Here is a 72,089-nt window from a genome sequence, read left to right on the forward strand (position 1 = left end):
AAAAAACAACATGTGGTTTAAGTGATTATTTACTGATAAAATTCCCCTCCAGCTCTCAAACCAAATATGGCAGTGTGATACAAACTGGACGTCAGTAACTTTATACGTCATTGGTCTCATAATTTTTTTGTTTGTTGTTGTTTGCCCTTTTTGGAGCTTGACAGCCTGTGGTCACAATAAACTGTTGTTTTGCTTATTCTAAAAATCTATGTGAGGATACTTTCAAAACTTTTTTTATTTATGTTCTGTGGAAATGACAGTGAGTACATAATAACAGATCTTTTTGTGTTTGGGTGAAGAGTCTTTTTTGCCTGTTCCTCCAGCTGAATGAACCAAACAGATAAAGAAAAAAGAGGTTTGCAAAAGGCTCAATGGTCAGAGAGATAGCATTGTAAATGTTGCACACCTGAAGTGGAGGAAAACACTTCAAGTGGCAGAAGATGCATGCTTTCTTACTAGAAAGGAATCTCTACAGAAATGCACAAGGCAAAGCAATTAAAGAAATTGCCAGAGCCTCTTACTGTACTAACCGGTATATAATTTCCTATCGTTTTCTCTGTTAGCTCACCTCAGGCAACCCCGCTTGAAATCATTAACACACAGGCAGAGAGAAAAGTTAGAGTGAAGTTAGAGAGAAAAGCAGGAATGGCATTAAGACAAGAAAGAAATGGTGAAGGGGAGGAGAAATGCAAATAGTTGTTCAGTAGTTGGCTCAGATCACTTAGAGCCACACCACTTAATGTGAAGAAGACTTTTATGGGTGAACCGTTTTTTTTCTCTCTCTCTCTGATGATTTATAACAGTTGTGTGAATTTGAAATGTCAACATGAATATGTGACATTAAATATTATACAAGTTACTGCTTTGCTTTTCTGTGTTTGTATATTCCAGACAGACTCTAAACTATTAGCAGGGCTATTAGCAAAGCTTTTTTTTTTTTTAATGAGTTGGCAAATCATTCATTCAACCAATTCGCTTAAATATGCTAATTCATTCAGAAGCGAAAGAAGTGATCAGTGGAGTTGAAAAAGTCTTGATGGATTTGTTTCTTAAAAACATGCAGATGTTAAATGATGGACTTTGGATTACTTGTGGATGTTTTTATCAGATGTTTGGACTCTGAATCGGTTCTGATAAAGAAACTAATTGATCTACATCTTTGATGGCCTGAGGTTGAGTAGGTTTTTGGCAAAATTTCATTTTAGGGTGAACTATTCGTTCAATTTCATGTTTATTGAACTGTCTCACTCATAATTGTGCTGTTTTAATGAACATCAACACCAGTGTGTTTACTTGCCATGTGATATATATATATATATATGGGAACAACAGCACATATATGATATTACTTAATCATAGCAATTTTTTTTTACCATCTGCAAATTCTCTGGAAGGGTATCAATCTTTTTCCAATTCTCTTATCATGCTATGCTCTAATTTTGACTGAGCACAAATGAAACTCTTTGAAAGTAGTGTTAAGCAAGACCTCAATCATGTGAGTAATTCTATAGCTGAATGATTGAACGGGCTTCTGCAGCAAAATGCTGGGAGGGTGGTACGATTGTCTGTTCCCCGTCCCTCCTCTTCATCCTCCTACTTTCATTTTTAACAGGGCCCAGTGTGTTTTTAAAAATCTATATTCTATATCAAATATTGTCTCATTGTGACCTCCGGGCTCCATCAATTACAGGGGCTTTTAAGGCACCCACCCTGGGGTTGGCTCTGACAGATGGGTGGATGGAAGAGGAAATACTTTCCTCTTTGTGTACTTGATCTTGGAGAACACCTGAAGCATATCTAGCTGTAGCCTCCAAAATTAGTTTTCATCTCCGTAATGGGTACGTCTCTTTCCCTGAAGACATGACTTGGCTCAAATAGTAAATGTGAGAGGAGGAAAGAAACGGGAGGCTTGAATCCAACCTCTTAAAATAAGACTATGATTGCTTTTATATGTTTTTTTTATGTAAGTGATAATATGCATGTTTTAACTTTGTATGTGTCATAAAGCCTGTTGTTTTAATATAGATGTGACATTCACTGAGAAACGGACCTTGACAGGAGCCTTTATAAGGCTGTCAGAGGACATCTTAAGACAGAGTATCAGAGAAATAGGATCACCCCACACTGCACCCAAAGGCAAAGAAAGCCACATGACCATTTGTGAAAGGTACATTTCAATCCATTTTGACAAGCCTACTCATACAGAACACTTCACTTCGAAACTACTCACAAAACTACTTGCTTTTAAAAGCACTTAGACCCTTAAACAAATATTTAATTAAAATCTATTTAAAAAGAAAACAGTAATTTTAAATTGTATAATATTTCACAGTATTGCTGTTTCTACTTGATCAAATAAATGCAGCCTTGGTGAGCATAGGAGACTTCTTTTGAAAACATTTCAAAAATCATACCAGCTCTTACCAACATTTGGTTGTGTTTACATTGCTGGGCTGTTACGTGTATTTAGGACCAACATACAGTTCAATCCCCCAAAATCTGATCTAGCTGAAAATGTAAATGAGAAAGTGCTTCCAACAATATTACTTTCCCCAAGGCTCTATTAACATTCTACTCAGATGTTGATTATTCCCTTGAGTTGGTCCAAGGACAGACCCAGGATAAGATCTGAACTTCCCATTCATCACTCCAACAGCCCTGCCCACTTCCCATGTTATTAACTGCTTACATGAAGATGAACAAGAAATGCAAAGACCTCAGTTGCTCTCCAGAGAATATGACTAATACGTTTGGCTTCTGCTTTGTGGCGATTTGAACTGCATTCTTATGGGAGAGAGTGAGATGAACAGAATATCGTATTATTAATTTGTGGCCACACTTCCTTCATAACACCACATTTCGAATCAATAAATGTAGAGGAATATTGTTGCATTGATTTCTCTCAGGGATTTCCTTCATTGCATGTCTCACTGTTTTTCTGTCTCACTTTCTATTCATCCATCTCTCGTTTCCTCTCTTGCACACACATTTTCCGAGGTCTCATTATTACCCGAAGTCTCAGGACACCTGCACAGATCAGATATGCAAGTTTGTAGAAGTAAATGATGTTAGCTTATGAATCCTTGGTGCTTATTGAGGGGAAGAGCCACGGAGCAATCTCACAGGGGGTGTCTCTGTGAAATCCATTAGAGTTTCTGTATCTGTGATACAGGCAGCACTGGGGGAGATACACTGATTGAGGGGAGGGCAGGAGGAGTGTCATAAATCACAGACCTATTTTATGTTTGTCAGTCATGGGCTGCAGATTTAGAAATCTTCTTAAATCCTACAAAGGCACAGTTTGCCCCCTAAAAACCAAACCAAAGGGCTCCATGTAACAAAAGGGTTACGGCTGGAGGAAATGAAGAAAACAGAAGGGTTGCTGCATGGGAAAAATATCCTTTCTTTATTTATCTTCTTTATTTCTTTCTCTCGTTCTTTCTTTCTCACTCATTCTATCCATCATGATCTGCGTGGACCCTCTCAGAGGCAGTAAATGCAGTATCCCACCGTGTTAACTCAAAAAGCCTCTCATGGAAAATGCGCATTGTGACATACAATAGCCAATCTTTCTGACATTTGCCAATTGCCCCCAGATTTCCTCTTGGAAAAAAAATCTACTTAAACTGTCAGCATGTGAGCAGGGCTTAAGCAATGTGTCAAGCCACCACATTCATTCAAACTGTGAAACCTTAAACTGTCCAAGGCTAGCTGCCATTTGAGTGGGGTGTTAGTTTGTATTTGAATTAAAAAAACATTCATATCATCAGGCTCACTTATGAGCGGAGGCTGAAAGCTTGAAAGCAACACATTATAGCTTGATAGGACTCCTATATCTTTGCAGTTTGTGCAAAGCTGGATGGACTAGTTAGGAAGATTGGATTTCTGGACATTTTTAAACTGTGAAGTCAAGAAGAATACTGTTATATTTTTGCAATAGCTGTGAATATCACCAGTAACCGTAGCAGAAATAACAAATATCAAAGACCGTGACATTTGTAAGACTGAAAAGTCTTATCATAATTTAAAATAATAATAATAATAATAATAATAATAATAAAATTGGTTAAACTCCATCTCTGGAGCTATAAAAATGACAAAAATTTAAAATTGAAGTTTTTTACATTTGAATTCTAGATATCTAACATTTGCCAAAACCGTTTTTGAGTCATATTTTATTATTGTGCATTGTTTGTGCATTCATGGTTTTACCTTTATTTGGACTGGACAGGAGTTTAAGGGATTGGAAAGTACCATGAGCCATATCTGAATATCCAGTTGCATATCGTGATGTACAGATTGAACAAAAGTGAGAGTGATTACAAAATAAAAATATGCAGGACATGAACTTTGTTCTGTTTATTGGTTGTTGATGGGATGTAGGCATATCTGAATGTGAGCTTGCAGTTCTGAAATTGACCGGAAAAGACAGTCGTTTAACGGAAGATTGAGTTATGACATGACGTTCACAATAAGACGTATTTAGAAAACAGGAAAGGTGAATGAAATAGTGTTGAATTTTTATTTCATGCTGATTTTTAATGAGCATAATTGTCATTCTGTTTGGTCATTTGTGTTAGAAACCAGGACAATCTGTTAACAAATGGGGCGGCATTAATCTGCATTTATCATTTCCTGCACAAAGCATTTTGTTTCCTTTTCCACATGCTCCTCTGTATACATACGCTCACTTACCCATGGGAAACTAGCATAGAGAGGACTAGATTAGTTACTCCTCAGACAAAGGGCTGTGCGCAGAGGTTGACGGCCTTAATTCATTGCCATTAGCAAAGAACGCAGAGTCCCTTTCAAACTCATTAGCTGATAAAAAACACCTTGTGATTCCCATTAAAATCCTCATCCATCCTTCTTCAGCACAACGGCTTTTCTCCTTCACCCTGCATCTCTGCACATCCTACAACGGCTCTCCGGACAGGATAATAAATGACGGCTTTTATGTTTGACTGAGGGACACATTTGAGGCTGGCAATAATAAAGAATGGCTGTGATGCGTGATACATGTCTATGTTTGTTGACAATTAAAGCCTAGTGCTGGCACAGTGACAGAGCGTCACAAATCATCTGTTTCTTCCAGGCATTAGTTTAAGCAATTTAACACATGATGGAATGATTTGGATTTTCACATTTTCCAAATGGACTGATGAATGTAAATGAAAAATAACAGAAAGATTACCCTGAACAGAATTCATAATCGGCCAATCCTGAAATAAATCCAAATGTAATACGTTTTTTATGCTTTTGTGTAACATTTGTCCAAAACAACTTCGACTTCCTGTTAGAATATCCATTTATTCAAATTCAAAAGACAAAAAGAAATACACATTTGTGCTGTCTGCAGTTAGTGAACAGCTCTGCATATATGTACACTTTATACAGTCATATATATTTAGAATCTCATTATTTACTAAAACAGTACACCGTTCCCTTGCTGTTCCCATGGATAATAAATCCCAATTCTCCCCTTCACAGCCCATTAGTTTGGCATTTTAAGATGTAAAAAACACATTTGTTTTGTGGTTTTTAAAAACATTCATTCAAGGATGCGCCTTGTGGTAAAATTCAAGTCAGTATATTCTATCCAACCGAGAATCTTTCAGCCAATAACTCAAATGAAGCCTATAAAGTGAGGACAGTAGCACTGGCACAGGTCCCCAACAGCAGCATTTGCATCTTTGAGCCCTCTGCGCTCTGAGTGGGCACTTTAAAATCTTTTTGAAATCCAGAAGTCACACCTGAGCACATGGTTTTAGCACTGATGGTATTTCTTGGGTGAATGTGCCTTTGAAATACACTTCTAGGGTGAGTATGACAGGCGGTTTTGGTTTAAATGAAGAGCTATAAGAAAAGAAAAGAAGCAGTAAGATGAACAAGTGGCATAACCGGGAGAGATGGAGTGATTACAGGCTGGCGTGGATGTCCTCGTGTCGCAGCACTTTGTAGGTGATCCAGTAAAAGATGTTGAATATGAGGAAGCTGAGAGGAAAGACGGCTCTGGATATGGTGTCGATTCGCTTGGCTCGGTCCACAAAACGCTTCCGAATGGCCTCTCCGTCGTACAGCACTTGCACTGGGGGTGGAGGGGTGAATACGCTGGACCCATCCACAGTTGTCCCGTCTTTCGCTTGTAAGCAATGGCCCAGTCCGTACCCACGGAAGTAAAAGCCACGGCTTTCCCGAACAAGATCCTCCTCCTTTAAGAAAAGAAAAGCATTTTTAGTGTTTTCAGAGGCAGGCAACAAAGAAAATGTAATAACTACTCCTCTTGCGGCACAATAAAGAGTGCCAGTCCATCACGGGAACTGCAGGGCACTTTTAAATAAAAGCACAAAAAAATGGTTGGCTCAGCTTTACTTATGCGTTTTAGAAAGTGCATACTGATTTAGATTCTATGGGGCAATATATTCCTAAATGCTGATACTGTATATAAAAAGTGAAATGTCAAGTGTACGTTTAATATGCTTTCATGAAATTTAACAGTGCAGCTAAATTTAGACCCTTTTATGCAATATTTTAGACGTGATTTTCTTACTCAGAATTCTATCTTATTTCTGAGTACCAATATATAAACATTGTTAAATCAAGATACATTTACTTACAAAGCAAAATTACATATTACGTTTAGTTTTATCTAATTTTGGTGAGTTTTTACTTAAAACATTAAAAAGAAAAAAAAAATCTGCCAATAGAGTAAGAAAACAGCAAGTTTATTTGTTTTTTTGATAAAATTTTATTATCATACTCCATTGTTAGATTTTTTTTAAAGAATTAAAAAGAAATGACTTATTTTACTTAAAAATTACTTAACATATTTTTTAAATATATATTTTTATATCTTGTTTAATATCTTGTCATTTCTCTTCAAAAACACATTTATTTTAAATGAAGAATGTTTAGATGTTTGTACAGGAGAATATTTTTTTTGCAGTGTAAAGGTTTTTTTTGCAGTAAGGGCTATTCCCCTTACTTTTTCACATGTAGTCCTAGTTCTTTGCCTCTAAATCCATATAAATGAGTCATTTGGATCAGTTTATCTGTCAATCTATGACAAATTACCCCTTTTCTCAAGAGGATAAGAAGATTAAGTTCTCGTTTAGCTCTTCATTAAGTCCTCTGTTTGCACCTAAAAACAATCCAAACACGTGTCTAGGAATAATGATGAGTTTGGTTTAAGATAAAGACACCCTTTAAAGTGACTGAACGTCATCTACGAACACTGTTTAGGTCAGTGCTTACCTTGAATAAATCTAAATATGAATAATAATATAAATAATAATAAAATCATGTAAAATACACAGTTAAACACTGTTATATAACTCTCAGAAAAAGAACAAGTCATCTTAGAATTTACAGTAAAATCCGTAAACTGACAAATCTGGAATTTTTTTATTTTTTTTATGTATGTACATTATGATTTTAGGTTACATCTTATGTTATTATTGTTTATTACATTATTTTAGTATCATTTGATGGTGTTTTGTATTTGTGGGCATCTTCCATATATGAGTATTTACCTTGAGGAAGGCTACTTGTGATGAACTTTATCATGTGGCTTTCTCTTTACCAGCTGTTTTTTGGTGGTTGTCACTGTATAATTAAGGGTAAAAAACTGACTGTAGTAATATAGTAGGTTGGTATATTACAGTCCAATAATTAAATATGCAATTTTAACTGTAAATTTAGGTTCAATCTGTAAAAGCACTGTATTTTTTTATGACAAATTGCTGGTAACCACAGCTGCAGCTTAATTTTTTTTTAAACCATACATTTTATAGATTTTTTTATTTTTATTTATTTGCTTCATTATTTCCATTTGCTCAGGAGTAGGGGACAAACATCCATAATTCATATGTGCTTAAAATAAATGTGCTTAAATACATACAGTATATGCTGAAAGTCCAAGCTGTTTTTGACAGAATAATGTGTTATTTAAATCTCTGTATGCATTTAAGGGCTATAAGGGAAGCGTGTGTACAGTAATGCCCCATTTTACACCTGGAATTAATATCCATTTCTATATTCAATCACAAGTAATCACAGGAAATGCATTACTATCAGGAACAGATGACAATTTTAAGCAAACACTTGAAAAGTATGCTTATGTGAACTGGGCCAGTGGGACGGAGGCGGCTCTGGGTTTTTAGGACTCAGTGTTTGCCCGTGGGCAAATAAGATGGGCACACAGATGGTATTTTTACCTTGGCGCATGCGTTGCAATGCTGGCTGAATTAGCTGGAGCTGTTACCAGGGACCGTATTGAGTCAAAGCTTTCTGGCTCCTTCATGAGGAAGAATGGCAGTGAGCATGGTGCATTGTGAAAGGTTTTGTTTCACAGATCCTGTTATATAATAGTTTGGAACATCTGTCTCGTTCTTTCTCTAAATTAACTTCTGGGGATCAATAGAGCACATCCATCTATCCATCAATCTGTCGTTTTTATGTATCTTGCACAGTTCAGTGCATTTTCAAGCATCAAACAGTGCATACCACTTCTAGGCAGGCTGAGCAGACTAATTTTCATTAATATTGACAACTGTGTAAATACTTCAACAAGAATTTTAGAGACAACAGCTATCAAGCCGCTGCTCTACAGCACCATCTTTGTTGCTAGGCAACACTGCTTGTGTGTGTGTATATTTCCTTGCAGGATGCTGAGGGACACTCCAATAAAGTGTACACTCACACTAAATCCAGCCATTATCTTTCAGACTCTTTAGAAAAACTTGATATAGTTGTTAGACAAGTGGATAATGGTCCTGCTGATGTTTAAGACACATATATAGCTTAAAACTGAGTTATGGATCAGGACGGTTAAATAATCAACTAGTTGCCCAGCAAAGGATTCACCGATTATTGAGATATATATATATATATTAGCAGTATATCTTTAGCTGTTAGACAGTTTTCAGGGTAAAATTTGCATCTTTGCATTCCCTTTAAAGTGCTCCTACAGACTTACACAGCAGGATAGATGTCTTTTGCCATTGTGCCACATTTTGTTATTTTTGAGTTTTTTTTTTGTAGGATGTGTGTCCAGTTAAAAATAGTTGTAACATCTTAAAAACACATCTCAGGGCCCCTTCAATCTGTCCACTGTGCTCAAACTTGATGCTTTTCGAATGCAGCAACATGCAGTGTTATTATTGTTAACTAAAACTATGAAAATTATTTAGGTTATTGAAATAAAATGGAAATATTAAATGAAAAAACTTAAACGAAAATCAAAAATGCTGCCTTGGCAACTGTTTGAAATGAGTAATAAAAGAAATATAAATTAAAGCTAAATAGAAATATAAAAAAAATAAATAAAAAGAAAATATACAATATAAAAGCTTGTTCAAAATAATAATGAATTATATTTATATAATATAATAAATATATAATATTTATAAATAACACTAATATAATGGCAACTCCCCCTAAAGGCATTGCATGAATCTGAACCCAGTGTAATTTTATGTCTAATAAGTGGAATAGTCATTCAGGCAACCCACAACTGATTAATTTCCCGAAAATAGGTGGTTTTGCGCACCCCTGAACCAGGCACCATCCTCTCAGCAACAATCTGTTTCTGTTTTCTTGAGCAGGAGCATGCGGCCTAATTTGTCTATAGTGTTATTAAGACAGGATAAAGCCAAGGCTTTGTTGTATTGATTAATTCTGGCCAGTAGTTGGTCCATCAGGCTAACAGCTCTCTCAGCCAGTGACCCATGCATCGATACCACCCAGATTGATCATTCAGACCAAAGACTTTCTTGGCTGGAGAGAATAGGACGAAGAGTAATGGCCACCAGATCTCCAAGGCACGAGGGGGAGGAGAACTCTTAAAGGGAGTTATTCTAAGTTTTCTCTCATTATTGATTCAAATCTAACGAATACACTCGTAAATCTCCAGCACTGTGAGCTTGGACACTGAACACTGTTGTACAAGCCCACAAAGTGCCCTAGATGTTTTAGCCAATAGTAGTTTTAAATGTAACTGTTGGGCTTCATTTAGAAGTCTCTTTAGCATTTCAGTCAGTGTCTGTGATCTCGGATCAAGAAATTAGCTGTGGCAAGACTTTACAAGGTGACACAAACGGTGGGCTCAACACAGGGGACTGTAGGCCTACACTATGGAAACAGGCTGATCTGAATTCCCCCACACAAGATGTGACAGCCAGCTGTGGCCTATTGTGGCTGTTGCCAGTGTTTGGATATGTGGCTGTAATCCAGGGTGACAGGACAGCCTGCATTTGTTTGCATGTATGTGTGTGTGTGTTTGACACACTTACTATTCTCTGCCTTCGATGCTTCTTGCGCAGCCTGATGAACTCCTTGTGTTGCCTTGAGACGAAGTTGACTGCTGCATACTCCAACAATGCAGCAAACACAAACAACAGACAAACGGCCATCCAGATGTCAATGGCCTTCACATAGGACACCTGAGAATCACAAGGTAAAACCAATATCAGTAGCTAATCATACTGTTGACTGGATTTTTATATGATATCATTTTATACCTTTTCACAGAAAACAACACACACCTTGAAGTGGACATTATTTCAATTGTTAAAGAATATTTCAAATTTCATACTTATAAGCAAATATAGAGTTATTAATTCATCTTTATTTATGTTAAATTTAATTTACGTTTAATTCATGCCTTATTTTTTTCACTCAATGAGTCATCCTGTCATCGATCGATGTGCTCTGCGTGTACTTTGGTGCGTGCGCGTGCACGTTGATTGCGTCGGACGATAAGAGTGCCGCGAAATATAGAAGAATGCCGAAAGTTGGAACGGGTGTATTCCAAAAAGCAGGTTACTGTATGTGACATACCCGGGTATTTTTGAGGATATGCGAGCGGATAACCTCAGCTTTTGGTTCCAAAATCAGAAGTTACTTTCAGGGCATGTAAGTAACAATAGTAACTTACTTTCTCAAGTTAACCTGCTCCGGAGGTTATGTTCCAGGGTTAGATCACCTCAGTGCTATCAGCCCTGATTATGGCGTGCGGCCCGGTCCAAAAATAAGGCTACTGGCAACTGTACGGTTTGAATTCCCGTGACAAGTCAGTGGGCGTGAAAGATAGCATACAACATTATATATTATTACAATATAATATTACAATAGCCTATTACATATATATTAGTATCTTTATGATGAAATGCTAATATAAGTAATAAGGTAATATATTATTCTAATTATAATCTAATAATAATCTAATGGTTCTATTATATTTATTTTATTGGAATAAATAACAGTTATCTGTATAAATAATAAAACACTATGACAAGGTATTTTGTTTTTTACATTTTACATTATCATCTCACGCATGGATCTGCATTTTTTATAATGTCTAAATTCTAAAACAAAATACATATCTGATATGACTTAATATGTAATTTTAGCATCAAACGAACAATATAATTCATACTCTCAAGGATTAACGATTAAATGGATTTTTTTTTAATGATTGCACAACCATCAATTAGGTGGCGATATGCACTACACATGTAAATGGTCATTAAACAAAAGAAGAAACAGCATGGTGCACTTTTTCTTAGCGTCCGTTTATGTAGCGATTCATTGCTCTGTTGAGAATGTCTTGAGTCTTAACCAGGCACATACTCTGTGTTGAATGAACCCAGATGCGTTTTTTGGAACCACATAGCTTGAGTAAGCAAGGTTTGGGGTTAATCAACTGAAAGTACAGGGTGTAGCTGAGGGTAAGTTAACCGTCTTTTCTGGAATACATCCCAGGTGTGTATTGACATTTGTTTTTTGGATCTACTTTTGTCTTTTTTAATTTAAAGGAACAGTTCACCCAAAAATGAAAACTCTGTATTATTAACTGAAATTGTCCTAAAATTCTTGAAATCTTGAAATTTGAAAGATTAATCCTGGCCACTCTTTACCACTAAAGTTAGGGCTGTCAAGCTCAAAAATTTTTGTTTCAGTAAATCACTTAATCAACTTTACTAAACCGATGAGTTGTTCACGAACCAGCTGATCCAGATCTCAAGTTCAAAACACTCACTGAACCGATCTGATAGTAGTCAGGAAATACAGTAAGACTGATGATACACGGGGCTTTTTGAGTAATTTTGCCAGACAACTTTGGCCAGTGTTGCCATCAATGGACAACCAGGTGAGACACAGGGCACACGACTGATCTAAAGTATCCAGATAGAAATTTGTTACCCATTCTCAATGGGAAAGTGTTCAGTCAACATTGCTCAAAAAAGTTGCCCTGTGTATCATCAGCCTAAGAATTGGTTTTATTTTTCATATATGTCGTTGTGTTTTAAGAACTGATTCTTTTTGGTTATGTTACCTTGGGTAGAGAGGCTCGTGAACCGGAGCTTTGGGTGGTCATGGTCAACACAGTAGTGATACCCAAACCCACCCGAGCAGGGGCAGCATCCATGTTGATCCAGAAAGACACCCAAGACAAGATGACAATCAGCAGACTGGGTATGTACATCTGAATGAGATAGTAGCCCATCTGTCTCTCTAAGTGAAACTTCACCTCAATGCAGGTGAATTTACCTATGATATCACAAAGAGTTTTATAATAGATAAGTAATTATGTATAGCAATTTTTAATCCATTTTTTTTTTACACCTGATTAAGTAGCTACCTATGGTTGGGAATTACTTCTGGAGTATATTTAATGATCATATTGCAGGTTTATGTTGTGGCGACACCATTTATATCATTTAAAAATTCATAACAGGACTTTGAAATCAATTCTGTGTGTATGATAATTTTTTGATTTGCATGAAAGTCAGTGAAACGTGTACCTGTGTTGTAATGTTTAGTGCAGTAGCCAAGATCTTTTTCCTCCTTTAGTAAAAACTGAGGAAGAGTCAAGTCATCCGCCACCTGCACAGGGCTATCTGAAAGCCACTCGAAGATCAGATCATTCATGGTGTAGCCAACTGTGAAAAAGAAGAGTGTGAATTGGACCTGTCATGCTTTCTTTCTCATCCCATATTTTGTACACTGTGTAAAAGGTCATCTGGCAGACAACAAACCAAAGTGGTGGATGGATAGATTGTTGGTCTGATGCAGACCTTTTAATAGTGAAGATGTTATGCTCTGGATTATAACACTATAGACACTCAGCATTTGGTAGTATATAAATTATGTACAGTATGACGAGCATGAAGAATTTAAGCAAATCAACTAAAATTTTTATTTTAAATATATATATATATATATATATATATATATATATATATTTTTTTTTTTTTTTTATTATTATTGTTGCTTTATTCATGCTACTTGTCTCAATTTCTTCACATCCCCCATATCATTTCTAACAGCTCTGTAGTACACGGTGAGATTAGGGACCTATTAAAAATGCATGAGGCATGCAATAACAGTGTAGAATACTTGACAAATCTGAATAATATTGATGTCTATCAGAGACCCTTAGGGATTTACAAAGACATCTGTTATTCACAAACCTCCCGTCCCCCTTCGTCTTCAAAACAACAAACCCATGAAAAATGGATGAAGATTGAAAGTCCTAGAATGTCATGGTGTCTTTGAAAAGTTTGGTGTGATTCCGAACATTGTTTTCAAACTAGTATAAGGAATATGAATATTTTCCAAGAAGTGGGAGTTTTTTTTTTGTCTACTGCCTCAAATTTCTATATATATATATAAAATAAAATTTATATTTTAATATATTTTTAAAACATAATTTATTCATTCTAATTCAGACTTATTCATACTAATCTGTATGAATAAGCCACCTCGTAACATATGTATTTTGCTGTGAGATCGGGTTGGTTTAGCTCCAACCCTGAAAAAAACCTCACCCTCTTACAGCCTTATGCGGCGTCCCAGTGTGCCTACTTATACTATGCCATTAAAGTATCTAATCTTTTGGTGAAGAAAAAGTACATACTTTTGAGTGTTTAGTAGAAGATATCATACAAATGTGTCTTTAATGGACCACTCTGTCGCATAGTTACACCAAAGAATATTAATATATAGAATACCCAATACGTGTCACTCGCATAGTTTTGAATGGGGAAAAATGCAACGCTCAATATGGCTACTCCAACGAAGGAAGCCCCGCCTTCTGAGTAAAAGAGCCAATCGCTAATCGGTAAAGTCATAGCGTCACTGCAGCTGCCGTTAGAAGTCCCAGTTGCTATAGAAACAGTCAGCATTCTGAGATGTGCACTTAGGACTGCACATGCGAATTGGCTGGTCTAGCCTTAAAAAGAAGCTTTTAATGCTATTAGAGCATAACATTTATGTTACAGTTTTCAGATTTCACTAGTTATTTTCAAATCTGAAATTTAATCGTAAGCTTGGCGAACAGTTTTGGAGAATTTGATGTTTGCCCATTCAAAGAGATGGGAGCTGCACTTGCATGCCCGAGAGTCATTTCAAAGATTGCCGCCAAGTGAAATGACTTGTCTTAAAGGGACTTTGGTTGCATGCACCCTGTAATTGTCACTGTTAACATCCTCTAAAATGAAATATAACACAGATAACATAAAATAAATATTTTTACCAGGTTAAATGTTGATTATTAGTACCTCAAACCCATTTATCTAAACCTCTCTACTTAAGCATTGGTCGCGCACATCCGCCATGTTTTATTTTATTTTTTTACACTTTTTATTTGTGTTTGTAGTTCTGAACCAAATCCTTCACCAAAGCACAAAGGATTGTGTGCAATATTAGCCATTAGAGAGTGCATAGATCCACATTTCAAAAATCTACCTGAAATTGTAGACCATCCGGGGACAGCATACTATGCTTTGGGACACACTTATTTTAATCTCACATACTATTTAGAATAGATAGTATGCACATTGAGAGACAGGGTTTTATAATCCTGAAGACATTGATTAGCTTGTTCAGTTGTGTTTGATTACAGCTGGAGCTAAACTCTGCAGCACAGCGGCTCTCTAGGCCTGAACTTGCCTACCCCTGCTTTAATCTATACCTCTTGCCTTCAACTTCAGGGCTGCACCCGAAAACTCTATCCAAGGCACAAAGGCATCAAGGCACGTTCAAATCCAAGTTCTGTTTTACTTCCTGTCTCCGGAGGTACCTTCTTCTGATCAAATTTTGAACCTTCGCTGCCTTTGATATCCCACAATCCTGTGTGTTCCATTCCGTGATGGTTGAGCTAAAGAAAAAAGGTGGAGTCTTAAAGTTGCATTTGGTGGTCAGTTTTAACTAACTTTTTGCACTTTTGACGTTAGCTCTAGAGAGAAATCAGTATTATAGGAATTAAATGTTTTAGTTAACACAAAAATTATTTATATTTCAATGTAGATCATTGAACCATTACGCTGCCTCAGAAGTCTGTCTGAAATCACGTCCATGATGTGCCTTCATGCAAAAACCCTGCCTGCCATGTCATTGCCTCATACGACAACGAGGCAGCAAGCCAGCTGCCTAAGTTTTCAGATGCAGCCCAGATTTCTGTACCAGGATGTGTCCTTTCCAGACAAGGTGATCCCACCCCTTAGCTGTGTCCTGACACTTGTCAAAACAGTTTTCAGTGGGCCTTTCTAAGCCCTAAAAAAGGTGCTCTTGTCTAATCAGAAATGATTATGCCCTCTGTAACTGCTTTGTTGGGCAGTAAACCTGCCTGTCTTCCTGTGTGTGTCACTTTCTGTCTGACCCTACTCCTTAGAGGAGGGCAATTTTAACTGCAGCCACAGAGGTGGGATTTTTCCACTCATATAATAATAAATTCTGTAGACATACAGAGGACACAGAAAGGACAGTAAAACACACTGTCTGGGTGTAGTACGCCCCCTAAATCTTTTAAACCATATGAGTCACTGAATGTTGAATGAACATCAGGTACTGTCTGCCATCATGACACATAAATGGGGATTCAAATCAAATAATCCAACAGCCAAATCCAGATGTCCAGCTAAGTGGCATCTGCAGTTTATTTCTGCATTACATGGATTCCTCATTTGGATCTTCTGATGGTTAGAAAGGGTTGTTCTTTTGTATCAGGGAGGTGGAATTAAAAGCCTCTCGGGTAGCTGAGGTGGGTCACATAAAAAAGGTGAACAGAAAATGAAAGTTTCATTATTGATATCCTTTAAATTGGTCCCAGGAGTTAAGATGTTATCTGCTCTGAGGGCACTGGGGTGGTGAATAGTCTATTTCTTTTATCGAGGTAATAAGGAAGGACACTTTACGCACAATTTTAAAATGAGGATGCTGTGTCTTTGATACTTCCTCTTGCCGATTCTTCTTCGTTTTGTGCAGTGAAACATAGAAAACTGTTTTGAGTTATTCATTTTCTGCAGATTTATTATTTTTTAAATACCATAATGCTTAAGATTACCAGGGTTGTAAGTGGAAATAGACAAGCAGTGGATTGCAAATTACCATCTTAACAGAATTTGTTAATGGCATCTGTTCCTGGTAGCCTATACACTAACATATAAAAGTTTTTTTTTCAACAGGGATACATTAAATTGATCAAAAGTAACAAAGACATTTATATTATTACAAAAGATTTTGTGATCAAATTTGTGTTGTTTTAAAGTATGGTTAAAGAAAACTAAAGTTGCGGTTTCCTTAAAGATATTAATTCATTTTAAAATATATTTGAAATTATATTACATTTTATGTACATTAAGTATATTTTTAAACACATACACACACATCTATATATATATATATATATATATATATATATATATATATATATATATATACACACACAAAAAGTAATTTTAATTAGTAATAATATTTTTACAGTATTTTTGATCAAATAAATGCAGGCTTGATAAGCATAAGACATACACTTCTTTCAGAAACACTTCCATTCCCAAAATGTGAAATGGTAATGTATATATTCACCTTATGCAATCATGTTTTTTAAAGTATGTACACTGTATTTCACCTTCATGGTGATTGCTATCAGTGCATACATTTAAACTCCATGGACCCTATAATACACACGGCACAATGCGACGCAAGGTTTCAGTTTCAGTCCGGCGCTGTTCGCATTTTCCTGTCTAGCGCCACGTCGTTTAATTAGCAATTGCATTTGCGCCCATTTGTGCGCCCATGGTCGGGCTGGTCTAAAAAAAGAGGTGTGTTCAGGCGCATTGCTGGCGGATTGCTATTTTAAGGAGCTGAAAATAGACTGCGCCATAGACCAACTCAAACCTGGTCTAAAGTCTGGCTCAATGTTTTTTCTTTGTTATTTAGAGAGCGAGTTAGTATAGGCGGGTCTGCAATGTGCGTACACGCTGCTTATTAAACACAGGGACGCACAGCAGCACACAAACATGCCAAATATTACAAATTAAAGGATTGCAATGCATAAGATTTTTTTGTAGGCTAATTAAATATAAAAATGCCTACATGTCATAATGGATAGTCATCGCATGTATCAGAATTATGCTATGTATTTGCTCGAACACGAGCAGCTCCGTTTAATCTTGGAGACGCGTTCTGTCTTTGCGCTTGCCAAATTCCGCCGTGTAAATAGCAAATCCATCATGGCACAAGCGCAACTGGCTCTTAAAGGGAAAGGAAGATGAGACTCTGATTGGTTTATTGCACGTTATGCCCAAAAAAACATTATTTATAAAGAGAATAGGGACAACCCGTTTAGACCATGCGCCCGGGCACGTCAACCGTTTTTTCGTCGTTAAAATAGCAAAAGTGGATTTGGACACGCCCTGAGTGCAACTGCGCCGTGCCCTTTACACTTTGCGTTTAGATCGTTAAAATAGGGCCCCATATCAGTGTCAGAAGAATTGAATTCTGCAAAGTGTGAAGAGGAAAAGGGCAAGGAAGAATAAGGGAAGAAGAGCGAGAAAGAGAAGTACAGAGTACTCACAGCTTTCTAGCTGCATGGTACAGGTCTGAATGTCCATTGGGAAATTCTTCAAGTCCATGGGACAAGACAGGATGAGTGTTAGCCTGAGACGTAGAGCAAAACAGGAAAGCAGAAAGTGGGAAAGAATCAGAGTGAAACCAAAAAGGGCAAAAAAAAAGCAGGTGTTAAATAGAGGATATTGAAAGAGGTTTGCAAGGAAACTCAAAAATTTTAATTGTCATTATTTACTCACCCCTATATCTCTATTTTTTAACAAATGTCTGACCAAGCTTTTTAATATAACTAAAGTGAATGAGAATGTGGCTATAAAGCTTCAAAATGACACAAGAACACTATAAAAATATCACAATAAATGGTCCATATGACTCATGCTTTATATTCCATGTATTCTCGAAGTCATTCAAGATTTGTATGGTTTGTTTATGAGCAAAGTAGTGATTTGTAATAATAAAAATTCCTTTGAATTGGATTCTTTGAATGAAAGATCAAAAAAGAGTTTCAAAAATTAAAATGCTTTTGCATTTTGAAAGCTCTAGACCCCAGTGATTGAACTTACATATAAAAACAACCTGTAAATTCTTCAAAATATCTTACATTGTAGCTCCACAAAAGGAAAGTAATTTATGTTTGAAACAACATCAGTTTAAGGAAATAATGACAGAATTGTCATGCCTTTGAGGGAAGAATTGTAATTTCAGAATGCACCAGTATTCAAAATCTCATTTATGCTGTTTTACACTTCATCCTTTTGATTTGTGATTGCAAAGTGAATCCCAAATGAGGCAGATAATTTTTGTTTCTGTTTTTGTATCATATGCGTTTTTGGTAATAGCCAAACTAACTAACTGCCCGACAGTTTTTTTTTTTTCCTTTTACATTAATTTGTCATGCTGCTGACACATTAAGGAGTGGGAGGAGTCGACACTATTAGAAAGTTTGGATAGAGGAAACCAGTTTCTTTTGTGCTGTTATTACCCTTAATTCAAACCCCCAAATATCTATACTCACACACTGTGAGGTGGAGACCTTTTTAGGCTCAACACATGTCATCTTTTTCCCCCATAGTTCCCAAAGAGCAGCCCTGGCATGTTTATTTGCAATTCCATCCATCCTTAGTATAAAAGTAATAACATTTTAAATTCTTAGAACTTTTAAAAAAGCAAAATGAAAAAAGTACTAACTTAAGAGTAGGGCTACACAATTAATCAACATTAAATCGCAAAGTCAAAATGATTTGCAAGAAGCTGCTGTTGTCATGCTTATCTTTCAGTGTAGCATGGTTCTGTGATCAGTAGTAAATCTTCATCCGAAGGCCAGAGGGCGCTTTCACTTGGAAACTACAAATACGCCCGCAGAAGAAATCAGCAAATCCCTATAGCGGTTGCTGAATAAACAGAAGATTTAACTACTTTTATTAATTCAACGCGAGTAACAAACACACACCTATGACAATATATGGTTTATCTGAATTTGTCTTAATACAATGTTTATTGTAATAAAGTATATAATAATGCAATGCTAATCGACATTTTTATGCAGCTTTTATCACTGCTTAGAATATTGTGAAATATGTTGCTGTCTTATTCGGTGTAAGAAGCCACTTCATCTCACATAAGGATTTATTTAAAACACTGACACTGACGTTATGAAGTGAGTTTGGAGTAAAAACTTTATTAAATGTGGTATTTTCACATGATTTCAGATGAAACAGCATCTATTACACAGAGCCGTTCACTGAGAAGCTATGCAAACCACTTTCATAATCGTAGAATAACTTCTTCGATTTCATTATCGTGATCATATATCATCTGCGATTATGAATGTGATTTTGCATAGCTTGTCAGTGAAATACGGCTCTATATATTAAATGGTGCTCCATCTGAAAGCTGAGACTTACTACTGATTAGAGGTCTGCCACCCGGGTTCAGGTTAATGTTTAATAGCTTCGGGTTCGGGTCAAGCTCGGGTTTATAGCTAAACTAAAACTACATGTGGTAGGATGCACTGCTTTCACGACAACGACAACACAGCACGGAAACTTTTATTAGTAAAATAGGCTACTGACTCACAACGTTATATTTCTTTGCAATGAGGGGGTAAAATCGCTGTTTTTGAAGTAACTAAGCCTCATTGCTTGTATAAAGAGATGCTTAGACGCAGGTTCACACACAAGAAACTTTCATCCCTCTCTCTCTCTCTCTCTCTCTCTATTTCAAATAAATGATTTAATAAATTCAAATAAATGTGATCTTACAGTACTGCATCTCTGTCCAAATGCCAACGAGCTTTAACTGATGAAAATTAACATAATTTGCTTTCATAATTTGATTAATCATGCAGCCCTACTTAAAAGCTTGGCATTAATTGTCAAACCTTTTTAGTTTATTTCTAGGCCACATGTCTCTCTTCTTACATACTGTAAATTTACTGTACTATGATTAATAATTGCTCAAACTCCATTGTGATCATTGTGCTATTAACCCCAACAGGCTTTGGCTTATGTCTTTAACATCCATTTTTGGAGGTATATTTTAATGAAAAAAATAAAAATCTATACCTCTTTTGCACTAATTCTTATAAATTCCCCTCTGTTCTCTCAAATATATGAGAGACTTCTCTGCTTACCTAATGCTGTATAGCACATTGCCATTCTGAAAGATCCTCAGCAGCTTGTTGTCTGTTGTGATTTCATGGAAGTTTGCACCTTTTTCATTAGCAAAGAACAAGTCAGGTTTCCATATGGAGTCCAGCATAGAAGGGTCCAGGTCTAGAGAAGCGTCAGGATATTCACTATAGGCCAATCGAGGGTCATTCCACTGCTGGCGTAGAAAAACGTTAAGCCTATAATCCTGTAGGAAAAGAGGGAAAAAAACCTGTTCGGTTCTGCAATCTTAGGTCAGTTTCTGGATTTGATTATTATTAATGTACATTTTTTGTTTTAGTTGTTCTTTTTATAGTGTTTTAATTGCAAACATTAGAGGCTGAATCAGATATGCTCTAAACATGCAAGTGAATAACTTGTTTTCCCTTGACATTAATTTCTGTTGGAAGTCCTCCATTTCCGATGTTCAAATCCCAGGTTAACGGACTAACAGACCGTTAACAATGGCAATTTGCAACGATCAACTGAAACATTCTGCTGACAGAGACATTTAGTGCTAAGCACAGGCTTTAGCGGACGGGTATATCAACCTTTAATTTTTTCCCTTCAAGATCCTGGCTCTTCTCTCAGTTTTTCGTTTTAATTGCATGGTGGACAGGTCATTATCAGCACATCAGCTGACCCACTGGACTCTAAACTTCTAAGTGATGAGCTCCTCGAGGCAAGGAGAAATCAAGAAATTGACTAAAATCCACTCAGTAATACAATTGTAACAGAGCATACTGTCTGAAAGAATAGAGAGAAAGAGAAGGAATTCTCCTTTGCATTTTTAGTTCAAGGTCTGAGTAGCCTAAAAAGATAAGTGCAATGCTGAATCTTTGATATTAAACAAACTGAATCAGTGTGATTACATACCATAGTTGTCTCAGTAATGGATCCAAAGCTGTTGATGAAAATATTACAGGTGACATTTACTGGTGGTCCTGTTAAAATAAAAGAGAGAAGTTTCTTACGTTCAGTGGCGGCTCTAGACAAATTTTACTAGGGGGGGCCAAGGAGAAGCCAGTGTTTAACCAGAGGGGCACATTAAAAATGGCAACATATTTTATTTAAATGTAATGCAAATAAATACAAAAAGTAATTCTTGAAAAAATCTACACAGTAATTTTACACAATCTAAACATGTTAATAAAAACAAATTACTATTAGTACTCTTATAAAATTCAATCAGGCAATCATACATTTCACAGTAATATTTATATATGAATGTCAAGAATTCAGAACTGTATATATTTATAATGCTTACACTACACTACACAGAAATAATATACAATTAAATTATGCTTATTTTAAATGTATTGTGCAGGCTAAAAATATAATAAGCTTTTAATAATATTTTAGTGCGCAAAACCATGATAATATGAAATGCTTCAAAACTGAGCTCACAAAGGGATTTTAAAAGTTTCAGGCTTTTAAAACGTGTGTGATCTAACAGGCACAAGCGAGTCTTTTAAAAACAGCAACAAACATAAAATACAAATACACAAAATAAAGTCATTTTATGCAAATCCACAGCCTTTTTATCTACAGATCAAGCATTATAATATGAGTATATAATATTGGAGAGAGTTTTACCATGCATCCTGCTGTAAATGGACGAGGTGCGTGCTATTTGAATACTGAATGGAGAATGATTGACAGCCGCAGAGGAGGGAAAACGAGGTTTCCGTAAACTTTAATTTAATGATGTAAATAGTCTTCTGTCCATAACATTAAGCTATGGAATTGCTTCAGATGACTCAAACTGATGTGAAAAAAAAGGGAGGCGCCAAGAAGCGCGATGTTTGCATCCCTGAATATGATTAAGTTCCTAACATAGTAAAAGAAATGGACACAGCGACCCCATTGGAACTCAATTGAGACAAGTGAAGCCCATTTAAGGGAAGTCGTGGCCTAATGGTTAGAGAGTCGGACTCCCAATCGAAAGGTTGTGAGTTCGAGTCCCGGGCCGGCAGGAATTGTGGGTGGGGGGAGTGCATGTACAGTTCTCTCTCCACCTTCAATACCACGACTTAGGTGCCCTTGAGCAAGGCATCGAACCCCCAACTGCTCCCCGGGTGCTGCAGCATAAATGGCTGCCCACTGCTCCGGGTGTTTGCTCACAGTGTGTGTGTGTGTTCACTGCTCTGTGTGTGTGCATTTCGGATGGGTTAAATGCAGAGCACAAATTCTGAGTATGGGTCACCATACTTGGCTGAATGTCACTTCACTTCATTTTTAGCGATTTTTAGCACTTCCGTTTCTGACGCGCAGACTCAAACTAAGCTTGATGACGTCAGCAACCTGTCTGACATTTGTAAATCTTCTAGTAGCTGTGCATGCAAACTGCCATCGTTAATCTTGCAGAGACGGCGAGCTTGAGCGGGCAGTTCTTTGGCGTGAGTGAGCAGGAGTAAGTATTCTGATTAATTATTTTGTATAGTATTTTAAAATGTAACGCCAGGGCTTGTATCTATGGGCTTCTCTCTTGACGTCTCCCCGATTGCCTGCGAGCTTCTCCTCCTGTCTGTACAGTAATTTCTCTACTGTGCGACAGAGAGTCGAGTGGTTATGACGCAATCGTTAGCCTATTTTTACAAAAACTGTTTCTACGGGGCCATAATGTAACATAGAAGGTAATGGAGCCCTTTATACATTGTCGTGTATCTTTAGAAATAAATAATGGACAAATGGAGTCTTTAAACGCCTCAGATGTAAAGTTATTCGCTGTCAAAGTGACGCCAAAATAAATGGGAGTCAATGGGATGCTAACGCAAGTGAAGTTCTGCTACAAGATGGCGGCACGCGGCCGACTTCAACTTCCGATCGACTTCCTTCCCGCCTGGTTCCTAAGTGTTTGGGTGCGCTGCACTAATTTACCCGTGTAGAACATTGCGTCACAATAGTTCGGCTTTTGGCGCTTGTGTGTAAAATCATATTACTTTTTTTTTTCAGCACGGGGGTGGCCACAGGGGTGTCTACAAAGGCACGGGCCTCCCTAGGCCTCCGTGTAGAACCGCCACTGCTTACGTTTGGACTAACATTTACATTTGTATTGAGAAGTTTGGAGAATGAGTGAAACATAGATCAAAGGGGGATTTAAAGGGGTAGTTCACCCAAAAATAAAAAAGGAAATTCCGTCATGATTTACCTATCCAGTTTTCTACCTACAAAAAGTAAAAATTTAGCTAAATGTTTGCTATTATCTTATTCATATAACAAAAGAAAATGCTGATGAGCAATTGTCACTCTCAAAAAATTACAAAAAGCCCCATAAAAGCCTGGATAAAAGTAGTACATGTGAATTCTGTGCTATATGCAAAGTCTTCAGAAAGCACATGGTAGGTTGGTGTGACGTATCTTAAATGAAAAAAAGAATACATAATAAATGAAATAATGAATTACAGCTAATTAGAAATATATATGAAGAAACCAATACAGTACATGTGCTTTTTTTGCGACAAAAGCACATAAAAATATTGAAACTTCAAATGAAATTGAAAAGTTAAATCTTAATAGCTAATTCAAAATATTGCTATAATTGTGTATAAATATTACTATACAAATACTATATAAAAGCTAAATAAAGTTTTTTTGGAGACTCTCCATGCTGCTTCGCTAAAGATAGGCGCCTCACCTATTTTTGATGGACACCGCATCCAAGCTGCACAGTTTATACAAAATAAAAGTAAAAAAATTCTATCAATTTCAAAATAAACAGCATGTGCCTGTGTTTAACATCACTATATCCTTGCCAGGAGGCCAGAAATGGTATTTGAAATATAGATTTTAGACGACTATAGACAGCTACAAATCTTTTATCCTTGTCATTCACAGAGATGTATAAAGTACTAGAGACCCAGACTTGAGTAAAAGTACAAGTGCTCTATCAAAAAAATGACTTGAGTAGAAGTTGAAGTGCTCTTTAAGCACCACACTTAAGTAGAAGTACTAAAGTATTCAACATTTTTTGTACTTAAGTATTGCAAGTAGTCTATTTGAAAATTTACTACTCAAGTACTGAAAGTAAAAGTACAAGTATTGTGTTATGTAGTTATTAAAGAAAGTAGTCAAAAGTTTGAACATATTGTTTTTACTATTTCAAATGATTAACCTAAAGGACAATCACAATTCCTTTGACTGTAACTTTTTGTAAACAAAAAACAGATTAAAGGGTTAGTTCGCCCAATTTGCTAAATTATTTCATTAATAACTTACCCTCATGTTGTTTCAAACCGGTAAGACCTCCGTTTATTTTTGGAACACAGTTTAAGATATTTTAGATTTATTCCGAGAGCTCTCAGTCCCTCCATTTCAGCTGTGTGTATGGTATACTGTCCATGTCCAGAAAGGTAAGAAAAACATTATCAAAGTAGTCCATGTGACATCAGAGGGTCAGTTAGAATTTTTTGAAACATCGAAAATACATTTTGGTCCAAAAATAGCAAAAACTACGACTTTATTCAGCATTGTCTTCTCTTCCGTGTCTGTTGTAAGACAGTTCAAAACAAAGCAGTTTGTGATATCTTGTTCGCGAACGAATCATTCGATGTAACCGGATCTTTTTGAAACAGTTTACCAAATGGAACTGAATCGTTTTAAACGGGTCGCGTCTCCAATAAGCATTAATCCACAAATGACTTAAGCTGTTAACTTGTTTAATGTGGCTGACTCTCCCTCTGAGTTCAAACAAACCAATATCCTGGAGTAATTCATTTACTCAAACAGCACACTGACTGAACTGATGTGAGAACTGAAGATGAACACCGAGCCGAGCCAGATAACGAACAACAGACTGACTCGTTCATGAGTAAAGAACACTGATCTATATATATAACTTATATTATAGATCAGTGGTCAAGAACCGTTTCTGTCAGACGTGTCCGATTCGAGAACCGAGGAGCTGATGATACTGCACATGTGTGATTCAGCGTGAAAGCAAACCAACACACAGAGCGTCTGATTCTTTTGGTGATTGATTCTGAACTGATTCTGTGCTAATGTTTTGAGCCCAGGTAAACCGAAGGCTTGCAGTCAACGCCAATGACGCCATTACGTCGAGCGCAAAAGAACCGGTGAACTGTTTTCTTCAACTGGTTTATTGAATCGAACTGTCAGAAAGAACTACTGGTGATTCGAAAACCGATGCAACCGGTTCTTGACTCGTGAACGAGTCATTATCTGGCTCGGCTCGGTGTTCATCTCTCTGATTTAGCACGCGCAGTCTTCTTAATCGCTTGATTCGCTCAATGATGTGCCAGCTTCATCAAACCTGCCATCTACAGTTCTGTTTGTAATGGAATGATGCGTAACATTTTTATAATTGTAACGAGTAACGATGCAGCACATAAAAAAAATATCGGAGTAAAAGTATTAAATTCATCGAAAATATGTACTGAAGTAAAAGTGGAAGTAGGAGAAAAAAATAATACTCTAGTAAAGTACAGATACCGCCTTTTAGTCCTTAAGTACAGTAGTGAAGTAGTTCTACTTCGTTACTATACATATCTGGTCATTCATAACTGGACTCTTAAGTGTTTTAACTTTGAATTCTACAGCACAACAAAGTAGGACATAGCAATAAACATAACAATAAACAGAATTAAACCTGACAAAACATAAATATTTCGACCAACTTAGCCATGTTAAAAGACAAATAATCAAGACAAACAATGTCGGATAGGCAAATCACGTCATCTTGTGAAACTTGTCGCTTCGTATCTGAAATGATCCTGGTGTGAGTTGGCACTACATGGAGGACAGAACAAAACCTTGTCTGAGCTATAAAATGCTACAGACACATGTACTGTAAATAAGGGGCAACATCTCCTTTTGTTCTTAACAGAAAAACTAAATATATCAATATAAAACAGCGGTAAGTAAATTATGACAGAATTGTAAAATTTTTGGATGAACTGCAGTTTCTCTTTAATAATAACAACAGAACACCTTTAGAAGAGCATTCCTTTTTTCCTTAATGTATTTTGAGTAATACACAGTCAGGTCACTGGGTTCTTTCTATTGTCACCTCATTTACGTTTCCAGGTGCCACAACTGTCAAGCTCCTACCAGTTTCACAAGTTTTGTCGTACTATATATTCAGACAAATCCTGTTTGTTTTCATTCTGTCACACCTTTGAAGTTGGGTCTGATGCGAGCGTCATAGCCGGAGGTTCTTCCCATCAGCTTGTCCAGAAAGTCAGATGGGGACATTGGTTTTGGGGCTGGCCTGCCGGAGGACTTTATCTCCTCTTTACAGGAGCCCAGTCTGCCAGAGATATAAAAAAAGCGAAGAAGAAGGGGAGTAGAAAAGAAGCAAGAAATAGAAAGGTGAGGAAAAGGACAACAGATACAGTCAGTGATATTGACAGAGAAGACTGTCATGAATGGTATTTACACATCTTTTAAAAAGAAAAAAAAAAAAGACCAGCATGCATTTTTTAACTGGTGGAACTAGCACACCAACATCCAAATCTTATATTTGTGACCTGCAATACTGGTCTATTCAGCAGGGAATACAGAAGCATAATGCATTAAACATATGTTCTTCATGCTGTGTTTTTACACAAGCCTGTCACAGTTATCATGGCAAAGAAAAACAGAAGCCCCTAAAATCCCTAGGCAGGGGGAAGCATTGTGTCTGACAGACTGATGGCTCAATTGAAATTCTGGGAATGTGACAGTTGAGGGAGATAACTTTGATTCCAGTTCCAGCGGGACTCAGACTGTGCCTGACAGACCTGCCAGGCCGGAGCAAGTGGATCCCAGAGGCTGGAGTCTTGAATTCAAAGGGATTTTTTTCATTTTTTCAGAAGAAATGTTTTCTCCTTGATTCAGTTTTAAGCAGATCAGTCATAACCCCAGTCCCCAGCACGTGAGATAGAAGGGCCATCAGACTCCCTGTCTCTTCCCAATGATAAACTTTCTGGTCAGTGAGTCTTTCTCATAGCTTTTACCACAGAAAATGTGGAGTGAATTTCAGCTGAAGTGTAGGGGGAGTGTAGAAGTGTAACCAGTTCTTTCCCAAAGCCCTAAAAGATACAAATCTCTCTTGGAGTGAGAAAAAAAGTCAAATATGGGGTTTAAATTTGCCTCACAGGCTCCAAGGCTTCCACATCATCCAGTTTAGCTCTTGTTTATCTGAAATAGAGGAAAAAGGCTGCTAAATGAATCACCCCCACTTTTTTATGTGGTCCAATTGCCTTAGAAAATATGACTTTTTGCCTACATTCCCACTTCAGCAGGGTTTATGACGAGATCGGGCAAGAACAGAACATGCATTTTTAAAGAGTCGCAGGAGAGGGAGGCAGCAATCAAGTTTGTTTCTCAGCCTTGAGTGTCTGACTCACGTTTGCATCCAAGGACCATCAGCATCAGATTGTATTTATAAAGCTCACAGCCCCACGGCTGCTACACCAACTATGCCAAGTTCATATTCAAGTCTTTCTGAACTTTGGAAGCTTCATTCCACTGAGATCTTTACAAGTTGGTTTTCTCTTTCTTGCTTTTTCTTTCACTAGGAGAGAAACCATATGTTTTTCTTTATCTCTCCTTCTCCCTCTTTCTCTGTCTCACCTAAACAATCAATGTTCTTCTTAACACCACAGTGTATTACGGACAGTGGATTACATTCTAATCCCCAGTGAAATGGTTTATAAATATGTGGCTCAGGCTCACAAAACACATGGCACAGGTCCATTGCTTGTGTTTGTGCTGGGTGTAATCCATGGTTTCTGTTGTTTTGGTTATCTAGTATTAAGCACCACTTCAAATATTATGAAGAGATTATGCATTCACATTTGAAATGCATAAACTTGTCATTTCAGGCCAGTGTTAAAGGGGTCAATGGATGCTACATGCACTTTTACAAGTTATTTGGACTGAATTGTGTGTTGGCAGTGTGTTTACACGACCACCCTATAATGATAAAAACCACCCAATGTTTTTTTTTATATCTACTAAAATCTTTACCCCTTTCTCAAATCAAGCCGATCTTAGATGCCTTTCTTTGTGACGTCACACAGACAGGCCCCTCCCATAGTTTGATTGACAGTAGCATTTCAGCACAGACTGGACTGCCGTTTTACCTTAAACTCACCCTGAAAAACCCTAAAAAAATGTTTTTGAGAAATTTAACCACATTATGTTACAGACTTTTTATTAAGACCCTAAAGAATCATATCAATTTGTGGAAAATGGGCATCCGATGACACCTTTAAGACTGTCTACATCAGGGGTGCCCAAACTCAGTCCTGGAGGTCCGTGTCCTGCAGAGTTGAGATCCAATCCCAATTAGACACACCTGGACCAGCTAATCAAGCTCTTACTAGGCATACTAGAAACTTCCCCGTAGGTGTGTTGAGGCAAGTTGGAGCTAAACTTTGCAGGACACCAGCCCTCAAGGACCATTGTCTTGGACCATTATTATTATTATTATTATTAATATTATTATTATTATTCAGTGTGAAGCTGTGGTATTATAGTATATATGCTCCCCATTTGCAATAATAAAATGAAAGGTTTTAATTATATAAAGTGGTACAGTCCAGATCCATCCATGGGGGAAAAGAAGCAGTTACGGCCAATATACATACCTTATTTATAGAGATATAAAATTTATATTTATTTATTATTATTATTTTTTTTTACTAAGAGCATTCTTTCGTCAACAAAATTACAGAGGTGGTGAATTGGCAGTATATAAAACCATGAACATTATTTGACAAAAAAAAAAATAGCTATGAATTATTAAATAAAGCATTTCCTCCAAATGGTAGCTATGGGTTAATGTCTTCCAGGTACTGCAGGGTAAACCATCAATTTTTAACGTTTTCCTTTATGGGTTATGACTTTATCATGTGCATCAAGATAAAACTTTAGAATGGGATATATTTGTACATTTATTTTTGCATAGACATATATAGACATATGCATAGACATATGATTTCGTCTGACAGCTTGGAAAAAAAAAAATCAGGGCTACATGTAGGGAAGAACACTGAAAGACAAATCCCTATGACAGCTATGCCTTTAGTCTGCATGAATTGACATAAAACTCAGATCTCCTGTAACACAATTTCCCATGTTGGCAATTATTTATGAACATTTAACCGAATATGCTATCTCAGACTGATATAACAGAACGTGGAGTTGATGTGAGTGGTGTAATAAATCAGACAGTCAACAGAAAAGTTCACTAAGGTCAGGAAAAGAATTATTCACATGCACTGAAAATTATTAAGTTAGCCAGTTACATGTTGCCTGACATTTCTCACAAAAGCAGTCTGTCAACACTGTTGAATTAAAAAGTAATTAATTCACTTCTATGATTGACTTGCTGCCCTGTGAAACTGTAATTGTATGAAGGTTTTGCTGCATTTGATTATAGAGATGCACAGTGCCTGTCTGTTTTACAATATTTTGTCTTTTTATTTTGTGGAAAGATTCATGACTGGATTTCTCCCCCCATGAGTTCTTAGTCATCAGAAACCGTTTCAGACGGTGAATACATCAGCATAATGTATCAAAGCATGCTTCATTTTTCAACGACAATGCAGAAAAGTTTTGAAGGTGGTACAGTTTAAGATTAGAATAAAATTCACCTCTCTGAACTTTTCAAAGGAGTATGGGAAATAACTGGGGCGATGTTAAATGAGACCAATCTAAGCTTGACTTCAACTGGGTGATGACCACAACATTTTATTTGATTACTGTATGCATCGAGAGATGGCTGACCCCTTCTTCAGCCATCATGAATTTATAATAACTGCCTTATACCCTTCCTCATCCATTCCCATAAGACAGAACTGTACCAGCGGAGCAATCAAGTCATGTGCAACTGTCAACTGTGCAGAAGCATGAGAGCTACTCATCAAAGCATGAGTGGAGTGTTCCTGAGGTGTGGGATACAATGAGAGGAAGTTGCTTAGGGGATTCCCAGGACAGCAGCTTATAAACACAGATCTGCTGTGGTAGAGATGACATTAGAACCTAGAAACATCAAGACGGAAACATTTTTTAATCAAATAAATTGTCTGGAAAAAAAGCTGAAAATAAATGAGGAAAAAACAACAATAAACTGAACATAATGTTTGCCTCTCGTCTGACAGGGAATGGCATCTGTCGGCCTGCTCATAAGGCCATTGGGGTTGCTGGTAATGGTGCCACAGGAAGCTTTACAGGGGTACAAGAGGCTTGTTTAATGAAAGCTTGGACTTTTTCTTGGATCAATGAGATGCTAGTAAGGGACTTTTAATGAGCCTGACCTTTCAGGGCCCGATACCGCAGTCTGATCCCTGAGCCCCTGTCTGAGGAATGACAAGAATATTTAACACTCATTCTTTGCTCAACACTAGCTCAGATATTTTCTCTTGTTTTATCACCATTCTGAAATTAATCATGCTATTGCTTCAAAATTAAATTTAAAACGCTTTTGCCTTCTAAAAATATGTGACAGTTTTATGTTTCTAATGAAGAAGAAAAAAAAAAGCCAGAAACTGTTTTTGAGCAGAAAACATTGACTTTGTCATTATTCCAATGTGATCCATTTATTTGATTAAACAACACAAATTATATAATGGTTCTTTTGACATTATAATATGACAGATTTCTGTTTGTTACAGACTCCTGTCAAGTTATTTCAATAAGGCTTGTAATTTAATGTGCAGATTTTTGAGTGAACTATCCCATTAACACGCATTATATGAGCACATTGAAAGTCCACTGATATGCATTTAAAGATTCATTGACAACCTTTTTATCTCATTTGCCTGCAGATCTCAGACAAACTGTAAAGTAAGTCCAGTTTGTAGCTTTAAGCCCACAGACAAAAGCAGCCCTACAGTTTCAAATTTTAATTAATAAAATCATGGATACATTTTGGGTCAGTCCAAAAGGGCTGTCCATTAGAGCCAATAGTACATTATGAAGATTATCCTTTCTCCATCTCACTCATTATGGACCCAGAATTGTAAAAGGGATGGCAATAATATAAGGGTGAGTAATGTATTTTTTAAACCAGTTTGTCATGGAAACAGGGACTTTAACAAAGATAACACTGCTGTAAACCACTGAAAAGATGTTAGGTTTAAGTTGTTGGTTTAAATTGGAAACAGGCTTCATCAGGAAGTTGAATCTGCTATGTTTTGCATTGCTATGCTGGTTCACCTGCCAAACCATACTATCCATTATGGGATTTCATTTCCTACTCATGATAATCACAGTCCCAGCATATACTTTACACATGGCTTGCAAACATGCTGCTAATTGCTTTTCATTAGGGAGCCAGTCATCAGAAAGCATATTAATTTTCAAAGTTGCCACCAAAAGCAGGGGAAATGATAGTCATTAGACACTCATGGATGGATGTCCAGATTTTTAAAGCTATTAGCATAATATGAGATAGAGTTTAACAGGTCATACAACCTGCCATCAAAATAGATTTCTGATAATTTCCTTAAACGCTTGAACTCAAGCGTATTTTACACATTTGGATCTTCATGTTTTTAAGTGCTTTATTACTGTAATTTCAAAAACAGTAAATTTCAGTCTCTCTATTCCATTTGGTACCCCCTCCTCCCTGCTTCATTATTAGTGTCTGTAGAAAAGTCATTGTTCTAAACTAGATCTATGATGTGTGCAAAAGCAACTGAGAGGAAATGTATATTTCACAGGCTTATTGCAAGTATAAAACTCAGTTCATAACTTTATTAAAAGTCAAGCTCAGCTGAAACTACTCACAGCCCACAGATTACACATTTTAATTCATAATGCAGTCTTTATCCTTGGGGGAGGCTGTCTCTGACATCTCAGAAGACCCATTCAATTAGATCATCTTTCAATGCAAAATTTATTCTCTGTTGATGAAAACCTTGAGAAATGCACTTAATGCCGTGATGGGCTCATTTTTATTTTTTTTTATCTGATCTTCCACTTTGTCCCTAGCCACCTTTCTCACCAGAATCACGATTTGTTTAAACTGTGGTTTAATTGTAGCTTTCCCAAGTTTTTTTTCCAATGTAATAAATCTGTCTGTTGCAGCCTTTAATTTTCTCTTGTTGATCACAAAAAGGAAATAATGGGATGATTTGAATAGATATTTGAATGTGAAATTGAATGCACAATTCATCTTCAGTCTTTTAAAAAAATTATACATAATTGGCGGTAAAGTACTGTATGTAGTGAAAAAAAAGTCATCAGTGTTGCTTGGTTACATAAAGCCCCATAGTATCAATTAATAGAATAGGCTTTGCTGTGCAAGTAATTTCAGTGAAAACCACTCATCTGATTGTTTATTCACCAAGGTTGTTATTTACATTAATTATAATCAAACAGTAACATGGCTAATTGGTACTTCATCTCACAAATGAGCCCACCTGCTTTTCCCACTTAATTGGTAGACAGTCAAACAAACAAACAAAGATATGAATACATTGCCATTTAGATACAGCACCATTAAAAAAGTAAAATGTAAAAGAAAAGTTCTCAATATATTGTCTTCTCAGCCTTCTGATTCACAAAATCTGATTCACCCTTCCAAGAGGGTCCCTCAGGGCCATCTTTCTCACCAGGGACCATGGATGACATTTCAGGATCGTCAATCTGCCATTCAGTATTTTAGACCTTTCCTTTTTCAGAGTGTTCATTACACATTTTTGTGGAAACAGATGTTCTGGTTAAAAAAAAAAATCAGACCCTTCTGAAAACGCCAGTGTTTGTTAGCTATGTTCCAAAACCTTGTTAGCAGGCTAGCTGCCAAATGCCATTAATCACTTATAAAGTTGTTTTGCAGCCTTAAACAAGATCAAGTAAGACAGTATACACTATTATTCAACATTTGGGATAAAAATTTATTTTTATTTTTAGAAAAATGCTTTTGAAAGAATTATGCTCAACAAAGCCGCATTTAATCTGAAATGCAGTAAAAAGAGTAATATTGAGAAATATTACAATTTAAAATAACAATGTGAAAGTCTTTATTGTCACTTTTCATCAATTTAATGCATCTTTGCTAAACAGTATTTAATATTTGTATTCATTAGTTCTGAAAAGTATTGATTTCTTTTAAAATAAGTTTAAATTCTGGGGGGAAAAAATGTTTTAAACAACATGTATGTGCTATGCATTTACTGAGAATCTCAGAAAATGGAATGAAGATTTTGTCTGAAGTGCTTAATTTTTCTGAAACCTAAATGGAAACTGCTCCACTGTCTCCAGTGCAAAGACGTCACCACAGAGAAGAAAGATTAGCCTCCTGGCAGAGGAGCACTCCCGTCATTTTTCTCTGTGTGCCCATTCAGGTTAATGAAATGAGAGTTCAGAGAAATTGGGCTGGAATTCAGGTGTGACAGGGAAATGAAGGCCAGGAAACTGACGCGTTTAATGAGTGAAGCTGAGCAGCAGCGCAGAGTCGCTCTCTGCTTCCAGCCTCTTTGACAGACAATGCTGTTTCTTGCATATACCCAAAAACACGTGAACATATGTACAGTAAATGTCTAATTAGGACCTGCAGCATGCTAACACAGGATGATAAATGTGGTCCATTAAATGCCTATGCTGTATGAATATGGATGGACATGTCAGTTCTCATCAGGTGCTGGATTATTTCCACAGACTTAAACCAGTCTCTGTACACCTGGTCTGCTTCTTGTTGTTTCACACATTTATCTGCTACACTCTGTAGCTTGCTCAAATAATGAGGCCCTCCCGTCTGTGCCCCTCAGGGGCTGTGGAGTGCTTGCAGTTGTGCTGGGTAGTTCACAGCTCTTCTTCCTGTTTTCACTAGCTCTCCCTCAGGTTGTCCTGACTCATTCTACCTTCACATGGCTTCAACAACACTCCACCTGTCTGTGAAGTCTGTACTAGGGGTCTGGTGCCGATTTGGGCAGAAAAGTGTGTGTAGAGGTCACTCACTGCATTTTAGAGCTTCACTGTGAGTGCGTGCTTCTGCTTTGCAGAGATTGAGGACCACAGTGGGTTGTGTTTGAGCATATGGCTTCCATTCTACCTAGGAGTCTGGGAGAGGAACTTTGAGGTCCTGTGGTACACTCTGGCCATTCAACATATGTTTCAAAAATAATTTTTCTTTTTCTTTTTGAACATATGCATTGTTGATTTTTGGTACTTTTGATACTGTATGGTAATATGATGATTTTTTTATATAAAAATAAAAAGGTGGAAATATTTAAAATATAAATATATTGAATTTTTTTCCTGGGATCACATAAGTATAAATCCTTTTTTTGCTCATCTGAACTCAAATGGTGAAAAATGCATGCAGTCACAAATATATTGCCCCTGATGCCTAACTTGCAGCCCTCATTCAAATGGAGCATGGTGCTTGCCAGCGGTAATGACATACAGTGAAACATCATTTGCTGTTATTTTACACTAAATTATGAATATTTATATCATCTGAATATTTAATGCATTTTTTTTCAGATGTAGCACAAGTAGTATATCTGTATGCAATTTTGAATGCAGGTGCTGTGATAAACGATGACAATTGGTCAGAATTAGTTGCCAGATGTTCGGATGTTCATCTCACCTTTATGGGGTGAGACACACGAGGCTTTAGATAGTCTGCTCAAACACCCTTGAAATAACACCTGAATAACTATCAATTTAATTGGAGCACTCTCCAATGCACCACACCGGCAGAGTGATAAATTATTTTTTTCAGGCACTGTTGACCCACTGCAAACAAGCACTGTACATTTTGGAGCTGGTTCATACAGGAAAAGCTGTGATTAATCTTTATGAACAGAGAAATGTACTCTTGCTTCCGCTTAAGCTCATAGTGTGGGTGGCATGTCATACACAAGCATCCTAGAAGCACTTAGTTTGGGGGTAAAGTTTGGCCTCACTCCTAGAATCTCATCTATAAGTCTAAGTGACTAAGTGGAGAACAGCATTGCTTCTTACAAAAAAATAAATAAATAAAAATATAACTATAGAGAGTAAAATTCCTTCACTTCTTGTTCATTTATATCAATCTCTTTTTTTTTTTTTTTTTCAGATATCTGTGATTGTTCCATTCCTCATAATTTGTTGTTTTCTTGTGAAATCAATTAAAGTGGGTAAAACCAGCTAGTGGCTAATCGCCTGCTATAAAGCTGTTATCACACTTGTTGCTTTTTCCAAAGTGGAGTTTAATTCCACTGTTGGTCACTATTGCAATTCTCAATTTCAAAACTCATATTTTGAGATTCTTATAAAAAAACTGAAAACCTTTCACTTCAACCAAACTACTTTACCTTTAACAAAAGGCCTCAGATCACACCAAAAGCTCTAAGTGTGAAGTGCACTAAAACGTTTGAATGTTTGAGAAACAGTCTTTCAGATGAAGTCACCATGCTGAATGACTTGAATGGCTCTGAACCTGCTAATAGCTCTGTGTTCTTTCATGCTGTGTTCAAGCAGGGAATGTAGTCTCTAATCTAGAAGGTACACTGACAACACAACAGTCACACAGGCAGAAATGTTCCATTGTACACGTGCACATTTTTTTCTCTGACTTCCAGGAATCCTGCACTGGAGCCATTAGTCAGTGCAAACAGTGTCTAATGTAGTCTGGCTTGGGTCAGGAAGATTGGTGGCCAGAATTCCTCTTCTTGGACATCTAGGTGAGGGTGAAAATAAAGACAGACTTAAAAGGGAAAACAGGGAAGCTATGTGGGAAGACCTGATGATCTGATAGTGGAGCGCTTGGGTAATAGATGATGCATGGGCTTGCAGCTGGTTGTGCAAACAGAGATAAAGAGCAAGTTGGTATGGTCATGCATGTTTAATTCAACCTTTTGGCTCCAGCTCTAACCCCTGGCATTCCAACGCTATCTCACGACCAATTCGTACGAATTTGTACGACCTCACTCGTACGATTTTATACGATTTGTCTAAACCCCAGTGACAGTTAGGTTTATGGACAGGGTTAGGTGTAGGTCATTCGTACAAATTCATACGAATTGTGCAACTCGTAAAATACGTACGATTTGGCAAAAATCGTATGAATTTGTATGAGTGTGGTCGTACGAATTCGTACGAATAAGCCACCTCGTGAAAAATGTACGAATTGCCGTGAGATCGGGTTGGGCATTCAGAAGGGAGTGTATGCAGGTTATGCTATGTGTAATATCTCTTGCTGTTTAATGTGTTTTTTAGCTGGTTAAACTGGAATCTATACAAGGGAGACTAGAGCGACTTGTCACATAGAGAAATTGTCAAAACAGCTACATCTCAGTAACTAAGGTTTTGAGTTAAAGTGAAATTACACAAATACTTGATTGTCTAGCAGTGGATTTGTATAATGATTTCCCATTTTAGTTCATAAACCTCTTAAATGTACTTAAAAAATATTACAGAAAGTGAGACAACTAGCCCCAGTCACTCCTATAGCATGCTATAGCCTACTGTATTTATGTTCGTCATACATAATAGCATGGGTGGCATCCCACTCCCTTAATGAAACTATTAAATCAAGGGTAACAAAATGAGTCTATTTTCTGGAAGCATAAGTATATAGAAAAAAGTGATTGTTTTCAGAATAAAAACAGCTACCTGCCTTATATTAGGACAATGAGCATTTTATTGCTTCTTAGACTGATGCCATACAGTCTGTAATAACCGTATGTCTATTTGTGTTAGAAATACAGAAATAGTGTTTTACGACATATACTGTACACTTAACTGAGACTCCATCTGGCTCCATCCTCATGACCTGTTGTACATATACCTTGTCAAGACAGTCAATCAGTCATGCAAATGATTCTGAACCTATTTCTGATGTCTGTGTTATGACCTTATGCTATTGTATCCTCCTTCACCACTGCTGTTATGATCTTGAGAAACTGCAGCATTAGGAAAAAAGTCATGGTTAATGGATAAGGCCATAAGCTAAATAGATCAATAAACCAGAATTGTCCGGCGGAGCAAATCTTCAGCTGCTAGCATCTATGCTCTCGTAACTACCGTGACACCAGAAATATCAATAAACCAAACACTGGGTCGGTGCGGCCCAGTTTCTGATCCCGTCTGGAGGTCAGAGCTTTAGTCAGGCATTTACTGAAAAGCTGTGATTAGTACTATTGAATTCAATTGTTCCTACAATAGTGGGCCGGAGTCAAAGGGTGCCCTTACAGAGTGTAATAATTTATTCAGCGTTGAGAGGAATTACACAGCTCCAGTTTGCTTGTGCTTACATTTCGTATCGAAAAAAGTGCCGCCTCTCTCTCTGATATAGTGTTATCTGACAAGCACAGTTGTAATCCCCACTTCAACTTCCATCTCCCCCAACCACCTCCCAAAACTGCTTCACCAGCCATGGGTGACATAGGCTAGTGAATAGGAAAGTGGAAAAAAAGATAAAGAGAGAGACAGAGAGACTGATGTGTCCTGGTGGGAGTTGTTACATGTGTTTACTATCCACCCCTAAAGTAAATGACCTTGTGTCATGTAGCACAGTCTGGGGATATGCTGTTTGTATGCTTCATTTTCCTGATCTGCAGGTATAGCGCTCATTTATTCCCAATGGCTATGCAATTGTATTATTTTTTTCATTAGAAACAGCACCTCCTGCCAAGACCTCTGTTTAATTCCTATTATATTTTTGAAAGATCTCCCCTCAGGATTAGATGAGTAAAAACTGCCCAGCTGTTATGAGGTCTTCTGCTTCAACCAAACAACTTTGTTCTGTGGATGTGACAATGTGACCAGCATGCACAGTGGCTAAACAAATGCTCAGTTCCAAAACCTAATTAGTAATATTCTTATTAAAAACACTATGGATGTAATGTGGATGGAGACAATACCACAACTTAAAGGAAGTAGAGTAGAAGAACTCTAAAGTCCAGGTTAAAACAGTACAAATACTTTTTTCAGTTCTATTCAGTTTTCTTTTCTGAAAAACGTATTGAAGGTGTTTCTCTCTAAAAGAGCACCAGAATTATGCATTTACCATTAAAATCGTCTTATTTTTTAACAACAACATTTTCTTGTGACCCTAGATGTTCCTAGGACCATTCACCATTTTATTAATTTAAAACTAAATACCTTAGTTCTAAAAAAAGCTATTAAAATAGTTTAGTGTAATAAAAAATTCCTCATATTTTACTATATTTGAGTGTGCTGCTTATGAGAGTATTGCTAGTTTAGCAACAAGCTAACATCAAACCAGTCCCATACAATGCTATTTGTGCAGAGCAGAGACTTGCTGCTATGTAGAACAGTCCATATCGGTCACATGTGGTGGTATTGAGACAACCTCAGAAGAGAGATTCCAGTATAATGAGTTGCCTTTCATTGCATTTTGGAACAGTTTTCTATAGAGTATAGATTTCTTTAAACATTGATCTATCAGTCGCTCCATCTCCCGTTACACTAATTTGTTGGACGCAAACCTGATTTGCTGTCTATGAAGTAGTAACAACATAAAGACTCCTTTATGTGCTTTTAATTGCACTGAAAGTAATAGCTCACTGTTGCAACCTCCAGTAGGGCTTTTCCAATAGGACTTCAGTCTGTCAGACCACGAGCAGGATCAGAATCCCATAGGCCCTTTATTAAAGTATGGTACTGTGGTCCAACCGCATTAGTTACAATTCATGATGTAGTGCTGTATGGGAGCTGGCAGTGGAAAGAAATTCATTTCACCACAGCCCACTGACTATGTGCTCAGGCTCAAAATCAGTTTTGCCAGGTTAAGAGTCAAGTACCAAAAACCTAAGAGAATAGTTTAACAGATGTACTGGTTTCTTTATCACTGCTCAACTTTCAACAAGATCTCTCATCCTTTTAAAGCTTTTCAGAGTTTTCGAGTGACCACATGCAGTATACCTTTTATTTTGCAAAAAGCGAAGGGCATGCACCGTTCTCACACCACAATGGTAAGAGACATTGGCCAGGTACAATCATTCAGACTTCTGCACAGCAGTATTATCACCTCTGGGCTGTAAGTTCATGCTCACATAGCTGAACCACTTGTGCTGCTTACCCACAGTTTTGTTGCAAACCCTGGGTTAAATATGCCCCGCCATCTACGGCTCAGTATACTGTTGTATGCTCTCTTTGTTTTCACAGTAGAACTGCTGAGGTAGACAGACAAATATTTGTGGGAGAGGTGCAAGCATCGGTTTGTTGTGAGCAAAATGTCTGAATAACAATGTTGTATCAGAGTTGCTTGTTGAATCCAGATTGGTAGATTTTTTAAATAACCCCAAAAAATTGGTAAAATTAGCTAACATTAGTTATCTTTTTTTTTGTAACACAATATAATTGTTTATTAAAGAATGTTTTTAAACACATACCACACAAAACTTTACCTTGTTTGCTTGCAATAGTATCCAATTAGAAATGCATGGTTTACAAATAAATGAAATATTGATTTGTGTTATTTTACTAAATTAATGTATTTGACTTTGTTACAAAAGATTTCTATTTTAAATGCATTTTTGAAACTTTCAATTCATGAAAGAATACTGCAAAAATGTGCCACAGTTTCCAAAAAGATATTAAGGTGCACAACTGTTGTCAACACTGACAATAATAATAAATGTTTCTTGAGCACCAGATAGGCATATTATAAAGATTTCTGAAAGATCGAGTGACACTTAAAGAATGTAAATTTTAAGACTGACATTTTTAACATTTATTAAAATAGAAAGCAGTTATTCAAAATTGTAACAGTATTTAACAATATTATCTTTTTTACTTCTTTTTTCACTTAATCTTTGATCAAATAAATGCAGTATTGGTGAGCGTAAGAGGCTTCTTTCAAAAACATAAAAAAAATCTTACTAACTCCATATGGTAGTTTATATTAAATGTAAAGAAAGTAAAATGTTTGCATATATTAATATGTAAATATGCCGATATGCCATATATTATATTATATTATATTATATTATATTATATTATATTATAAATGTGTGTACATGTATAATTTACTAGATTTGAAAATATTTATTATGTAGAGACTGTGGAGCTCTCGAGGTACAGTGTTTCTGTGGACCTTGGTCATTATTCAGAAGTATTTCAGATTCAGTCAGCCAGTCAGAATCAAGTATTCCAGAGATGTGTGCAGTGAATCTATATATAACAAGTGTTGTGCTCAGTGGCCCCTAACCTCTGCATTACTATTCCTGCTGTGAATTGTGCTGGTGTGACTTAGGGGTCAGATATGGTGCACACTCCTGATTGGTGGAAATGGTGTACTCTTGCCTGAAATCTGTGTATCGGCCGACACTGAAAACTGTGTATTGTTTTGTTATTAATTAGAGACAAAGTTAGAGCAGCACAAACCCCCTTTGGTTTTTTTTTTTTTTCAGCATCTTTTATTTCCTTACAAATCCCACTGTTTCTGACTTGACAGATGTCTTTATTTCACACAGCGCCAGCTGCTCTTTCAAACTACGCTAGTCTCTTTTCTTGAGGTAATGTTCTTCCTGTGTTTTCCCTGAGGTTAAACTCTGTTCAAAACTTACATTATGAAACTGAAAGATGTCTGTGAAAACACACAGTATAGCGACATTCTCATATTCATCTTCACTCGATCACAACACGGCTGACCTGTAGACTGCACAGACATGCTGAGGCTGTTCTGAGTCACTCTTCCTCCCAATATGTTTTGTAAGTTCCTGCTGATGTGACCGGCCCTGTTGCTCCACGCTCGTGACCTGTCTACCTGCTAATCAGCCACCTGCTGGATTTCTACCCAAGTCTCTGCACGGCTCCTTTCACAGCCATTCTCGCCCCCTCACCTCAAAGTCGGACAGCTCTGCCCAAGCAGCGCTCATCTCTGCCTCCATATTCTGTCTGCTCTTAATCGCCCACACAGTGTCTGCAGGTTGACACACTGAGCTGGTGAGTGCCATCGCTAAGGGATGTCCACAAGTCACACCACAGGCCCTTCAGAGACACCGAAGGCTTTCTGTGCTCTTGTGTACATGTAACATGTGACACACCGCATCATCTACAACATGTTAATTTGCCAGTCACCCTGTCCCTGTCTGTCTCATGCACTGCTGTCTCCCACCTTCACTAGTTATACCTTTCATTACATCATCATGACTCCCAGCACTTTTTCTGTAATTTCATCTAGAATTACTTCACTCCATCTTCTCTTCATCCCTCACTCTGATCCTTGATGGAGTTCCCATCAATATGGATGCTCGTCGTCTGACTCAGGCTTTGGGATTATGCTAATTGAACTCCAGCCTTTTCACACCTGGATGCAATGGGGCATGAAACAGGGAGTGCACTCGCTGCAAAACATTTCACTTTTTTGTATTCAGACAGAGAGAGGGAGGAAGTAAAGCATTTTACATTTTTAACAGTTACTGTATGTATCTTTAAATTGTTGATTTTTTTTAACTATAGTATGATTTAAATATCACAGAGATTCTCTACATCTTTCAAAATCTTCAAAATCTTGCTTTGCTTGTGCATTAATAAAATATAGAGACAAAACCCTTACTGTGAGCTAATGAGTTTTGTGTCGTTGGATATTGTTTATGTAGTAGGAACTCCAGGTTATAATTTTTTCTGCTGAACAAAATGGATCAAACTATATAAATATAAAATAATGGGTAAAATATAATGTGTGTGTGTGTGTATATAAGGTTTTTTTTTTTTTTTTTACAAAGAGCTTATTTCAGCAGCGTCCAGCTTTACTTTTCACCAGTCAAAAATGTAAAATGTATAAAAATAAACTAACAAAAACCTGCTCATCTTATATAAGCTTCAACTTAGGTTTCCAGATACAACAGAAAATTAGTTTACAGTCAGAGTGATACTTTTTTTTTTGCATTTTGCATGTTTGACCCAAAATCTCCCCCAACTATTACTCTTAAGAGAAAGAAAATAAATCAGTATGACACTTCTTACAATAATCACTGTGAAAAGAACCACACAACAAATATGCATGCTATTAAAAACCACTGCATGTCTTACCTGATAAAGAAAAAAGACAAGATGTATAAAATCCTTATGACCTGAGGGAGCATTCTCATGCTCAGTCTCTCTCTCTCTCTCTCTCAGACTGGTTAAAGAACTTACAGTCTACAGAATTACCAAATCCAAAGAGGAGCAGGTAAAACTCGACAGGAATGCATTGTCTTGCAGAGTGATCCAAGCCTGTCTGTGAAGAAACTTCTTCTGCCTTCCTCCCTGCTCACTTCTGCTGGCTGGAAAATCCTCCACAATGGCCCCCCCACCCTCAGATGTCAGGGAGAATAGGTGAGAGAGCAAGCATGTCTGGGTTTGTGTTTTGAAGAGACTATGTGCTTTTCCCTTTCTTTCTCGATCTTTTTTTATGGCCAGCTGCTCGCTCCAGGAATTATAATGGAGAGGATTTAAAGGGCCAGCAGCGCATTTGAAGGCAGGGAGATGACGTGCTGTGAACCCACTGAGAAGCGGAGCAGAAAGAGGAGGATCTAAGAGATCAGAAAGGGGGATGGAGGGTTTTTTTTCTGGCTTTGTTTATGTTAGTTATTTTATTTTTCTCTTTCTTTTAGTCAGTGTATAGGACTAACCACTTTAAACGTGCAGTATGTAATTTTTGGCCACCAGGGGTCACTCAATCAAAATAATAACATGAGACGTACTTTGATGACGTCGGGAAAGAGCGTAGGCTCATGGGAGTTGTTGTTCATTGGAACACGCGCTCTGTCGCTCCCCACATTCCTCACTCATTTTAACTGAGGCCGGCGACACACTGGATGCGTGGCGCAAGCGTCTCAGCTGCGTGGCGTGTCAGTTTTTAATTCAGCTCCCATGTTAATAGGTTAGAGCAGGGTTCCTCAAATCTTGCCCTGGAGGTCCAATGCACTGCCGAGTTTAGCTCCAACCCTGATGAAAGTCACCTGCCTGTGATTTTCTAATGATCCTGAAGACACCGACTGGAATTGATTAGCATGCTCAGGTGTGGTTGATTAGGGTTAGAACTAAACTCTGCAGTAAAGTGGATCTCGAGGTCGAGATTTGAGGATCCCTGGGTTAGAGCTTGCAGACTGCCTGCGTGAGACGCGTGTCTCAGGCGCGGCTCGAGCCGCGCGGAAAATGTGTGCATGCTAGAAATAGAACCGACGCCTATTTTTCACGCGACACGCACGCGTGTTGGAAGCGTTTCCAGGCAAAATATACTAGGAAAATATGTTTATATGTAATTTTGTACACAAATACATAATAATTCATGACATTTTGATGTTTGAAAGTCTATAGGTTGACATAAATTCAGATACAAATGTAATTTAAAAAAATAAATAAATAATTATCGATTTTCAAATATTGCACCTGTCAAACATAAGTCTATTTTGCCGTCAATACTGTTGACGGTGTCCTTTATCAGAAGGCTTTATATTTATGTTCAACATGAAGTATAGATATTGTTGTCATGAAGACAAGAGCCTGGTCTGTCGGCGGTCTCCCTCTATGTCACCTACAGCAGCAGCAGCCGCCACGCTTCTGGCACGCAACAGACCCCTATCAAATCAATATTCCATCTAGCTAGTAGTAATATATGTTAAAAAAAAAACACAGTTGCCTTTCGTTAATAATTATAATTAGGCTACGTTTATACTATGATATTGAACAAGATAGTGAACTGCATTTGAAGCTACTTTATCCAGCTAGATATAGAACACATGTAGATTTACATTATACTCTTTATGAGAGCTAGTCCGTCTGCGTTTTACACAAGACATCATCGTTTCACAAAATATACGGATAGATATAGTTAGCTGAATGGATGCATACCTGTTTATTAGAATGCAAGCATCTCTCTGTAGTTTCAGCTTGTCACGAAGCTCTCTCTATCTTGGAAATGCAACTCCAATATTTACCCGTGTCTCGTTTCTTCATTGTCCCAAAACCTTCTCAGGTCATTTATTTCACTCGTACGTTTGCGCTTCACAGAACGTGCAGGCAAAGTAAAAATCATGATCCATAACTAAGTTATTGATTGAGGTATAAATACGAATATAAATATAAAATATAATAGTCTCGATCAAGGCTAGCTACTACTTTTTCTTCTTCGTCTCGTCTTTGCTTCTGTTCACCTTTGTATTTGGCGGTTCCTCAGGAAGTTAGATAAACTAGAGGGGTCAAAGTTTATATGACGCCATAGACGGGCGACAAAATGGAAATAAAGAAACGTGCCGTGTCTTCTAATAAAACTATAATTTTCTCCGGATTTTAAAGTTCGTGGAAACTGTCGGGATAATGTAAGTACACAACAACAAAAAAATATATAACATAGATATAGTGATATCTGCTATTTTTAAAGCAGAAAAATTACATATTGTGCCTTTAAGGCTTTGCTTGAATTTACAGATATGTGTGAACTTGGTGGAATGAAGGAGATCCAAAAACATGAAAGCAAGAGATGTGCTAATAACATATGTTAGCTTTCATATTAATATTTAAAAGCTGGTTTATAATAAATACCATTGATCTTAAAGTGATATACACTATATACTTGTACAGAATATATATATATATACACACACATGACACCTGCTCTAATTGAAGCACTACAATATCTAAAATAATTAAAAATGTAAACATTGTAATATATGTTCCTCTAGCATTGCAAACGTTAAACTATAAATGCATTTGATTAAATTATGTTTTAATTAAATCTCAATAATTCAGACCAAATCTCCATAAACCATCTCAGAACAGCATGGAAATTCCATTCAGCAAGGTGCTAAAGAATTTGTAATGTGTAATGTGTAATTTTTTATTTTTATTTATTGGAATGGGGCTGTTTTTGCCTTTGTAAACGCGAGATGAAAAGGCACCACATGAGAAATTTAATTCTGAATGAAAAATTACTTGTGGCTCCTGACCATCAAATTACCTCAGCTGGAGTCAGTGGATGACACCGGCATTACCACCGACTCCTAAGGAGATAAAAGTCTCGCTCTTTTTAATCTTTTCAGGGGAAAACATGTGAGATTAAACGTTCACCTCTACAATTATCTCTCTGCTTCTGGTGTACTGCGCCTGGCTTATGAAAGATGCATTAGAGCCTGTTAAAAAAAATGAATCAGAAATGTGAAACTTGAAAACACAAGCAACCCCTCTTTATTTCTGTCCATTGTTATAAACCTTGAAATTCATTGCCTCAGAAAATATCACAGAGTGAATCCAATCAAAAATTCAGCTGTATGAGATATTTCTCTTCCTATAAAAAAATCTATCTAGACAAATATCTGTCTGTCTGTCTGTCTGTGTATCTAGTGAGCAAGTATCTTGCAAGTAACACACTGAATTAAATGAAAAATGTTGTAGTATTTCAATTTAATTAAACCTCAAGGCTTTTTAAGCTTTTGCCAAAATTTTGCTAAAACTTTAACATGGCAACACAGTCAATTTTGATTTATTTTAATTCTACTTCCTTGCAAATCTGTAATTTTTTTTGGCTATTATTTTTTAAAAAGTCAATCACAAGCTATATATATATATATATATATGAGAAAATATTTGGGCTGTGTTTGTACCCCTCAGCTCATGGGTGTCAGTACTGCTGTATTACCTTTATGCTGAGCTGACTTTCTGGTTTCCCTTGTGTATGGTGCTCACTTGTAGGGTGACACAAAGAGCCCTATAGGACTGCTGATATATGGAGCTGGAGATCCATCTGTCACCCTGATGGGTCCAAACACCATGAAGGGGCATAGAAGTGGAAACCAAATATAGTCAGATATCAATTGCTGTGACATCTTTGCCCTATTGGCTGCTATGGCTTGGCCACAAATCAAGTTGTTAAGTCACCCTATTGTACCCCTTGTCTGTTTCTGCTGTCCCTCACAGCTTTAGGAGTCCTGTTGTCTTCCTGGCTCACTCTACTGTAATGGTGCAGATCTCAGTGACTCCACCAGCAGGTACCACTGAGCATTTATTCATAAATCTGTTCTGATCCGTACAATTTAGACTTGTCTTATGCATTTTACAAAATAATACACTGACTAATGTATTAATGCAATGTTTGTTTTGTTGTTGTTTTTTGAGAATATGAATATGCATACCTGAGAAAAGCTCCCAGATGAAGATAATGAAAAGATATTACACTATTGTAATGCGTAAAAAATATTTTAGTTCAGTTTTTTTTTAAACAATAGAATAATCATTATTACAAGTAGGTTAAGTAAGTTAATTATTACTATTTAATACAATTAAAATTCCTTATAGAATTATGTAGAAATCTGGAGGATTGATTGAATGCATATTTTTTATCTTATTATTTTATAAATAATTAATTGTATTATCTCAACATGTACTTTAAAATATTTAAATATTTGAGTGAAATGTAGTATGACTGTGATCAGACTGCAGCATAAAATAATAATAAAAGCTGTGACAGACTAAATGCAGCAAAGTGTTTTACATCTTCACTCATTTGGTTCTCTGTGCAGATCACGCTCTCACTTTAAGAGAACGTCCCTATTTGAATATGGTGCACATGATTAAGCCTGATTGTCTGTTTTTCATTTCTGAATTACAGTCTCAAGTATCTGTGATGACCCTCTTCCTGATCCACAATAACTCACTAAAGAGCCAGCAAAGGTTTTCTAATTCCTTTTTTTCAGTGGTATTTAAACAGTCCTTGTTTGAACTATTTCAGAATAGCAGTTTTGGATGTCAGAGGGTTTTGTGAGGCTGTTGAGAGAGCATGAATCTTCCCAGTATGTGCCTGCTCATATCTCAAGCTCTCATGCATAAAGATGCCACTCTACTCTTGAAATCCAATCTCTGTGGCCTTTATCTGCTCTCACACATGCATTTTTATACTTGTGTGGAATTTCTTTTCCTTTGTGGTTAGACATACACTTTGCTCTGTTTGAATTAGTTACTGCTACTTTAGTGAGGTACGCTTTCATGAACATTAATGTTGTCAGACAGCACTTAATTCCTTCAGTACCATATTAAGTCAGTTAAGGGCAAGCATCCAAACCAACTTAGTTACTTAAAGGGGTGTTAGATTGGGCTTTGGAATCAGTGTGGGAGTGAAACTCTAAATACCACTTAAAATTTAATATAAAATTGTTTTATATTAAAAGTGTTTTTTATTTAATGTGAAGGGTAAAATGCAATCACAGGGTGGTGAGTATAAAAGATGCATACATGCATAATCACAATAATCTTTCAGTTTTTATGTGTCATTTATTATCAGTTCAGTGATTATTGTTTGCGTATTATTTGCTGTTTTAGTAGATATTTACAATCACCCATACTGTTATTGATTAAAGCATGTTGGCGGACTTAAGATAGAATCATTCCCGTTTTGGCAGTCTGAAGTTGCACAAAATCATATGGCAAACCCCTCCAGCTCCCCTCAATTCCAGCAGTGGGGTTTCACATGGTATCTGGTCCATCTTAATAAACAATTGTGCAGGATAAGGCATCTCAGTACATTTATCAATTCAGGGCTTTGTCATGTTTTTACGTCTCAGTATATTAAAAAATGCTTCAAAGCTGCACATATTTCATTCTCTTTGGCTGATCTTTCTTTCCTTTAGCTGACACATAATTACATTGTAATCTATGAGATTCAAGGAGGATGATAACCTTAGTAGAAAAGTCCCACCAATCCCACAGTGAAGATAAAAACCGAGGTTGCTGGGAATTCCTCTTTCAAAAAGCTGAATTCACCTTATTTTTCAATGTGAAAGTAAGCTATTCCCGTAAATGTTGTTAATATAACTGAAAATATAATAAGGTCCTCTAAACATTGTTCTTTTTGAAGATGTCTTTATTTATAGTAAGTTAAATTAATTTAACTCAGACCAAAAAATTTTTAAAAACTTTTTAAAAAACTTAAATAAATTAAATAAAGTTGTAAAAATACAAATTATAATCGTTTTGCATTGTATGAATGTTTTCGTCTTAGAGAAAATTTGTATTTTTGATTAGTAGTACAACAAAATGAAAGGTTTGAATCAAACCAAAAATAAAATTTGAGGAATAACTAATCAGTTTGACTAACAAATTCAAGTGTATATTTTCAATTTAGGTAAATAACTACAAGAAGGTTCAGTAAACAGTAAAAAATATTTGCAACACTAAAATAATATGATAATATACCAGTTTGCAATATTAAGTAGCATAGAGACTTTGCACAGATAAAATAACTGAAAATGGCTGATACTAGAAGATTTGCGAGGTAAAAATAGAAGTGCATGCCTTTACGTTAAAAAAAAGGTTTATAGCATTGTATACAGGCCTTGACAGTCACAAAGTCACATGCCCTCACATGACTTTTCTGCCTTTGACCTCTTTGTTTCTTTCTTGCATGTCAGGCTCTGATGGAGCTTAGCAGCTGCGGTGTACAGTATATGAATGCTGAGAGCTTTGCCATTAACATTAATAGCTGGACAAGCTCAACATGACAAGTAAAGGTCACATTGTAATGATGAAATAAGTTGCTCGGGGTTGCAGGGTGGAGAAAGTCAGTAAGAGAACAGGCTGCCCACCTATAGAAAGTTAAGGCAGAATTTTCAAAACTCAAAACAAATGTTACTGTATTTTCATATCTGCTTTAAAAGTATTTCCATCTTGATGTTTCACTGGAATTTTGTGTCTTTCCCTCCCTCACACGAAAGGACACAATCTTCCTGCTTGCAGGAGCTGCACTTGACAGTGGCATAAAAAAAGCCAGTGACTTTTTCCATGGCTAACAGATAGACACTAAATGTCTTTTCCTCACAGACGTTCCACTTTGCAATCTTCTTGTGGCTCGTTTTGTGACACTTGAGCATGTTTCTACACCTGATAATGCAGTCTTTCAAGTACAACTAGGCCAAGTTAGCTTGCCAATTCTGTGATCCCTGGCACTGTCAAGCTGTAGTCCCTTTACATTCTCTCCCGCTTTCCTCTTGCTCAGCAGTGTCCATTGTCATATTTGATTGAAAATGTTTAAAGAAATCATTGTGTGGCTTATGTATAAAGATAACCCTTCGCTCTTGTTTACAGTAGCTGTTCCTCTTGCTCTACGTCTGCTTTCTGGCAGCTTGCTGGCAAAACTTCAAGCACTAAGTGTGAGCAACTCTGAGCCGTTTTCTAATTGCTTGGTTCTCAGCATGTGTACATTTTTACAGCACTGGAAGACGAGTATAAATCAACCAGTGCTGTTTTAAAAAAAAAAGCCCATTATCTCTCTGTTGCCTCCTTTTCAATTCAACATACATACATAATCTTCAACTAACACAGCTAAAATACTGCTAATATATATTCCTGTCAACCAGCTTCCAGAAAACCAAAGACATGTTACTTTAATGGAACGATTAACATTTTTATTAAATGAATTTACTTCCAAATTATATTCAATTTTGGCTAGCAAGTATTGCCTATCTTATATTTGTAATAACTTACTTTATATTTCAGTCATTTCTTTAGTGTCCAGTCTATTGCCTCAATCAGTTTTTTTTCTTTGTTCCTGCAATCCCAGAAGCTTTTGTTTGTTTGTTTTATCCCAGATGTGTGGTACCTTTATAATATTATAAAATCTAATATTATAAATCGATCTTCACAAACATAAATTTTTCATTAAGCAATGCCTCCAAGGTAGAACATATAGAGTACATATAGATAAGTGTTTCAGGGTTACACAGAATGGCATTAAAGAGCATCCTGTATCCTGTCTTGTAAGAGATGTTGACTTTCCCTCAGTGTTTACGCTGCTGTTGTTCTTTATCGACTGTGTCATCTATTTGTATGAGTAAGGGTCTGTCGTGGAAAATAGCTGTCATGTTGTCATGTTTGTCAAGGAATGATGGTGTCCTTTTGCCATTTTAGATAAGGTCTCGCAACGGTTGATGCATGAGGAACGGGATTTGAAATAGGTTTACCACACTATACTGAAAGAGCAAGTGGCTCCAATGAAATGCAATGAAGTGATGTAGCAGCCAAACTTGGAGTGCCGCTGTGATTCTTTGTGGACAAATAACAGAGAAGTCTGCTCCTTCATTAAAACTTAATATTGATTGATTGATTGATTGTTTGCATTTGTGATTTTTTTCATGTCTTAGAAATGAAATGCACATTTTGTAAATGAAGCTGAATGAATAGAAGCAATCAACTGGGAAATTATGCCGAAGTATGTGGCCTGGTTAACACTGTGTTTATAGATTTTTGCATGGTCAGGAGCAATGAGGGGTTTAGAGTTCATTTGTTTTTCTCTGATTGTTATTGATGGAGGGAAGGAATAGAGGTGCACAAAAGTTGAAGAGCTGCTCTTGTAGAGAAATTCAATAGACACATGTGGGAATTACATGTGATGTCATAAATTAATTTGAATCATAATTTCCCCCAGCTGATAAATCTGTCATAAGGACAGGGCCAGAGCTGAAATGTAGCCAGATAACAAACCTCCTAAAAATGTGTCCATGGTCATGACTTTTGTTTTATCCAATGAGTGATTCTCACATAACTTAGCATCATTCTTAGGTTTTCTGCTTCAGTTTCTGAAGGCTATCATGGGGGAATAGGCTTATAATAGCTGGACTTCCTGTATTTGAATGAGTACAGAACATATTTTCTTTTTGTAATTGTTGATGTTGATGTTAATGAATGTAGGTGTATGAAAAAGAACATTTTGACTGTTAAAAGACAAATGAAATCCATGCTTTCAGATGCTGAGATCTGCTCATTAAAATATTAAATGCATTAAATGAAGTGATAATTGAATGTGTTTTCTCAGATACAAAGACAACAGGCTGTTTGGAGTCAAAATGTGTTTACTCCAAATATGACATTTCATTGTCAAGACGAGATAATAACTTCCAGACCTGCATAATATTAAGTTATACTGTCATAATGTATTCACCCTCATGTCATTCCAAACCCTTATTATGTTCTTTCTTTTGTGGAAATCCTGTTCCTTACACAAAACTATGCTATGACAATGTTATTTATTGTCCTTTCAAATTGACTACATTTGTCCTCGCAAAATAACTTTTTTTTTCTTTTGCATCCTTTGTGAAACTTGAAATCTTTAGTCTCTATTCTTTGTAATTGCATGAATAAAAACAACCAACACTTTTCCTTTTGTGTTCCAGGGGGAAAAAAGAAGTCTAGTGGTTCGGAACAACATAAGGGTCAGTAAATGATGACAGAATTTTAATATACGTGTCATTTAAAAGAAACCAAAATGTTTTCTTCCATTTAGAAAACATTAAACTGTATATTGACCATTAAATGAGTCTGATTCTGAATCTACAAAAGGTTAGGCCTAATCTGTACACCCTTGCTCTCTTGTGCACAATCAGGTTAGCCTGTGGGGATTTCTTTCCTCAATCAGACGGTTTTTAATGCTTTCAATGCCGTTTTTTCTTCTTCTCCCACCTGAGAACTGGTTGCGTTGGAAAACAGCTACTGAAGCTTTCTCTTGGCTAGGTCTGCCCATCTTTTTCCATATTTTACCCATAGGGAGAATAAAGTTCAAAAGTAAAGTAAAATACGTTTCTTATGCTTTTCAAGGATGCATTTTTTGTTGTTGATAAAAATACAGTAAAAACAGTAATATTGCTAAATGTTATTACTGTTTAAAATAATCATTTTCTTTTAAAATGTAAATGTAAAAATTGTTCCTGTGATGGTAAAGCTGAATTTCAAGTGAATTTTCAGTGTCACATGATCCATTTCTTTTCTTTTTTTTAATGTAAACAGAAGTGTTCAATTCTCACTCATATATAATGAATGAGTGAATGCATTAGTTATCTGAACACAGCATTTGCATAAATAGATATATAAATGCATAAATTGTCTATTTAGCACCTCATAAGCTAACCACAATGTGAGCAGTAATGGTCCAGTTTTCTTTCTGCTATTTCCCCACAATCAGTTTGCTCCTTTCAGAAGAAAACAACTGCCTTGGATTCATGCTGACAACTCTGGCTCTTTATTATACTGTTTAGGTATACAATATCTAATTTCATCACTTGCAAAATAACAAGGGCAGACAGTCAATCCTATCAGTTGGATTAGAGAAAAAGAAGCCAAAATCTGATTGCTAACACTCTTTCCTTTCACTAGCCACAGTATAGCATTGAACTTTTATTAAACAAGCTGCTATTCAGATGCCCACAATGAGTCACTTTCTGGTATAAGTTGACAGTTAGCAACGCATCTCAAACTAATGTAGGTTAATTGCTTCCCGCCTTAGTTGGATAATTCATTAAGCCCTTTGAATCATCTCCAAAATAATACGTCTGGTGCTCCCAGGAGCGCACGACTCTTGGCATTGTGGAGTTTTGGTTTTAGTTACAGCAGCTGAGATTTCACTCCCACCAACATCAAAATGATTGGACTGCAATGGTGAAGAGAGGGTGCAAGGGTAGTTATGCATTTGTCTGCTGGATCACTGGAGAGAGAAGTATCAAAGAGTGCTGCTAATTGCAGTGCTCCCTTCATACATCACTGAGTCAAGTGGAAATAATTCAACATTGAATTCAGATTTGTTTTGTTAAAATTTCCCCTGACTCCCCGCAGGGGGAGGAAGGGAAGACCGAAGGGGAGGAGTGTGCGGGGAGAGATGCGTGTGGAGGAATTCTAGGCAGAACTGAGCTTTATGCTGATTTGGGTTGTGGGTTTTCGTCTGCAGATTCATGAGGGAGGAGAGGTGGATAAAAATGAATGTAAACCTTGTTTACCTTTCAAGTGGCTTTGATATTTGTCAGTATACAGATATAGAGTGATTGGAAGAAGCATTTGGGCACTTAAGCCACACTTCAAAAAATCTGAATTTCACTGCATTTTATAAGAAAATATCAAATCAAGTGGCATCTGCAAACAAATGAAGCTAAAGCTTTTCTCTGAACAAAAATAATTTTGTTCTTTATGAGCCATTTTTTTGTAATTCATTTTAACCAAATGATTTCAAAATCAGTGTCTCATTAATTTTGTTATAAGTACATTTTAACATTTTAAGCTAGAAACTTACAAATGTTTACAAATCCGTTAGGTTCATAGAATACTGAATTCATGAATGATTTATGTACTGCTGTTTAGATGCTGTCTGTATTGTACATTAAATATGTCTGAATGTGAAGCTAGTCTAGACTATACCATTACATCAACAGACATATCTGTTCTGTAACTTACTGATGTAAAAAAGCCATTGAGAGCGTCTGTTTGACAAAAATGTCAAAGATGTTAATTAAAGTGTCTAACATAACAGTGTCCTATTACTTAATGTAAGCAGTCATCTGTCTCAGGAGACTGTGTTTCTGAGGTGATTAATATTCAGAAATCAAAGCCCTGATTTGTTCTCCTTCATTTTAGCAGTTGTTGTACTCATAGTGGCATGTCAAAGTATCCACATAGAATTCCACCATTTCTCTGTCCTTCTCAAAGCGTTTCAGACTTTCCACTTTCATCTCACTTTCAGGCCACTGGGACACCCTTGAAAAGCCGAAAACACCTCCAAAGACTCACTTTCACACTTACACTCACTTTACTCCCACAGGTATCACAGCATTGCTAGATCCCTCAACACACCATAGGCCCTTTCACACTGCACATAGGTCCCGGAAAATTTCAGGAACATTGCCAGATTGCCTTCTGTGTGAAAGCGAACACATCCCGGGATTGATTCCAGGATCGATCCAGGGTTGGGAACCTAATAACATTGCTGGGTTCAGTCCCAGAACGAGCTCTGTGTGAACAAAAGCCAGAACCAGTGCCGTAAAGTGTGTGTTGTAGTGATGAGGCACGTTATATTGTGACTCTTTTACCAGGTGTTTTGGAGTCAGATCAATGTTGGCAATGAAAAAATATGTGCAAACTGTAATGAAGCAGAGATCAGGAAGTTCCTCACTATCCGCGCTGAAGCTGAGATCGTTCGCCAGTTTAAGTGAAAGTTAACGTGACATTGGGCAAAGTACACATCACATCCTGATGTCACATGTCGTTAAGGGACCTTTACAGGTTGTGTGTGACAGCAAAATTACCGGGACACATTACCCGTGTATTATCCAGAATGTCAGTGTGAAAGGGGCTCTTGAGAACTCCCCTTGAGACATATTCCTCACTTCACCTGAGCAGAATTTTTTATACTGCCATTACTGTTACCTAATGCCCAGTGGAGCGGTTTCATTTATTAATATATCTGTTGGATAATGACGAGTCAAAGCCTGTTCACACTGAGGAAGATAACTATGGTTTTAAAATAGTTTTGATTGAGTATCCACATCACAACCATAACAATAATGGCACAGAGGAACATTATCATTTTCAGAAACTAACATACATTAAAGAGCTAGATTATTTAAAATGGCAGTGGACAGAATTGCAATGCGAACTGGTATGGTGTGGATTCTAACAGTTATCTTCATAGTTATTGTTCTTGATGTGCACAGGCCATTAGGTAGACATTTGGATTTATTTGTTCATCATAAAACTAACATTGAGAGTGTTTATGTCAGCATTCCTCAAATCTGGCCCACGAGAGCCACTTTCCTGCAAAGTTTAGCTCTAACCCTAATCAAACCCACCTGAGCATGCTAATCAATGCCTTCATGATCATCAGAAACTCTGCAGCACATTGGCCATTAAAGGTTTGAGGAGCCCTGGTTTACATGCACCACAATCTTGTTTTAAATATAAAAAACTTGCTATTCAAGAACATGTAAATGTGGAAAAAAAAATTTTTTTACTTGAGATTTGATGACTGGGGAGATGGCTTTAATCCTTTTAATTCGACAGAATGTCCATGTTCCACCCTGCTCTGGCTGGAGGAATGTGGGATGCAGCGTTCAATCGGGTGGCAGATAAACAAAATGCAAATGATGGGTCTGTAATGGACCTGCACGCAAGGAGAAGATACTATTTACAATCAAAACTAAAGTCACATAATGAAAATACTGGGATATAATGGAAGTAGATTTAAGATAGGATTTGGGACAACATGAGTGTTTTAAAAGAGAGTGATAAGGCGGAAAGAGAAATTGAAATTAAAATCCCATTTATGAAGGTTTCTCTAGGTTAATCTGTTGTAACAGTAATCATAAATATCTTCAGCTGGTTTCATGCACATGTTAGATGTTTGTAGTGAATTTGCCCAAGACGAGGTTCTAAATATTCCCCAAACCATTCATTATGAACGAATGTATCTGAAAAATGAAGCACTTGTTCTGTGTGACTGGCAATAATGACTTTTGTGTGAGCTCTACACGTTTCTACAAAACACATTTAGAATAATGACCTGATTGCAAAGCAGCTGGGGGCCATACTATCGTTCCTCTGGTCTCCAGAGTGAGGTATTGCATCAATAAATATAGGTAATGGGCGAACATGTCAGGACGGGGTAAAACACTTCAATAAGAGCAAGACTGAGGATGACAGCTGAGGGATCCATCAGAAGACAGTTTAACAGTTTAAAGATGATTAAATAGCTTATTATTCATACGCTGACTCATGACTGTTCACGTCTGTGGGAGGAACAAAGAGAGAAAAGAGCTCAAGATCTGTCTCATTTAGCATATTTTTGTCCCGTTCTAAGTTATCTTAAGTTGTTTTATAATATTATTTTTAGAATTAAAAAAAAGAATACCTAGGCCTGCATAGTGTTCATTGAAAGCATGCAGTGTATATCATTTGAGGCACAGCTTCAGATTTCTTTATTTGCAACAGTTTTAGCTGTTCGCTGCCCTCTGTATTGCCATGGCAACTGTAACCATAGCCCGCTCAGATGTTCATAAAGCCAGGAGTGGAATTTCACCCACAGCTGTGCGGGTGTTGGGGTGATGGACATGAGTGGAGCAGATTGAATGTGACTTGACTGATTGATTTTCAGTTGTTGGAGTGATGTGTGAGACTGAAGGATGTGGGCCCCAGATGTGATCCTAGAATAGCGTGACAAATTATTAATATTGTGACAAATTATTAATTTGTGTGAGTGTGACAAATTATTAATATTGTGTGACAAATTATTAATATTGTTATATATATTTTTATATCATTGTCAGGTTACAGATAATATACCTTTCATTACATTCTTAGAAACTATTGTATACTATATTAGCAGTATATACTGTAAACAGTTTTTTAATGTAACATTTTTGCATTCTACTTCTTTTTGAAATTCCAAGCATTATTTATAGTGCGCTGTGGGGATCTGTGTTTGCTCTGCAGTTTATTGTGATGTGCGTCTGTGGTATGAGGGTAGGTGGAGAGGCATTCTCCAAACAACATTCTGGATGTCCAACAGTGTTGACTTACAGTACCGCATTTGGCAAAAAGGTTTGACTGCTTGTTTGATCTTAGACACACACACACACACAGACTTTTAAATCTGAGCTCAAGACTGTATCAAGGTCAGAACTATTTCACATGCAATGATCTTTGATCAGAAAGAACAGAACATACAGGCCCTCTTGACTTTTCATCTCTTAAACAACTTTCACTATATCAGCATGTGGGAAACTGGGGGCTTAAATGATGAAGAGTATTTCAAATTCAATTCCAAACAGGATCTAAATTTTGAATTTAAGTACAAGATCTTATAACAAATATTTTGGTAACACTTAACAATAAGGTTCATTGGTTGACTTTAGTTAACCACTTTAGTTAACATGAACTAAGAATGAGCAATACATCTACAGCATTTCTTAATCTTAGTTATAACATTACTAATGCATTATTAAAATCTAAAATTGTGCCTGTTGACATTAGTTAATGCACTGTGAATTAACACGAACTAACAATAAACAACTGTATTTTCATTAACTACTCTAACATTAACAAAGATTAATAAATACTGTAATAAATTGTTCTTTGTTTGTTCATGTTAGTTAATACATTAACTAATGGAACCTTATTGTAAAGTGATACCAATATGTTATCTTATACATTCGTTTTTTCCACCATTATGGAACAAAATTACATTTTGCAGAATGCTCTTCAAAGTTGTAACGTTTTCAAAATGCAGTCAACATGAAGCAGGATGGAAGATAGTTTACATCAAGTTTTTTTCTTAGTTGTGTCCATTGTTGTGCTAGACTAAAAAGTCTTGGTTGTGTGACTGCTGAATTCATTTGAAATGCAATTCAGTAAATCCAATTGAGCATCCCTTATGATATGCCCACTTCTACTTCCAGTTTATGAACTGAAAGGGAGCAGTTCTTAAATTCTGACTTCTTCCAACCCTTTAAAGAGTAAATAAATGCCCTTGAGTGCTTTATTGAACAGAACTTCCACACATGCTTGGACAACCCCAGAGAGACCGTGTGGATTTGAGATCTTTGTGTTAGGCTTTCCTTAGATTTATTAAGGGCAGAAGATAGGCAAGCTGTGTAGATCTGACATTTTCAATCTCATCAGAACAAGAGAATCCTTGTCAGCAGCTTGAAAAAAAAATGCAATCATAAGCCATATTTCAGCTCTGCTCGTTCTTCTTCTGCTCCTTAGAAAGCAGAATGAAACCATCTCTGAGATGGATGTTTAATAAAAACCATGCTATAAACCTTTAGACATAGAAGGAAACTCAGCATATAATAAATGACTGGGATAAGGACAAATGGCATATTCATCTTAAGTGATGCATGTACATTTGTTTTCTTGTGATTGAAATTTGAGTGCAGATCTAGTTAAATATCATGACTGAAATGGCTTTAACCCAATAACATGAACTTTGTAGGTCTGGGCAAATTTACTTCGACATTTATACTTGTAGCATAATGAGATCTAAGATGCAGAATAAAAAGTAAGTATTGTGCTTCATCGTTATTCATTGTTTAATATCACTCTATATTTCTAAATTAAGCTTTTGTAACCAACCTATTGTAAACTCAAGTAAATTCTGATTTGAGGGAATGTGTGAACAGCATATAAATGTTCTTGACATTTTAATGGAAGTTATAGTTTAAAATGAGCCACTTCATTATGTATGCTTCCTTGCATTTACCATCCTTATGCACCCTAACTACGGCAGCTGCATTTTTTGACTATTCTTTTGAAGATGACTCAATTTCAAGCAGGAGTGATATATTCAAGATGCAAAGTAGAACTTCAAAGTGCCACCGTGTGAATGAATGTATTTGTTTAGTGCTTTCTATGTCATCTCAGGCATAACTCACCCAATTCACACATCCTAAACTTGTTGGATATCTGCTACAATCTCCTGAACGCACCATAAAGCTTTCACAAGGCTCCTTCTGTCACATGGCGTGAAGAACTTCAGGGGTCTTCAAAATGCGTTCTCTTTTACAGTGCTAATGGTGTCAAGGTCTCAATGTCTGAAGGGGCACTGAGTGACACAGGTGACAGGGTTGGAATAGTCTATGCGATTCCATTTCTATTGCCACTGTTGTGCCCGGAGCGCTTCTTGTATTGTACGTATCCTCCACAGTCACCTCTCTCCCCCTCCCATTTGCTCTCTGTTCTTCTCTCCTTGACATGTTCCTTCTCCCCCACATCTAATTTAAAATTGTCTGGTCAGCACAGAACTGACCTCTCCATTACATAACTCATAATTGACTTCCTGGAGAATTTAAGTAATTTAAGTGTCTCTTTCCCAAATCAGCAGGTTAGCAGGCAGGTCACAGGGAATCTGAGGCTTTGAACAAGTGTAGGTTTCTCTCTGTGTACGTGAAAAGCCTTTAATGCAATTTTCTCTGCATGCAAATTGACGTATCTTCGCAATGACGACTATATCCTGAAGTTATGCTTGTTGTAATCTTCATAAGCATGCATTTTCTGGAGAAGTGAATGTCAGACTTCAAAGAAACATAGATGACGATGTGTGCTTCCAAAATAGGTGACTTTTGCAGCTGCGAAAACCTGCCGCAGACCTGCACTGATTGGCTTTGTGGGTTGGCCAGGTATGATGGGCTTAGACAGGCTTATTTAGGATAATCTGTGACATTGCATGAGGGGATCGTCCTCACATGTTGGCAATCCAGACAGCCTGCACTCCTTCTAGCATACCAATCAGTGGCTTGAAAAGGTCTTGGTTTATTCTCCTTATGCGATTCGTTGTAAGTGTGCATCAGTTTCAGGGCAGTTAGGTATTTTAAAACTATTTTCATTTTTTTATGTTAAAGTTCTCAAACACTCTGCTTTTGCTATGGCTACTACATCAGTAAATAATACATATGATTTTCAATTAAATATGATAATCTTGAAATAATATAATTAGTATGTTTAAATCTGTAAATGATATTAAAGAACTATTTCTAAAATGAACTAAATAATAAATAATTACTCGTATAACAAGACTTTTAAGACCCTCCAAACTTTGGAGGGGTTCAAGCCTAAATGAAGTTATCCAAAACCCCAATTTTTTTAAACCCCTTATGTCAACACAACAGGAACAGTGTTTCCACTTCAGCAAGGTAACAGAAGAGACACAGGATCTCACAACCAACTGACAGAAATCAAGATAAAAAGGTTTTTTTATTCACAGAATACAGCAAGTTAATCAACACCCACTGCAGAGCATCTCTGTGAATAAATCTCTCTTGATTGGGGATATTTTTACTCAGTTTTGTAAATGCATATGCCATTCCCAACAGCCCTGATGTCCTAAGGTGATGATGAGAATATGATAAACCTACAGAATGAACAGAAATTTCAATTAGGAAACAGCTTACAATGTCTTTTTTTAATACATTACTATGATTGGAAGTCTAAAGTCATTATTCAACCACTAATAGGATGAAAAATGTATCAATTACTTGCATTTTATTCCTGAAAGGGTCTAATACATTATTGAACTGTAATCGAAATGTCTAGATTGTCTGAATAATACTTTTTCTTTTTAATTGACTTTCTGCTCTTTATATTTAGGGAAATACCATGGGAGCATTTCTGTTTGTGCAATTATAATTGCATAACGATCACAGAGTGGACACTGCAAATGGAGAGACCTTTTTTCTTGACAGGATGATGGGGTGTCGGCCAGCTCAGGTGCATGTAAATGAAAGAGGCGTCTAGCTGGAGAGCGGTGCGATGGAGAAGTAAAATGGGGTCTGACAGTGACAGATGGGGTGTGTCTTCAGCTATCGGCCTGGACTCCGCCTCCACGCCACGTTGCACTGCCCTTTGAAGGGTGCCAGAAAGATGTGCCCTATAACTCAACAGCAAATTTGGGCATAAGCGGATGGAGCAAGAGAGCTGGCCGCTGCTGATAAAGCCTCGTCCTTGAGAGGTGAGTATAAGGGACGGGAAAGGTGAAGAGAGGACAGACATTCACTTGGACATTTACCAGCAGCTCCGAGGTTTAATTCAACATGCACCTGCAATCCCATAATTCCCAGAGCTCACCATGATTAGAGAGTGCTCCATTCACATGCGCAATTGCAACTGAAATTACTGTAGTTTGGGAAATGAACATAGAACTGTTATATTTAAAAAGTGATGAGGAAGGCCAAGCTGTGAGAGTCACGAATAGACAAAAGCTGTGGTGGTGATGAACAGAAATCTTAATGAAGATCAGGAAATAAACTAGAGTTGAATATGTTAGAATCATTTACCCTGCTGAAACAAAAACAAAAACAGCATAAACCAGCCTATAAGGCAATTAGCTGGTCTGTATAACTGGTTTGAAGAAGTGTTATGAACCTGTCATCTGGTCAGGATGGGAAATCACTTTGCTGACTGGCTAAACCTGTTTGACCCAACTGAGAGACCAGTTATATTGTGCGTATATCTATACAGTATATAATTCCTAATGGTACAAATTAGCATGCAATGTGTAATGTTATACAAGAGTTATTGAATATGTGTCAATAACTGTCTGAAATTTGCAGACATGCAACATTTTCAATCACTTTAGGCAGCTCATTTTTTAGGTATATTTTTACCTTGACCTTGAAGGCCCTTTCAGTTTCCATTTTTATGTCTTCTTATTGTTTAATGGATGATGTTGCACTGTTGACATATTTTAGCAATGTTTTTTTTGTTCTATAGAGGACAATCAGTGCAAAAATAATGGGGGCAGAAAGGAGACCTGGCAATTGTGTGTAAATGAAATTAATCTATAATCATGCTAAGGAAAAGCTGAAGCTGAAGACTGAATTCAGGAAGATTCATAAGGACTGGATGTCTAACAGCTCAACAACTTCATTCATTGACTTTCTGAATGAATTCTATAGATGAGTACAATCTCTTCATCTCTCAGGCGAAGAGATTCAAAGGGGGCAGTCCTGGCCTAATGGATAATGAGTCAGACTTGTAACCCGAAGGTCACGGGTTCGAGTCTCAGGTTCTCACGACTGAGGTGAGACCCTTGAGCAGACACTGAACCCCCAAATGCTCCCTGGGCTCCGCAGCATTGGCTTCCCACTGCTCCGGGTGTGTGTTCACGGTGTGTGTGTGTGTGTTCACTACTATGTTTGTGCACTTAGAAGGGTTAAATACAGAGCACAAATCCGGGTATGGGATTTTCACACTTCACTTCACTCAGTCTCTTTCTTTGAGATTAGCGACTGATTTTAACTAGATAGACAACGTTCCTTTCAGACAACTAAGATAGATAGATACCTGTAGATAGATAGATAGATAGATAGATAGATAGATAGATAGATAGATAGATAGATAGATAGATAGATAGATAGATTGATTGATAGACTATTTGTTTGAATTTCATCTTGCTCTGAAGGGCAAACATTGATTTTCCTGTCTTGTGGAGAAAGATGTGCTATTTCTTTGCCAGACATGCAGTGAAAACAATGAGTTATGTATCAGTTTATGTAACCAATTTATCACAAGCCCTATATTTGAGAAAATAATTTTGCTATTTTGGTTGTTATCACTGAAGCTGAAATTGACAACAGGAAATAGGACGAAATGTATCCATTACTGTATGCAGGCTGAACATTCCTCTAGAGTGAAGCAGACCAATATAATTACTGTTGTAACAGAAATGCTTAACAATAAAGAGAATCCGTATACAGCAAATAACTTTACTTTGGAAAAGTTAAGTTTAATCAAGAAAGAACAAACTTAGTATTAAATGATCAAAATGTAATAATACTGTCTGATAATGATAAATGAATAAAAACAAATCTTCAATATTGCCCTTTATCCAGTATGTTACAGATATATCATCCATCCTTCATCATAGCTTTTGCTTTATTAGTTTGGTCCTTTCTAATTGTTGCATTCTACAAATCACTGCAGACATGTAAACACTCAAATCCCTCCAATACTTTCTCAGTCTAAATTAGAGCTCTTGATTTCCCATGAGGCTTATTTTGAATGGTTTGAGAACATGTCCCTTTAATTGGCACAGCACTAATATCCATTGAAGATCTATTGCATACTGCAGAAAGCTCCAACTGCCTGTTTTATTCTTACTTTGTCTCTACCACTCCATTTCTTCTAAGGTCTTGAGAAAAAGTAACCTGCTCTAATCGATATGTGTGTAACATAGTTTTATCGCTGATCCAGTTAAATAAAGCTTTTTTTTTCAAGGTCTCACCTTAAGCAGAGGGAGCCTAACTTCAGGGACGTGCAATGTGTTCTGCTGTCAAATCCATTTGACTTTCAAAAAGACACCTTTACATATACCGAGGAGGTGTCAAATGTACCAGGAGGCAGCACTTTATTAATATAGTGTTAATTAGTGCAGACATCACTGTCTTCGCTGTCTCTGAGTGCTGGGATTGTGGTCTGCTGCAAGTGAAATATTATATTCCATGTGTTTAATATTCTGTGGAGTGAATCACTTTTTGGAGGAAACCAAATCTGGAGGGGTCAGTTTTAGATGTGATGATAAATATTCAATGTCTTCTTGCTTAGGATGCTGTGCACCGTCTCTAGATGAATGGTGAGGCAGGTTGCAGCTATATGCCATGAAGGATGTTGGTTTATTCCTCTAAACGTCAGCAGTTTTGCACGTTCAAGAGGGATGATTGAAATACGCAAGTTTGTGACATCATGCTATCATAACAACATAACTCAGTTCTTTTTTAAGAAAGAGAAGACCAAAGTTTTCCAGCACAGACTGCGTGTTAGCAACAAAGGACATAAAAACTGAAGACAAGAAAAAGGGAGAAGTAATCAAAGGAGAGCACATTGTAAAGATGGATCTGATGGAAAATGTGTGGATCATTACATAATGTACCATTCACCACACTGCTCTTAATCAGTTTTTTTTATCTTGATTTCTGACAGTAAAAATATTAAAAACATCTTTATATTTGTAGTAAATAAGGATTCTGTCATCATTTACTCAACTCACGCTGTTTATACTCAACATTAGTTTTTTAAAGCACAAAAGGGGAAAGTTTGGAGAATTACCTGGTCTTTACGTTTAAACTTTACCCTAAGTATCATGCGACTTGTGCACTGTGTTCCAAATCTTATGAAACCACAATAACTTTGTAGGATGATCGTGACTGCTTGAATCAGCTGATTCAAATTACAGTACTTCAAAAAAATGTCTTGTAATTTTTTCACAGAAGAAAGAAAATCAGTTTGGAATGACACGGGGGTGAGTAAATGATGAAATTTAGCAATGTTCATGTTTGGATGAACTATCACTGCAAGACGTGTAATTGTGTATAATTTTATCAAATATTTCAAAGAATCTTTTCAGAGAAAGTCTGTTTTCTCTCATGTTTTTCAGCATAAATTTAGCACAATTTGGTGAAAATTATGCTTAAAATCAATTTGCAACAGGGTAATAAAATAAATATAATTCAAGATGTATTGTTTTATAACAAATCTTCTGCAATGTTCTTATGCTGTCTTGTTTTAAGGAGGTTTTCATATTTTATCTGGAAAAAAAGATCATTAAGAAAGCAATATTTGTAGCAACACAATGTCATTTTTTTGTGCGGAGTAATTTTTTGTTACTTGAATAATAGCTTGTAGGTATTTTACCATCTATGAGGACAGGGCAACACATTTTTACAGCTAATACTGTGACATAATTTTTTTTGTGGGCAGTGATTAGAACAAAAACTAGAATGCTTCCACATTTGGCCTGTTTCTGTCCTCACAAGTGCCACTAACTGAGTTCTTCCTTGTGTGCCCCTGGTAATAAAGTCACTAACAAAAACCGAAGTGCGAAGAGGCTGACATTAATTAAGTTTAATTGTATCTTGGTCCTCTGCCATCTGTCTACTTTAGCAGCACAAACTGTCAGCTGTAGGACTAAGAGCATAGTAGGTCAGGGAACATAAGGTGTTTGATTAGTTTGTCTGAGGCCAGAAGATGCTGAGCAAGAGTGTCGTAATTGTTGCGAAAACCCACTGTTTCCATCATCTAAACAAATTAACCAGACATTAAAAGCTCACTTGTCTCTGCATGTTTGAAGCTGTTTGACATCTCACTTTGGTATATTTTCATTGAGGGCCCTTAAGTGCAGCGGGGCTCTCGTTTGGATCATTTGGATCGTTTGGAATGTTTAACCATCAGCTCTGTGTTTGTGTTGCTTCTCTTGAAAATCCCTATGGCAGCTTTGCTTTTTGTACATCAAATGCTTGTCTTTTGCTTTTCTGAGTGTTGGAATTGTTTCGCACTTCCTAATTAGGCATTTCCTCAGAGCTGCACAGTTGCACAGAGCTGCAAAAGACCCGTTTACGTTGCTGGTTTGATGACTTGTATAGATAAGTACAGTATGTTTCTAAGTGACTATAATATACTGTATTTTTTTTCTTTATACTTCAGACTGCTTTAGGTCCTTTTGGTAAGCTCTCCTGCCTTTTGAAATGCTCTTCTTATGTACACATCCTTTCAACACCCTTAAAGGGATAGTTCAGCTTAAAATGAACTGTGTCGTTCCAAGCCTGAATTACTTTCTTTCTTATGTAGAAACAAAATAATATTTATTTCGTAAATATGCTGTTTTGGATCCAATTAACAAAAAAACTCAAATGATGACAGAATTCCCATTTTGGATGAATTACTTGTATCCCTTCACTCTTGTTTTCCAAGTCCCCCTTAAAGTAGATCATAAAATGCTACAAATTTCTACCAATTTTATATTATGCATTTAGCATAACGTAATATTGTACTGCATGTTGCATATCCTTAATCGGATCATATTCTCTTGGACTTCCCTAAATCTGCCCACCTTTTTTATGCCATGACTAGAAAAGTGTTTATATCCTGGCTCCAGAGTAAAGCAAACATATGATACAGGATTACTGGAGAGAGTGTCCCCTGGCCATCGTTCTCAATCTCATCACGGAGGAATGGAGGAGAGTCTCTCCCCTGGGAGTTGAGGTGATGAGGTTTAGAAGAGAGAGGAGGAACTCTGACCCGTGATCCATACCTGTGACAGTATGATGAATAAGTCTGCTCTGCCTTTAGCTCAATGCTAATGGATCTCTAAACAATGTTTTTTTTGCGGTTTACAAACACATTTTCTATGCAGCAACCTCTCAGTTATGTCAACCAAAACACTAATGACAGTTTACCTCTGTTAAAATAATGTAAACAAGACTGAGTGCCAAATTCAATACAGCTGTGCTACTTTGCACACAATATTTAAGTGCGAAAGCCTGTGTTTTATGTCAGTTATATTTAAATGAATCCATTAGGTACTGTATGTTCACATCCACTAATCCTCATCAATCAAAATTAATCCAACCAGATTTCAGATTCTGAATATTCGGTTTATGTGAAGACTAAATTTGGCAATCATATTCACATATTCTTTTTACATGCATTATATTATTCCAAGCAAAACTTAACATCTGCAGTATTTAATTATTTGTTGCCTTGATAAAATATCTAAAAACAAAATGACATTTATGTTAGAAGAGTTTTTTAAGTCAATATTTAGTAATTATTCTCCTCCACTGACCAATTTATTAGACCTAAATAAACATATCAATGTTCATAAGTCGTAAAACTCATGCTAACATTAAAAGAGGAGGAGAGGAAATCGATAACCCGGCACTCCACTCCTCTTTTGGCTCATTTTAGAAACTCTGAGCACAGGTGTTAATTAATGAGTCGATCGTGTCATTAAAGGTGCTCTAAGTGATGTCACACATTTTTTAGGCCAAAACATTTTTTGTCACATCCAGCAAACATCTCCTCACTATCCGCTAGCTGCTTGTCCCCTGAACACACTGTAAAAAGCGGGGTCTCTCTAGACACCACAGGCTCCACAAACAACAAGAAAAACAAACTGGGCTCACCCACACCACAAAACATAACAAACTGTTCCAGCCAATAACCGACAAGAAAGATTTGGGGATGGGGTTTGGGGGGTGAGTGCCCGGATGAGGAGGAGGGAGGGTCTAGCTAGCCTCCGCTTTGTTTTACAACAATTTGAACGTCAACAAGAAGTTACGACTCCCGGCATCGCTTAGAGCACCTTTAATCAACGCCGGAACCCCAGGAGGCTAAGACAGGTAGCAGCTCTCTTGTGTGAGATAAGCAGCAGTTTATGTGTGAGTACATGTACTATATGTGGGAGAGGATGAAACATTGAAGGGAATGTGAGTGTCAAGGTCTTATCCGTTCTATTTTACACACTTTAGGAGTGTTAAATACATCTGTTGCTGTGCGGGTGGGGGAACAAAGTGTAATGTTTTGAGTGCTGGTGGTTTCTGCCTTACCGGTGCGATCCTTCATGGACCCAAATTACACATATCTCCTTTGGGATAGAAAGAAGCACTGCAGGTGCCTACACTGTAACATTATTATAATTTCAGCATCAACATAACAATCAAAGATTTGGATAATCATCCGTGAGATGCTATTCTTTTCTCCACAAATTTGACTATATATCTTACAGTTGTGACTTTAGATCACACAATATGACTTTAAATCTCACAGTTTAATATATAGATAAGTCATCAAACTCTAGATGGCGCAATTAATGTTGTTAATGTAACTGATGATATTTAGAGTTAAATGACATGGCACAAGCTGATTGGTTCATGGTGTAAATGCAGCCAATGAGCTTACTGCCTTGCATTTATATGGCGGGCTAGCATTCACTGGAGATTCCTGCAGCGCACTTTTCTGAGTTTCTCTGAAATCCTACACCTTCCCCAGCTCCACCTGTATGAATCTGTGGGTTATTTTATATGCGATTTGTGCTGCAGCAGTATGTCTTAAATACTCCCTGCACATTATTGCCATCAGCATTAGCAAGTTCCTGTACTTGCTTGCAGCAGCAGCAATAATCTACAACTACAGCAATAACTAACAGAAGCAGCCATTCAGCAGCAGCAGCAGCGTAGAAGATCTATTCCGCTGTGGCGAGTGGGGCGGGGCCGAGGGACGTGGGAACACGAGTGAGGCCGGCAGTGATTGGGCAAATCAGTGGCACCTGCGGCCCACCGCCGGTCTCAAGTCCCACGTAGGATATGGAAGGATATAAAACTGGAGCGACGACAGTGAAGGACGAGAGAGGACCAGGCCTGGGCTTTTAGTTGTGTTTTGGTTTTTATTTGAGCGCACCAGTCGTCCGTGAGGGGCTGGTGCGCTGTTTTGTGTTTATTTTGTATTATTAAAATGTTGTTTGATTGTCCGCCGGTTCCCGCCTCCTTCTTGCCGATGACGAGGAAGTCTTAATTCGTTACATCCGCCAAGACCAAATACATTAATCATGACAACTCTCTAAAGATTTTAGCATGGTGATGGATATGACAATATTAAACTATTTCTCAGTTTTACTTCAGATCACAATGTGACTTAATATAGTCACAATATGTAAAAAAAAAACAAAAAAAACAAAGGTGTGTTAAAGGTGTTTAAAAAGTGAGTTAGATTGATCCTTGCTACTAATAGTTCAACAAATACTTTTATCCTCTGAGAGCACAATTTCATTAGTATAATCAATCTCCAATTTGACATATTTGTTTAATCGCCAACACACACCTTTGTTCTAAAATGTATATTATCAACGTTAAATTAACCATTTTAGTAATACATGCTAAATTGTTCTTCAGGGTAATTGAGCAGTAATGACGACCCATTTCTCAGGGTTACAAAAGTCCTGCTTGACTGAATGCTCTCTGAGGATTAATAAGGCCTTCAGGACTGCTGTCAGCCCTCAGCAATCAATGGTCATATTTCATAGTCTCCCATTTCAGTGATATATGACCATTATGTCCACCTTTATGTGCAACGTACCACAGTGAACATATTAGGGGTGATGTGAGTGACATTCACGCTTGGAAATAGACTAGGTCAACCTGTTCAAATTATGTGGGAAGACGATTATAAATTGATACTGATTCTGCATTGATACTGATTCTACATGCTTCTGCATTCATGCATAAAAATCCTTTCCATCCATATGATTTTATTTTATTTTATTTTAAATTTCACATGAATATAGCTGCCCATCTGATGCATATTGCACAAAAAATGGCAAGCACTGTTAAAATCACGCACATCTGCATTCACATCCCAGCCAGGAAACTGCCATTGAGATGAATGGGAATGCTAACGGATAGCCTTCTCCAGGTATTAATGACTGCATTGCTGTAATCTATTTCAGATAAACCTGATCCAGAATCACACATAAAAACACAATAAATTGCATTCAGATGCTTTACCTGTTAGTCAGAATAAGCCACTGTGATGACTATATTTTTGCACAAATCAAATATCTGACTTCAGGAGACTAGGGTGAAAAGTTCAGCAGGATAGCTGTGACTGACGTAAGAAATATATTTACATATTTTCTTATATTTTACACTTCAAAGCTTGATTCCTGGCATAGCGGGAGAATATTGCTGAGGGATGGAAAAGTATTAATGGTAAATACTGTATAATAAGTTGAATGTACTTTAAGTGCTATAAGTTTGTTTTTTGGCCATGTGATTCTTACCTGAGCGTGTGCCTAGCACTTTTTCTCTCTTTGTGGCATCTCTCATTTTCTTTGCCATATAGAAGAAATTGAGCAATGCAGTGTAATTCTCCTGCCATGTCTGAGTAACATAGATCTCTCTTTGATCAAAGTGATTGAGCATGGGTGACTGCGTACATCATGGCCTGAAGCGGTGTATTATAAAAGCCAAGTGAACAGTATTTCCTGCCCTTTCCGTTTGATCTACAGACATGTAGAATTTTCTTGTGGAGAATTGAAAGCTTTCAAAAAAGGAGGTAGAAAAACAATAAATGCCTCAAATGCAAAACCCAATACTGTTTATTTGCAAGCTAGTCACCCGCATGAGCTAAATAATAATTTTAGGTTGGCATCAAAGAAAAGAAAGGCATAACTTGACAGGAAGAAGCAGATAAAAATTTAGACAAGAAAACATCGCTGGTGTTGTGTAGATTGAGGACCCCCTCTGTGTATGTGTTTGTATTCAAACAGCTCGAAGTGTCACATCATCAGTTACATTTGAATCACTGATAAAGGATGGACCTGATTTATTATTGTTGCAGCTGTAGGCTCCTGCATACTTCATAAATGCAGTTGTCTCAAAACTCATCTGACAGGCTGCTGAGAGAGTTCATTAAGCTTGCCCACCAGAGGTGTAACAAATGACTTCATATTAATGTATCCTCACCAGACGGGAGAAACGGACAGTGTCTTGTTTTCCACAAAACTGAAAAAATCGAGGGGAACTACTCTCAGATGTAGATGCCTTTTCTATATTGTCAAAGTCAAACGGGGACACAAAAGTAGAAAAGTGATTGAAAAAAAATCATAGTAATTTGTATAGGATGAGGTAATGCACAAGCCTCTATAAGCACCATGTCCTCGCCCGGGCTTTCTGCCTCTTAATGGAATGATATTTATTTTTAGTCTGCCCCAAACAAGGGTCATTTATTGACATTCCATAAGAATTCTAATTTAGTTTAAAGTGACATTGAGTGGAGGAATGCCACAGAAATAGACTTGTTTATGTCAATAAAGGATAGACAGGCTGTGTCAGCAATGTGGAATTCTTCACTTGAGGTTTCAGATTCAATTTCAGTTCAATTCAACTTACTTGTATCGCACTTCTCACTTTAAATAGTGTTAACAAAAATAGCACCTATTAGATTAGTTTAGTTTAGTAGGTTTTTAAAGTTGTTTTTTTAGTTACTTTATTAGATAATATATATTATTTATTCATATATACACTACCGTTCAAATGTTAGATTTTTTTATTAGAAGGTCAGATTGAAGCAAGTATTCATAAAACGAAACCAATTGGATGGCCAATCCCTCTATTTTTTTAAGCTAATGTGCAGTTACTTGGCTTAACAGCAAGTATACACAGCTTTGTTTATTTATTTCAATATTAATTTTACACTTTGTGTTGGCTTGAAACTGTTTCTCCTGTACTCTGAGCATTGTTATGTTAATGGGATGCAGATTTCCTCTTCCTCGCTCTGCTGAAGTGAAAAGGTAAATATTTGCATAATGTCTTCTCAGGTTGCTACGCCCTGTGTCATATCATTCTATTAACCCAAGTCATCAAGCTCACCAGCACTGTTTTACTAATCAGCTTACAGGCAAGCGGCCAAAATGAGAGTGATGGCACATAGCAGAGTTAACTATCAGACAGTACCTTACCTCATTAATCAAGACTTAAACATCTGTGCTGATGAAATACGTTTTCATCTGCTTTTTTTCTGTGCATGCATAATGAGGTCGCCCTTTAGTGTTGAGACATACTTTACACAGTTATTATTGTAGCCATAAGTTTGTACCTGTTTGCAAACTTTGAAAAACTTGAGAGAGTAAAAGAGAGCAGCTAACTTTCTTTCTGAAATAAATCAATGTGTTATAAATGTATCTTTTAAATTAATGTGTTTCTTGCCAATTATTAATGAAATATACTAGCAATTTTCAAATGAAATTTGAATCTACACCATTTTTTTTTCAGTGTGGGGTCACAGACCATAGAAATGCATTAGAACGTAATATTAGCAAAGAGTTGATGTAGGTATAAGAGCATGCTGGGAAATTAGCCCTCAAAATGGACAATGAACAGACACACCACTGCGCCTATACCACAATAAAAGTCACATCAACCCAAGTCTTTGGACATTGATTTGGTCTTTTTACAGCGCTGTGAACCAATTGACTGAGAAAGCCATCACACTGGGCTTTGTGTTTATCCAAGTGGAAATGTTCTACATTCACATTAAGACAAAACATTTCACAGCACTATGAACTTATTGACTGAGTTTAAAATGGGCCTGGTTTTTACATTGTGGTGGAAATTGACTCCTGCCTAATGACTGTATCTCATTAGCATCTGATATGAAGAGATGCTGGCACTCAGTATTCCACAATGCATGATGAACTGTAAATGATAAACACTTTATTGACACATCCATCTGGAAATGATATGGGCTGGTAGGATGAGGTATGTACTTTTGTGTACAGTATGAAATCATCATTATGTATTTGCCATATCTTATGCTGTATAAGAATGAATCATGAGCTAAATAAATCAACTGATCCATGTTCTTTTGACATATTGACATTTTATGTGTCAACTGAATATGATTAAAGGAATAGGTCACTGAAAAAAAGAAAGAAAGTTTACTCACTGTTACAGTATGTGATTGGATTTTTAAGAACTGAAACATTTTTTGCTGATTCCCTGAAAAGGTTTGGTTCAAAAGAATGTTTTCTTCACAAATCGGCCATTGCTACTTCTTTCTCACACTCAAGAATTTTCAGTGATTAATGATTGAAATTTCGGTCTTTCAAAGGCTTAAAATATAGCATTC

The 72,089-nt window shown here is 36.9% G+C and overlaps 1 protein-coding gene across 1 annotated transcript; it reads right to left on the minus strand.

Annotated features, from left to right (window-relative positions):
• Positions 1 to 5,671: 5,671 nt before the first annotated feature.
• LOC132113721 (glycine receptor subunit alpha-4-like) lies at positions 5,672 to 26,885 on the minus strand. Its single transcript, XM_059521661.1, has 8 exons — positions 26,636 to 26,885; positions 21,378 to 21,445; positions 20,486 to 20,709; positions 17,861 to 17,943; positions 12,807 to 12,944; positions 12,338 to 12,552; positions 10,293 to 10,442; positions 5,672 to 6,212 (listed from the first exon to the last, which is right to left on the minus strand). The coding sequence occupies exons 1-8, from the start codon at positions 26,883 to 26,885 to the stop codon at positions 5,919 to 5,921; spliced, it is 1,422 nt and encodes a 473-aa protein (XP_059377644.1). The 3' UTR covers positions 5,672 to 5,918.
• Between the last annotated feature and the right edge of the window lie 45,204 nt (positions 26,886 to 72,089).

The sequence above is a fragment of the Carassius carassius genome, chromosome 33 (assembly GCF_963082965.1).
Source record: "Carassius carassius chromosome 33, fCarCar2.1, whole genome shotgun sequence".
NCBI classification, from domain to species: Eukaryota; Metazoa; Chordata; class Actinopteri; order Cypriniformes; family Cyprinidae; genus Carassius; species Carassius carassius.

What these genes read in the sequence shown, in the direction of transcription:
- LOC132113721 (XM_059521661.1), bottom strand. Translation starts at nt 26,885, where the DNA reads ATGACAGTCTTCTCTGTCAATATCACTGACTGTATCTGTTGTCCTTTT. An exon ending in CATCAGACCCAACTTCAAAG is followed by an intron (nt 21,446 to 26,635) that starts GTGTGACAGAAT and finishes TTATTTTAACAG; the next exon opens with GACCACCAGTAAATGTCACC. An exon ending in CCATTACTGAGACAACTATG is followed by an intron (nt 20,710 to 21,377) that starts GTATGTAATCAC and finishes CTTTTCCTACAG; the next exon opens with GATTATAGGCTTAACGTTTT.